Below are 72089 nucleotides of genomic sequence, written 5' to 3'. Positions count from 1 at the left end.
AATTTGGCAATCTTTTGGTATTGAGATGGGCCCTTTAGGGGGTGAAGGGGGGTGAAGTTGGCACTAAATCGATCTGCCAGGATATTGGCAATATCCTTGGGATCGGTATATTTAATGTCATTCTGTTGTAGCTCAGAGCAGATCTGAGCATTGCCATTTAGATTCTTGACATAACTATATAATTGAATGCCTTGTGGTTGTCTTTGGAATATTTGGCAATTTTATTTTCGTAACTAGTTTTTGAGGATTTTATGAGGGATCTTAGCTTCTTACTGAGGCTGGTGAGGTAGTTTTTTGCATCCTGGGATTTTCCTCTTTTCTGAAACAGTTTCTTCCTTCTGTTGTATAGTTTGTTTATAACAGGGGACCACCAGATTGGCTTCCTCTTTTTGGAGGAGAGCAGTGTTAGTTGCACCTGGAGAATTTCAGACGCATTGTGTTGGGCAACTAGCCTGGAGGTGTGAATATCCTTGCTGAATATGGACACTCCTCCACCTTTAGTGTTTTGGTCTTGGTTTTGTGGCCAAAAAGTGTGGTAGGAGTTCTAGCCTGGCATTGCAGGGGTGCTCTCTGAAGCCTTGAACCAGGTCTCAGTTACTGCACAGGTATTGATGTTCTCCATTTTTAGGAGTGCCTCGAGAGAGTGCATTTTGAGGTTTAGACGTCTAGCATTAAGTAGCATTACCTTCAGAGTTTGCATGGTTATATCTGTTACAGTGGTGGTTTTGTCCTTTGAACCTTGCCTAAAAAAGGCACTATAGGGGTGGCAAGAGTTTTAGCCAGTAACCTGAATCCCAGGGGTGACAGGTGCAGACCATCTCTGGCAAAGCATCGTGGTTTGTCGATCATGTCTTCCCAGGCAGACAGATACTGGATTCCCTTTGAATGACACCAGAAGCTTAGCCAATTGTTGAAATCAATCATTTTGTCCTTATACTGTGGTATCATTCTGGGCAAAGGCAGGATGCTACTCAGGGCTAGGGTCATACCTGCTTGGGCTACATGATCCGAGAGCTCTTCCATGTCTCTTTTCATGTAGCCCAGGGAGGTACAGTAGGAAGGTTGTAATAAACGGTAATACATATTTATTTATAATTGTTTAATTTCAGGAAAGTAATAAGAAGCTCTGCTGGATTGAATTTTGGTATTGGGTTGCTGTAAGGGGAAATGTAGTAGTTGTTAGGAAATATTAAAGCCATACCTTCACCTTTCTTCTTTATATAGATTATATTACAGCTCGGAGGTATAATTTCAGAGTCATTTGTGCTGGGTTTAAGCCAGGTTTCAGTAAGAGCACAAATAGCGGATTTATGTTGCATAATCCAGGCATGTAGTTCAGCAATTTTACTTCTTACGCTTCCTAACATTTATGGCAGTAAACATTAGATTACCGGGGTTGGGGGATGACCATTGTAGGGTTAGAGTAGTGTGTGGAAGAGAATTGTCCTGATGTTCATTGTGATAGATGGGGCCAGGATTAGGGTAAATGTCTCCTAAAAGAATTTTAGTATATTGGGGAATTATTTTTATTGTTTTTTTGGAGTATATTTTCTCACTTAATTTTGTTTTGATTTGAGTTGAAATAGAGTTAATTCACCCTCAGATCAAATTATAACAGAGAGTAATCAGTTTATAAACAATACAGGGAAATTAGCAGGGAGGTACAAAGTAGAACAGGTTTCCTTTCATTTCCTAAATGCAGAAACCTGTCAGCCAGGAAGACTTAAGTAATTGCCATATACGGTGTAATCTACTGGTCAAGAGAAAGGACAGTGTTCAACTTAGTAAGTGGTCCTTAGAGTGAAAAGCCAACTCTGTTTGGGGGGGATGTTAAAAACTAACTTCCAGCACAGGCAAGAACGTATTTGACTAGATGAACTTAGTGCATAGCAAGGTTCTGCAAGTTAAATTTGCTTCTGTTGCACAAAGACAAAACTCTCAGTGAAATGTTTAGGAGTTAGCCCTTGTGGAAGAGCTTCTGCAGTATCAGGGTCAGATGCAGTGACCAGAGGCTATTGTACAAAGGCAAAATTATCAGTGAAAATGTTTGGTAGTTGGCCCTTGTGGCAGGACTTATGCAATATAGAGGTCAGATGTAGTAACCACAAGGCTATTATACAAAGACAAACTTCTCTTTGAAAATGTTTGAGATTTGACCCTTGTGGCAGAGCTTATGCAGTATTCGGATCAGATGTACTGACCAGAGGCTATTGCACAAAGACAAAATTAGGTTCAATACCCCACTTGGGTATAGTTGACAAACTAGGCATAAACCCCTACCTAGCTCTCTGGATTGCCAGCTGGCTCACAGACAGAACCCAGGAAGTCAGGATTGGTGATATCACCTCCATTAAGAGCCCAGTCAACAGTAGGCTGTGAGTGCTCCTATTTGGCATCTGCTTCTCAGAGGGAAAGGTTAATGTCATGACCCTTTGGCTAATCAAGTTCAGAGATGACTGCAAATTGGGAGCTATCACAGAGTCCACCCATAACACAAATATCTTGCAAGAGGGTCTAACACAGATAAATGACTGGTGTCAAAGTCATGGATTAAAACTCAATGCTAAGAACTGCATTATAGTGCCTCTTGGGGAGACTGCTATCCAGGCTAATTACTTCATCGATATGACACCCCTAAGAGCTGAACCAGTACTCAGGGTTCTGGGAACATATTTAGACAGTAATCTGGCCTTTGACCAACATGTAGCCAAGGCTGTAAGTTGCCCAACTTATAAGTAGGGGTATGGCATCCAGGTCCAAGAAAGTCATAGTGCCACTTTATTCAAGCCTTATCAGACCCATCATTGATTATAATGCCACCTCCAGCATGTACCTGACCAGACAGTTGAAATGCTCACAAAGATTCCTTACCAGACGAATCCAGAGTATAAACATATTGTCCAATACAGTTCACTTTAAAGCCCTATCTCTACACTTGGTCTTCTACAGGTACCAAGAGGCAATCTATGCCTGACATACAAGATATCCTCAAATCCAACTCTGATGGACGTTTTGCACATCCGTAAAACAAACAGCATCAGAACCACTAGATCCAAGGATTTAAATTTTGCTTGTGACATAAATAAGACATGTTGGCAAGACAGATATGTGTCTCAGAAGATGACCATGCTCAGGAACAGGATCCCCATCGATTTTGAAGCAGAGTCCATCCCTAGCCCTATTTAAGTGTAACCTTAGCCAATGGATGGGAAATCAGAAATTCATCCCAGGTCTAGCCCCCATGTCTCTGACAGACAGAGGTAGACAGTAATGCCCAAACTAACAACCCCTGGCATAACCTCTAGAAACTTCCTAACTAGCATACCCACATCAAATAAATGCCCATGATGCATAGGGACACAACTGGGTTGGGTTGCACAGCTAGGCTTAAAAAGGCCCTGGTGATTGTTAGCCTAGCATATACCTATGAACCTGTGAACCTATCTATTAGCTTCTGCTTCTGGATAGATTAACAAAAGTCACCATGGATGAGTATGTATTTGTCACAAAGACCAACTTTCCTGTTACATACATCCTCCAAAAGTTAACCCTGAAACTCCAACCAGGTATACTCACAATCAGCTGTACAAAAAAGTATAATCTGTTTTAATGACCCCTCAAAATTGACATAAATGTTTATTGCCTCTCATGATCTTGGTTTCCTTCTTGCCAGAAATGGTTAACACATCTTTCAATGCAATGACAACAAACTGTACAGGGCTCCAAACTTCATTTGATATCTTCAGAAAAATTGCTATTCTTCATAATGTTGCTTATGCAACTAATCAAAAAGCATGTTAAAATTCCTGGATTCTGACATACAGTCCTGTTAGTATAAGCAGTTTTGAAGTCCTTTCTTTTAAGATCTCATATCCTTTCCTTATTTAGTACTAGTGGACCCCTACCAAACCTCATTAATGTTGTTGTTGTTGTCTTTTGGCTTTTCCTGGTTAGGGGTCGCCACAGCGGAATTCCGGTCCACTAATGATTGGCAGTAGATTTTTACGAAACGCCAAAGTGCCAGCTCGATGCCCAACCTTCAACGAAGGCAAGCCCATTTACGCACGCATGTCTTTCGAACGCTACCCAACCACGGGGTGGCCATGTAAACTCCACACAGAAGGCACTCCCAAGACCAGCCGAGAATCGAACGGGAGAACCTCTTGCTGTGACGTAACAACGCTACTGCCGTACCACCACAGCATCCTATTTACCAATATTTCTTTACAGCTTATTACTTATACTTTGGTATCTGGTCTAACCTATGTTAACTGGTTGTTATTTTTAAAGTATGATAGTACTTGCTTTTTCTTTATCATATCTGTTTTCTATCAGTTCGGTCTGTCTTTATTCCAATAATACATAAAGGCTGTATTAACAGAGCAACAAATTGTTCACACACTGTTTTCTTGCAAAAATAAAAGTCATCAGTTAATGTTAAGGCACATATAAATGATTCAAAACAGTGCATAAACACAGGGGCTATTGCAACATACAAAAACTATTGAAAAACTTTATCAGACAAGAATACAAAACTCAAGATACATAGTAATTCAGTCTTCAAATATCCCATATAGTTTTTGAGCCCAGATCAATCAAGTAAATAAATAAATAAAAATAAATGGTGGTTGTATTGTGTCTTGAATAATGACTGGATCTTGTAACTTGCATACAATACAAGAGAAGAAGAAAAATAAAAATATTTGAAAAAAGAAAGATCAATCAAGTCAATCAAATATATGATTAAATAATTTCAATCAAAAGTACAATTGTGTCACCATACATTTCCAACTGAAAGAAAATAAATATGTTAAAGTGCAACAATGACTTTTCTGTTGTTAATCCTTTTTGGAAACACATGTAAGCTATTCACCATGTTTGGAAGTTTTTTCCTTTGACATGTTACATTACCTTTCACACAAGTTATCAAAGCAGATGTATTAAAATACTTCTCAAGTTATCTTTGTTTTAGAGGCATGCAATGTCCTGAAGAAGCTAAATGGCAATATCACAATAAGATCTAACCACCATGTCAGAAAGTTCTTCAGACTTGAAGTACTATGAACAGTAATTTGCACTCTTATAAAAACCTAACCCTGCTTACAGGTATTTGGCAGACTGAATGAAAAGTGGGCGGCCTGTGACAAAGAGCAACATCCCCCTCCAATCTGATGACCCTTCTGCTTATGCAAAATTCTTTACCAGCAAATTCCATGCACATGTGAATAACTGCATGGATGTATCTTTTCCTCTCTATGGAAAATACAGTGCCAAATTTAAAAATAAACCCCTGTGTTGGAACCCAAATATAAACAGACTCTGCAATAAAAGAAAAATAATTGCATGTAAAATAAATTTATTTCTCAAAATGTCAAAAATGCTATTGCTAAACTTAACAAGGAATCCTTAATCAAATTAACCAAAGCTAGATATGAGGTAAAAATAACCACTCAGACAAAAGGCAGTCATAAAGGCTTCTTTAACTGTGGTAGAAACATCAGAAATAATGTAAAACACTGTAGAGAGCTAATAATAAATTATATTACATACTGAGACCCTGAAGATAAAGCCAATGCAATAGCAGTTAAATTTAGCAGTAACTTCACCCTCTCCTACATTCTCAGATCACATGCACACATCTACATCCCCATCAGATCTCACAAAAACAAGTCCTCAAAGCATTTTCCAAGGCCAAAAAATATTGCTTCTATGAGAACAGATAACATATTTGGTTGCCTACTGGCCAACCTGAAACAGGACCTTTCAAACCCACTACAGACCAGATGAATGGAGGACAACAGTCATCCTACCTGCCCAAAGGTGGGACATCAATAGACCCTGGTAATTACAGGCCCATAATTTTGACCAGCTTCATCCATAAGACTATGAAGAGGATTACTATGGAAGTAATTAGTAAGGATATAGGTAACCTATAAACTCTTGACCCAAGCCAGTTCACTTTTGTTAAGGGCAGGTACTAAAGGAACGGATTAGGGAAATCAATGCACTATGCATATCTAGACCTCACAAAGGCATAGGAAACCATCTCACACCCAGGTATTGTTGATAAATTCTCCCAGGTAAATGTCAATCCCTATGTAACTCATTGAATACCAAACAACTGGCTCACAAATAGAAGCCAGGAAATTAAGTTATGTGGCACTATCTCCTCCATAAGATTTGTCACTAGTTGCATATCTCAGCTTTCAGTGATAAGGCTGCTCCTCTTTGACATTCACTACTCAGAGTTAATGGTTCATGTCTGACCAACTTTATAGAGGACTGTAAACTTGATGCTATCATAAACTCTCCAGAGGGCACCAAAACTGGCCAAGAGGGCTTTTCCCATGCAGATAGATGGTGTCATAAACAGAGACTAAAACTAAATTCCAAAAAATGTATAATAGTCTCCTTCAGCAAGCATGACATGCCCTGTAAATATCACATCGACAATGCACCTCTGAAAATTGATCTGATCATTTGCAACCTGAAAACCTATGTGGACTACAAACTGAACTTTGATCATCATGTATCCACTATTGTCAGTAAGTCCGTTTTATTTCACAGGTTATCATTTAGGACATGGTGTCTATGTCCAAGTATGTGATTACAGAGGCGCCGGAAGCTGTTGAAGACTGGGGTGGGCAGAGAGTGACAGGGGCACTTAGTGATCTAAGAATGGCAATTTTTAAAGCTAAATACTACCACAACATAGGTTCACGTGGAGGACATTTTAAGCTTAGCCAATTCCCATTTTGGTGCTTGAATTAACATTTTCTGATTGATCTTACCTATTCCATGGCTGATAATTGTATATTATCCCTAGTGAGAATAAATATGATCACACTATAGATAATTTGGGAGACCCATGTAAGGGATGCAGCATTTAGGAACTGCCTCTATCCATTAGTGGCATGAAGGACAATCCTGGAGTACATTTTCTATTACCCATCCTTAGAGCCAAGTTGCATTTGAATATGGACAGGGATGAGCGTTGTTTTACTTGAATGGATAGTCTGTTCTAGATATATATCCAATTCTCCACAACATTCAGTTTAGATACCTGTACTGAGTATTTCTGATGCCATTTGACTTGCTGATGTTCAGTAGGTCCATCTGTATTAGGTTGGAGGATGCCTTCTATGCCAGACATGTCACCTCTGAGCACTCTGTAGGATACTGAGTATAGTGATAAATCTTTGAGATGGTCCATGCAAGACCAATTGTTTAGGACTTGTATCCTTTTAGTAAGGTATCTCTGTAGGTATTCCACTTGTTGCATGGGTCTGGACAGATACATGCTAAAGTGGGCATTAGACAAATGATTGACCTAATGAGGGCTTTGTAACAATAACATCTCTAGATCTGGTCACAATCAAGTTGCTTATAAGCTGTGCAATATAGAAAGACTTTCTTATGAATTTCTTATGACTCTGGGCACATGCTGGTAAAAAGTTAGGTCACTGTACACACAAGTTCCCAAATGCCAAACAACTGGGTCACTTCTCAGGGGGCATTGTCAATTTGGCAGTTCCCTGGAGTAGATGACTTCCCAAATTATGTGATAATGTATTTTTTGGAGTTTAGTTTCAATTCATTATGCTGGCACCAGTTATTGTTTTGGATAAACCTTCCTGCATGATGGTTAAGTCATTTGGGGATTCAATAACTGCTCCTAGCTTGCAGTCATCTCAGACTTAGTTAGCCAAAGCCCTTTGGTATTTCCTTTTACTTTTGAGATGTATATGCCAAAACATAATATAATACAGCACCACTTGTTAGAATGTGTTTTAAATTTGTAGTTTGGAACAGACTTCTAGTAAGCAATGAAACAAAATGTATACACCAATAATGACAAAACTACCCATTTCAGAAAATTTCAACCATAAAAGGTCACTCAAACTTCTGTCATTACAATCCACCAATATCAGAAAATATGCAAAACCTCTGCAGAAGTAAGTCATCTAAATAATTCCACATTAAAATGATCTATAAGTAATGAAGAGGTTGCTGCTAGCAAACAACTTTATATGTCATTGTTTCATCTACAAATAAAGTGTCTGTTGCCCTTGAATAATAAACTGCCTATGCTACATTAAAAATTGATAAGCTAGTAATTTTGCAATGGGGGAAATGGATGGCAAACTGATAATGGGTTCATAGTTACTAGGTAACTCCTCCAAAGGAGGACATTCATAGGACTGCAGCATCCACTCCCATTAGAGTAAACACAGTACAGTATCAGCGATCCATCTGCATACTGTGGGAGTTGTACCCACAGCCTTCTGCATCAAAAGCAATTATACTACCTGTTGTGCTACTAACAATGTAAACAACTTAACATAAATAGCATTAAACTTATCTTCCCTGAGGCTCTCAGGTCCTTGTAAAATCCATTTGACAATCAACTAAATCTCTCAACTTCGCAGCACAAGAAATCTGGAAAAAGACAAAATGTATTTGGGGGGGGGGGCAAAGGCCCAAAACCAGTGACACATTTTAAATATTGCTTGTATAATCTTAGAAAGTTGTCAAAATAAAGTGTTTTGTGTTACCATGTGTTTCCTGAAAGATAGGAAGACTGAAACATAAAGAGCTATCATTATTTAGTGAATTCAGTTCTCACTGATTTGCCAGAAAAATACAAATTGTGAGAGGAACACACCAAAAGTATGACCCAAATATTCTGTGAACATCTGGACAGTGGAGAGCTATGGACTCAACTCCCTGAATCACAAGTGATGGTATAGGTAGAGAATTCAGGCTCTTGTTTGAGCCTGAGTAACACTAACCACCAGGTATACCTAACTGGTGCATTTTACACACACACACACACACACACACACACACACACACACACACACACACACACACACACACACACACAGGAGCAGCATAACTCCTGCAAATAAAAGAACAAAACTCTCCTTACTGGCATGACTCTGGCTCCAGCAGCACCAATGGAACAGCGGCAGCATAACTCCTGTAACACAGAGCAGTAAGAGATCAAGAACAGCTAGTTTTAGTTAGTTTAACTTCTGCACGCGAATCCATGTTAGCGTGGAAACTCCACTTCATTAATTTTTCCCGACAGGTCTTGCAGCTGTAAAAGTGGGGGTGGTGGCTCCTGCCCCCCCCCCCGGCTCTGTGGTTCCGGCACCCATGTGTGATTATGCCACTGTATTATTCACTTATTAAGCCAGCTAGTCATTGAGTGCAATTCCCCCTTGGTATGTACCGGCCCAAGCCCTTAACACAACTTAAATAATCACAGTGTATTCTCATGAACAAAATCAAGGGTCTAATTCATAAAACTACACTAAGCATTTAAAAATCCCTGTTCTCAGTGTCATACAGGTTACTGAGGAGTCAACCCTGCCTCGCGTACAGAGCCTCAACAGACCCTATCCTCTCAGATCTACTGCACATCTGCAAGTCCAGTGGTGGCATAAACACCTGCTCGAGAGATCTTAGTATTTCTACAGCATAAACAGGACACACTGGAGGGATAGATATGCATCACACAGAATAGCACTTCTTTGGATTTGTCTTGCTTTCCACATAAAGCCAAATACTTCCCTTACTCTGTAAAATGCATTCTAGATGAATGGATGGGAAACTGCAGACTCACCCTTGATTTGGCACCATTGACCCTTATCAATAAGAGGAACATGTAAATGTTCTTCCTGGCTATGGGCTAAATTACAAGGGCTAAAAACTTCATGGGAATGTAAGGATGAGTTTCTAAAACTCCTCATGGATCAATATCCTAGGAAGTACCTATGAACTAAAAGGCAGGTAGACTGATGCAAATCTCTTAACTCTTCCTAGATCACTACACATCTCACAAATAACACTGTTGAACTAACCGCAACATGATACTCAAAAGGGCACATCAGCATCACTGCCTCCCTCTGCCCCATGAATAACAGCAGGTGTGCAGTGGGTAATGGTTTCCTTACCTGGGACTGACTAGTGATCTTAACAAAACTCTCTTCTGTAACTCAGTTTGGCAAACCAACCTTCACATGCTTAAAAAAATCCCTTCATATTCATACCAGTTATCTCTTCGGCTGAAATAGTAAAGCAAAATCTAAAGCTGACCTATTTAGATTGGTCAGTATATTATAGTTTCCCAAGGCTCCATCCTAAGCCATCTTCTTGTGTACTTGAAGATAGACTTCCCAACCAAGGGCAAGCAAGTAAATAAGTGACAAAACACCACGATCACTGCCAAAGAACCACCAGCCACGAACCAAGCCTTGGAAGAAATTCTTTTATTCCACTGACTAAGCGCTTTCACCAAAGTTGGCTTCTTCAGAGTCAGTGTTTTACAAAAAATATGCACATCTTATACTCCTCAAACACTATGACATCACCTTATAATTCAATCCAATTAATCAATTATTCAATGAACGTTCATCACAAAATGCAAAATTCATAAAACATAAAACATAATTAAAACTTTTCAACATTATACAAATCTAATCAAATTTAACAGATAAATGTATATAAAGATGTATAAAAATATGTATGCATGTGTGTATATAAAATAGTTGTTCATAATCAACCCATTCTATGTTTACAATACATAATTTTCAACCATTCCGTACCTTTTGGTAATTAATTAATTAATCAATTGATCCCCTTCAACATTTCAAACCTTTTCAAATTCATATACATTTTCTAAAATAAAATAAATTAAATTAAATTTAATTCATTTAAATACTCCTTTTTATTGATTATACAATACTAGCCTTAAATTTCAAAACTGGTTTTATAGAGATGTAATCGTTAATACCAGGGTACTTAGTGGCATTAAGTCTCAACTGCCACATAGTTTCTAAGCATGCTACCCTATTTCCTATATCACCACCCTGCTCTAATAGTACTCTGTCTATAATAAAAAACACAAACTTCTTAAAATCCTTACAATGAGTACTGTGAATGTAAAGTGCACTGTGAGAGTCTTTGTTCTTAATAGCTCTCACATGCTCCACCATCCTATCACGTAACCTCCGGGTGGTCATACCAATGTAGAATGCTTAGGTTACACAAAAGGCCATGTAAACTATGTTCTTCGTGTTACAATTGCATTTTCCAGGGCAAGGTAAAGAATATCCCCACCCTTTAACACACACATAAGACCCTTCTGCTATGTACCTGCAGCTTCTACAATACCCACACTTAGACATCCTAGATGCCCTACCTTTGTTCTCACTTTCCAGTATACCTTTCAAATTTTTCCCCTTACTGTAAACAATCCTTGGGTGGGCACCCAAGACCTCTTTAGTGGCATCACTCAAACAGTACTCCCACATCCCTTGTAACACCTTGACTATTTCATCACTTTTCTCATTAAATTTCAACACAAAGCATGCTCTACCTGTTTGTTTCTTGTAACACGAAGAACATAGTTTACATGGCCTTTTGTGTAACCTGCGAAGCATTCTACATTGGTATGACCACCCGGAGGTTACATGATAGGATGGTGGAGCATGTGAGAGCTATTAAGAACAAAGACTCTCGCAGTGCACTTTACATTCACAGTACTCATTGTAAGGATTTTAAGAAGTTTGTGTTTTTTATTATAGACAGAGTACTATTAGAGCAGGGTGGTGATATAGGAAATAGGGTAGCATGCTTAGAAACTATGTGGCAGTTGAGACTTAATGCCACTAAGTACCCTGGTATTAACGATTACATCTCTATAAAACCAGTTTTGAAATTTAAGGCTAGTATTGTATAATCAATAAAAAGGAGTATTTAAATGAATTAAATTTAATTTAATTTATTTTATTTTAGAAAATGTATATGAATTTGAAAAGGTTTGAAATGTTGAAGGATCAATTGATTAATTAATTAATTACCAAAAGGTGGAATGGTTGAAAATTATGTATTGTAAACATAGAATGGGTTGATTATGAACAACTATTTTATATACACACATGCATACATATTTTTATACATCTTTATATACATTTATCTGTTAAATTTGATTAGATTTGTATAATGTTGAAAAGTTTTAATTATGTTTTATGTTTTATGAATTTTGCATTTTGTGATGAACGTTCATTGAATAATTGATTAATTGGATTGAATTATAAGGTGATGTCATAGTGTTTGAGGAGTATAAGATGTGCATATTTTTTGTAAAACACTGACTCTGAAGAAGCCAACTTTGGTGAAAGCGCTTAGTCAGTGGAATAAAAGAATTTCTTCCAAGGCTTGGTTCGTGGCTGGTGGTTCTTTGGCAGTGATCGTGGTGTTTTGTCACTTATTTTCTTGTGTACTTGACATGTGGTCTATGATGCTCATTTGTTTCACCCTGCTGTATGCTAATGATCTTATCATTTACTGGCACAAATATCATCAATGAAGTTATTCTGACTTGGCTAATGGAAAAATCACTGTCTTCTTTCATAAGAGGTAAGATTCATTCTGTTAACCTTGCTACATGATTAAAACCACATATTCTTAAAACAACCCTTATATAAACACATACATGTCTTCGCCTCAGACAGCTGATCCAGCAATTCTATTAATTACTTTCTTCTTTTCCGCTTACTGTTGCCCACTACAATATATGGACTGGATCCACTCCGTTTTCATCATTTGATCCTGTATCATAGAACATCTGACAAATTACTTTGCGTTCCATATGTCCCACACTATTCTTTTTAGTGGTTAAAATGTCTTTATTCTGTATGACTTCAGCTGCCACACTACATCAATCAAATAATCTCTCACTCTCTGTACTGTCTTTTCTATATGTTCCTAAAAGCTACTTGCATATCAACTTTTATTATGCATATCACCTGCTCAGAAGGTCTTGCTTATGTTGTTTGTAATTATTCTCATTAGGGATGCTAGTGCTGTTGATATTAGTTATGTAAAAAGTATACTTTAAGCGTATATTTTAGATATAGTTACAATTAACAAGTTCATGCCCTCAATATACATTTAAGTATTTTCTGAATGCAATGATTCTAGCTGCCTTCCATGTCAATATGCAGTTCAATTGTTTAATGAAAACAGGCAATAATTTGGTCAATACATATATCTGTCAAAGAAACAAACAATTAAATGAATAATGCAGATATCAGATAATTAGGAGAAGGATGAGTCACACTAGCTTGCTGAGGCTTATAGATGCCTGTATGTCATATTCCTGACAGTTGAAGATAAAATTTAGTAGTTTGTGGGCTTGAAAAATAGGATGATTAGGACAAGTATTACCAGTTTAATTAAATTAGGTTGTAATCAGCAGGTTCTGTTCAGTAATAATTGGTACATACAGAGCAATAACCATCATCAAGGTAGAGCACAAGTGAAATCTTTGACAAGAAAAGCATTAAGGAGAAGACATTTATTTCATTCTTCTGTTCCAAATCCTTGTTGCTCTTCTTCATCTCATAGTCCTTGGTGTTGGTGACTGGCACAGCCTTCCTGTCAACTCCACAGCCAGCTGTAGATGGAAATATAGTGTGTCATCATGAGCATACTAATGAATATATACTCATTCTATGCCATTAAAAAAAGACTTGGCGTATAGATGACAGAATGGCAACAACCCCAACTGACTTGCCTGCAGCCTGTCCATAACTCTTTGATTCATTAGTCCTTGGATTAATACATCAATCTGGCAATCCTAACAGTTTTCACGACTCAACATTTTATTTTGTCACACTTTTAAGGGTCATTATTTTACACACTATCTTTATCACATTATACCACTGAACTAAAAAGAATTGTTTATATATCTGAATGTGTTTAAGCCTTTAATATCATTGAGAGAGGAATTATCTACCTGGAAATTAACACCTGCATTTGACAAGTCAGGTATCATAGTCAACACCACAGATGGGAGATGGACAGTTGGTTCAAGTCACAAGGAAACAATTTCATGGCCAGCTGCAGCAAGGGACTATACTTGGCTGATTCCCCAGAAATGTTATATATATATATATATATATATATGGTTCCCATTCAGAAGCCTGAAACATCATAAGCCTGAAAATCAAAATCCTGAAACCAAAAGGCTGAAAATTCAGAATCCTGAAAACTCAAAATCCTGAAAGCCCAAAATCCTGAAACTCAAAATCCTGAAAACACAAATAATGCTAATATGTCACTATAAAGACACTAATATCTACCAACTGACCCTGACCCTAACCCTAACCCTAAGGTCCGTCACTATCGCACACTCACCTGACCCGCGCCCTAAACCTAACTCACTTAAACCGTCCCTAACCCCAATATTTGTCACTATTGCATACATGCCTAACCTGCGCCCTAACCCTAACTCACTTAAACCGCCCCTAACCCTAAAATAAAACCAACCGCACACTTACCTGATCCCAACGCATGACCTAACACCACAGGGCTAACAATAGCAAAGCCACAATGACATCATTATGTCTATTTTGTGTTTTCAGGATTTTGAGTTTCAGGATTTTGGTCTTTCAGGATTTTGGGCTTTCAGGATTTTGAGTTTTCAGGATTCTGAATTTTCAGGCTTTTGGTTTCAGGATTTTGATTTTCAGGCTTATAATGTTTCAGGCTTCTGAATGGGAACCATATATATATATATATATATATATATATATATATATATATATATGTGTGTGTGTGTGTGTGTGTGTGTGTGTGTGTGTGTGTGTCTGTATGTATGTCTTCCTTAAATAAAGGTTTTGTAATCAATTGAATCATAAAAAAATGAAACAATCTTAGAAATGTTGCATCTTCAAACCTTAGGATTCCAAAATGCTTCCAAATTGTTTTTGTTACTTTGCTTCTCTCATTTTTAGTCAATTTTACATGTAGATTAACTTATTCTTACTGTAATAGATGGACATCATCGACTTACTTGTGTATTGTTTTGCTATTGTTCTACATATTGAGATTTTTCAATGAGGCACACTATAAATAAATGAACAACTGAATCATACACTGCAATATTTAGGACAATGCATCATGAAAATGGACAAGAAATATTCACCTCCAGAGCATTAGGTGATTTAATGCAAAGACTGCAAAGATAATAAATTATTTAAATGGGAAATAAAATAAAAAAATGATCATCTTCTACATCATGGGTTTAACTAAACAGCTTTTCTGAAAATATCTATTCAGATATTCCCAGATATGCTTATGCTTCTAAATTTCAGAAGAAGGTATACACCATTGCTGTATTTTAATATAAAAACTGGTATTTCAATATTAGTACATCAGACAGATATCCTACAGAGCTGCAGACAAGGAGAGGAGTGGGATGTGAAATGGTCCTTCCTTGTTAAAATAAATGTTTCTTCATTTTAATAAAGTACATTACTTTACAAACAAATCAAAATAAAAGTACCAGAAAAAAACTGTAAGCTATTGCTGATTAGTTTCAATATACACAATTTTTCTAGCTGTTTGTACTAGCTTTGCTATTTTGTGCAAAGTCTATCAATGTACAAAGAAAAATTGTAACATTCCTAAAAATAGGTATAACAACAATGAAGGGTAATACAACAGCTAGTTTTTATTCCTAAATATTTATATTTAGTTTTTGATAACTCTGTAAGGTATAGTAGATACTGGGGTATAGTAACCTCCCCATGAAGTTAGTTTCTCCTTGTCCACTTCATTGTGAATACAGAAACAGGCAGCAGTTGATATACAGCTAACATAACTTTTCCTTATCACGTTTTACCATTTGCATGTGTGAAAAGTCTCACCTTAGGCTATAAAATGTGTGTATTTTATAAGCTAATTGGTTTGGTATGATCTGACGTGCTGTGAAAAAGACAACTTGACAACAGGTTTGTGCTAAGATGAAAGAGTGCTTCAAGGATCAGTATTATAATTCAAATCTAGTTGAAGAAATACTTGTGAGGCTAGAAGTGCACATTGGTGCATTGAGCAGTCTCTTACTAACTCATGATTTCAATCTGAAAATGAGAGGCTGTTCCAAAACGTTAAAGTGCAGTTTGTAGTGCAAAACATATATATTGTCCATGTTGGTGTGAATGACCTGAGCCATACCTCCCTGGACTACATGAAAAGAGACATGGAAGAGCTCTCTGATCACGTATCCCAGGCCGGTATGACCCTGACCCTGAGTAGCATCCTGCCCTTACCAAGAATGATACCAAAGTATAAAGAAAAAATGATCAATCTCAACAATTGGCTAAGCTTCTGGTGTTATTCAAAGGGGATCCAGTGTCTGTCAGCCTGGGATGACGTGCTCGACAAGCCACGCTGCTTCGCAAGAGACGGCTTGCACCTGACACCCTTGGGCTTTCAAATACTGGCCAGGACCCTTGCCACCCCCATAGTGCCTTTTTTAGGCAAGGCTCAAAAGACAAACTCACCTCTGTAAATAGCACAAGGAACCAAAAACTGAGGGTAATGCTACTCAATGCCAGAAGTATAGTATAAACCTCAAAATGCATGCACTCGAGGCACTCTTCAGTATGGAGAAAATCGATATATGTGCCGTAACAAAAACCTGGTTTAAGGCTCCAGAGAGCACCCCAGCACTACCAGGCTTCAACTCATACAATACATTTTGGCCACAGAATCCGGACCAAAATACAAAAGGCAGAGTGTATCCATATTCATCAAGGATACCCACACCTCCAGGTTAGTGGCACAGCACAATGCTTCAGAGATCATCCATGTGCAACTAACAATGGGCAAAACTGAAATTCAAATTGTAGCTTGCTACAGATCACCCACCATGACCCAGGATCCCCATTCCACATTTCTGGAAACACTGAAAAATATGAAGGTCCTACCTAACACCCTAATATTGGGCGATTTCAATTACCCAAACATTAACTGGGAGAACTACTCAAGTACTAACTCCCCTGCCCAACGTTTTCTAGAATTTATAAACTCAAATGCCCTGGATCAACTGGTCAACACCCCCACCAGTGGTGACAACATATTGGACCTGGTCATCACCAACATGGGTGACCGGTGTTCCACACCGGAGGTCAACCCCTCACTGGTTAGATCTGACCATAAACTAATCACACTGGATATCCACATTCCGTCCCCACTCCCAGTCAAGGAAACCACCGTGAAAAACTATTCAAAAGCAAACTTCATGTTACTTAAGACTGAGGTGGAAAGTTTCAAAGCCCCCATGCTAAAGGATAACGCTGTCCAAACAGCAGAATCCTTTACTAATGCACTCTACGAGCACCTACAAGAATGCATGGATCATGCTATCCCAAGCAAAACCAAGACTCACTCCTCCAAGAAAAGGAAACCATAAACAAGCTATACAATAGAAGGAGGAAACTAGTACAGAAAAGAGTAAATTCCCAAGAAGGGAAGACATCCCTGATCAGTATCAGCAAGAAACTATGATTTCTCATAAAATCGTCCAAGGCTAGCTTCGAAAGAAAAATTTCCAAGGACTCCAAAGATAACCACAAGGCATTCTTTAGCTATGTCAAGAATCCAAGTGGCAACTCTCAGATCTGCTCTGAGTTAGTGCAGAATGGCACAAAATACACTGAACCAACTAATATTGCCAACATCCTGACAGACAGGTTCAGTGTTAACTTCACCCCTCTCTCACCCCCAAAAGGCCCCATAACCATACAAGAAGAATGTAGAGCCCCTGAAATCACAGACACACAGGTTAAAACAGTCCTTTCCAAAGCCAAAAACACAGCATCAATGGGACCGGACGGTGTCCCAGGTTGCGTCTTACACGAACTCCAAAATGAACTAACCCCTCACCTAAACACACTGCTCAAACTCAGCCACTCCACAGGCTATGTGCCCACAGAGTGGTGCACAACAATGGTTATCCCCCTCCACAAAGGTGGAGCCACAACAGACCCCAGGAACTATTGCCCTATAAGCCTGACTAGCCTGGTCTGCAAGGCTATGGAGCGCATCATCATGGAACTCATTAACAGAGACATTGGGAACCTCCAAACACTGGACCCTAACCCAGTTCGGCTTTGTTAAGGGCAGATCATTCCTCCTAAACCTGGTGGACTTCTTTGAGACAGTTACGAAGGCTATATATGAGGGAAAGGTGGTCCACACAGCCTACCTAGACCTCGCAAAGGCCTTCAACACCATTCCCCATTCTGGTATTATAGACAAGCTTACCAGCCTGAACATAAACCCATGTCACGAGATGGGTTGCCAACTGGCTTACAGACAAACTCGCACAGTTAGAGTTGTGGGATCTAGGTTTGACTCTAAACCGGATACAAGTGGTGTCCCCCAGGGCTCAGTTATGGGACCCCTCCTGTTTGGTATATACTTTGCAGAGGTACAGGCAAGCACAGGAGGACTATGGCTGACCAAGTTCACAGCTGACTGCAAACTAGGGGCTGTAATTGACTCGCCAGCTGACACAGACATCCTCCAAAAGGGTCTCACTGAGACAGATACCAGGTGTCAAAATTGTGGCCACAAGCTAAATGCCAAAAAGTGCATAGTCATTCCCTTCAGAAAAAACAAAGTACCCACGAACTACCACATAGGTGGTAGTCCCCTAAATACGGAAGATGTAATAAGGGATCTGGGGACCCAAGTGGATAGTAATCTATCCTTTGATAATCACATTGTCAAAGTGGTTAGAAAATCCTTCTATGTGGCCCACCTAATCACAAAAAGGTTCGCATGTAGAACAAAAGAGGTTATTGTACCCCTCTACTCATCACTTATCAGATCCATCATAGAGTACAATGCCTCATTTGGGGTGTATCTTACAAGACACCTGCAACAGCTGGAAAGACCACAGAAGTTTACCTCACCAAGAGGATTACTGGCCTCAAACAGATGCCCTATGCAGCTTGACTGAAGAAACTCCAGCTGTACTCGGTTGCATACCGTCTACTCAGAGGTGATCTCTGCCTGACATACAAGGCCATGTTCAACCCAGAATTGATGGACATGCTCCACCTAAAGAAAACCAAGTCCCCTCATGCTACACACTCTAGGGATGTAAATCTCACCACAACAATAAATAGGATGTGCTGGAGGGATAGATTCCTGTCTCAGAGACTTCCCATGCTTTGGAACAAGATTCCAATCTACATTAGGCAGGGCCCCTCACTAACACTCTTCAAGAGAAACCTTGACAAGTGGATGGGAAACAGAAAGTTTACCCCGGGGATCACTTCAGTGGGTCTGCTGGACAGAGGCGCAGGAACTAATCTAAGGGGGCAGTGAAAGCCAACACATTCTGGCTAGGTTTGTAAATGCCTTTGGGCAAATAGCCTAGTACCTACCTATGAACCTATAACATATTAAAACATACAGGATAGTATTGCAGTGTATTACATTATATTGTACTGTATATTAAATTTTGTTCCCACAGCAACAGAAATATTTATGAACTAGTTTTTCAGTATTGTGGAGAGGATAGCAGGGTTACAGATGAGAGAATCACTAGGCAGAGATGATCACATTGTGCTGGGGTTAACCATCCCTGAACTATTATTGTGAAATATTTGTATGAACAGACACCTGGGACTTTTGGAAGATAAATATCTGTCCCTTAGGAGACACAGAGAGAAATAATATGAAAAAGATAGTAGGAACTTTGATGGTGTAAATGCTGTAGATGATCATTAATTATTTGCTTTACTCTGCCCTTGTCTTTCTGTACTGGGGTCATACAGGCTTATAGTAAGCCAGCTACAGTGATTTGTTATTCTTTACTAGACCATATCTTAAATTCTTGGGAGGGATAGCTGTTAACAATTTATGAATAGCTTCTAGTGAATATGATGAGTTATTCATAGAATGTATTAGTTATGTTCATTGCTAGTAGATCTGTGGAGAAAATACTCAATGTTACTAGGCCTATAAGTATTGTCTTCGGTGACTAGAGGGTGTACATGGACCTGTCCAGACTCTTCATGTATGGAATAGATTAAATCTACCACTGAACAGGCTTGCCGAGTATGTTATGAATATTGTGGTATACATCTAAGCTGTTTTGCAGGAATCTTTTGAATACTGATATGTTTGTACATATTTCAGAATAAAGCTGACTTATTCTGTGAGTACTTCTATAATGATGTGAAGTATTGCCAACTATGCCAGGAGAAGTACAACAGTGGATATGTAACATATGCCAGCACAGCTAGCTGGAATTTTGTAAATAGTTATATGTCATTTTTGTATCAAACTGATTCGTACAGATGCTCGTGTTGAAAACAGTATTTGTAAAGCTGCTTGTGTTAAAAATGTACCAACATTGTGCCCTGCTGGACAGAAAAAGAAATATGCATGCATTATTGTAACTGTTGAAATGTATATATTGTAGCAAAGGATACTGGAAGAGAAGAGGTTAATTACAGTCCAGCTGCAGCTAACATTGAAAAATGTTCTGAAGTTAAATTATTGGGCCTAGGCCATAAAGATGTTATCTCACAATTTTAAAAGAAGCCAGAGACGCAATGTCTGTATGAAATATGGTTTGTTAGCTTCTGTTGGAAGACCAGAAGTGCTGAAATTGCATTACAGCTTCCAGATGCTGCAATAAACTTTAGCAAAGCTCAAGATATGTATTGTAACACATATGTGCTAAATTCTAGCAGCTATTAGCCAAAGGAATAGCATGGGAACCAAATGTCAGATGATCAGATGTATGTGATGTCATTCTGTAATCCATCACTAAAATTATATTTTACTACTAGGTGAGACTGAAGTCTCAAAGCACTCTGTTTTTGGAACCTGACAAGGAAGGACCCCTCACCTACTTCATCTTGCCTTGTTCTAGTAAGTGAACCAAGGGCTAGTAATTCTTTAGCTCAGTCAGGTAAATACAGTGAGATTAGTTAAGCACTGTTTTTCTGTAGCTGTGGGAATCTATTCATCTGTGTTAATTTAACATTTCCTGTGATAGAAACTCTGGTGTTTGTCGTAAATGGACATTTAGTATTTTTATGTTCTTTTATGATTTATTATTAAATATATTTAAATTGGTCATTGTGGTTGGTCCTTTAGAAACTATTTTAACTGTTGAGAGTACTCATATCGATTTGGTGATTCTGTGGCCACTCCTGAAAGCCTTATTTCATTGGCCAAGCACTATCATTTGTATTAATATTAATTTTACTCAGTATAATTCGGTACCCTTGTAAGAGCTTTAGAGTAGCAGGCTGTGGAGTGTCTGATGGCAGTAACTACCTTATAGTCTGAGCAGAAGGGGGCATAGCTAGTAAATCTGTGCCAGCCTTTCCCAGGTGTGTATGTGTGTGTGTGTGTGTGTGTGTGTGTGTGTGTGTGTGTGTGTGTGTGTGTGTGTGTGTGTGTGTGTGTGTGTGTGTGTGTGTGTATGCAGATCAAATCTCAAAGAGTGTGTATGTCAGCTGCTTGGAGTAGGGACACAAAGCACTGGTTTCACAGGGAGAGAGGTGGAGGACTTGGCTTCGATGCTCGGCTGAGCACTCAACTCTATAGCTGCACCAGTGGGGAGTCTTATAGTTGATCTGGAGAGAGAGGGAAATCAGCCCCTGGACTGAATGTGTTCCCTTTGTGCTCTTAAGGGAAATTGTGTTTGATGCAGAGAGCTCCATCTGAAAATACTGATTGTATCCATTTTTGTTCCAAGTGAACATCCCTCTCTAGTGTCAGTGGTGAGGATTCAGGCTCCTTGATTACTGGCTCAGAGTAGAGATGTCAGAACGTCAGTAATCTTTCTCTATCAGATATTATAAAACAGCAAGACTGTTAATGTTTGAAATTATTTTTTTTACTATTTTACCATCTTTGAAGTGATACTCATGTGAACAAATGATGGGTGTGATTAAGTAACAAGTACATTTATTATGTAAGGTCTCTGCATCTTAAGTGAATTTACCAGACACTGTAGAGCTGATGTAGTGCCCTGTCTCATGATTGTTGACACTTTCCAATAATTGTGTAATGATGTTTCATATTTCAAGTTATACATATCCAGATATTATAACTTTGAGACCTTGGTTCACTCTGCAGTGTCAGAATTTAACAGTAATAAATACTGTTTTTAAATCCAAAGCAGGTATTGGAAGGAGATGTAATGCCATAACAATAACAGTTTTGGAGTTCGTATTATATACCTTTCTCTTTAAAAAAAACTTAGTATTTCCAAATAGTAATCATGGTAGAGCTTGTGGAGACTCCACTGAGTGACTACATGAGGGAATTGTGCCCTGAATGAAGTTATGGGATACTGGCATATAAACTAACAACAATTATTTCATGCCTCTAGTTCCTGAGTGGAGGAACTCAAAAGATCCATTGGTACTGAGAAATTTGTGTTGCCCTTTTAATTGAGTGCTAAGTACTTTACCCAATTTTCATTCAAATGGCTTTAACTCTAGTCTAGCTTCTGAATTATTTTTTTTATCCCTGATGTAGCGGCTGGATGGCTACAGGGTATATTAGTTTTCTTTTACTATTGATACAGGTCAAATAGTTTACATAACCCAAGTTTGTATCTCAGGAAACCAATCTTCATTCTTTATCATGTAATAAGGATTATTGTTTATAGTCATTAAGCATTTGTTTTCATAGCAAGGTGCCTCTGATTGCTTTCTGCATATATCTGGCTGTCTGATAACTTATTTTAAGCAGTTTTAACCATGTTATTTAACCAGATGTTTGCAATCCGTTATTCATGTAGCCATTTCAAATGAAGTACAGCTACATTACTCATACTACTGAGTATTAAACAAAGTGGTTTGGATTTTTTTTTTCTTTTTTTTTTTTCCTTCCCCCACAGCTGACCAGCAATCACCAACTCCTCTCCTAATTCACCAGATCTACCACACTTGCCTAAGTTTTCCCCAGGCTCAACTTGACTCATGTTTGGGACAAGTGAGGAGATCAAGGATGCTGGTGTAGGATCATGGCAGCCTTGCAAGCTCAACAATTTTTCCCATGCAGCCTTGGGGAGGTACATGTGCACTTCCTCATGTGTAACATCACAACTCAGTGGTATACTGCTTGCAGCATGGAGCTCTCCAGGCTTTTACCACTCCTACTACAGTGAGCTTAAAGTTGCGTCCCTCCCCCTTGAATACTGGCGCTATGATTGGCTGCTCACAATCATCCTATACCATGCTACCACTCCAGCATCAATGCCACTTGTAGAACACATGTCTTCTAAGGCATATTAGTAAGGACTTTATCCCTCTGCACCATAGGGCTTCTCAAATTGACTTGGATTGTTAATATATCTTGTGTTAGCTTTTTGTACAGGCCTCAGTATTTTATCATTTCTTAGGGTAAAAAATAAAGGCATGAATTTACTGTTTAATTTAATGCAAAATGGAGCAGGAGGTGTACTTCAACAGATGCTGATTATTCATGCAACCTAAAAGAAAAATAAATGGGGTATCACACATGCTTACTTGACACAGCAGTAATGCAATAGTGCTGTACCCTATGATTCATTTTAGCATGGATTTTGATGAAAATTATCAATAAACTATTATAAACTGTGAATAACTATGTCTGGGAGTGAATAGGATACATGTTGTATATTTTATTAGCATGGAAAAAAATCTTAAAGTCTGTGAAACCTGACTGCTGTATTGTTAAGTAACAGAGTGCATTTTAAAGATATCAGGACAGTCAGCAAAGTTGGCAGAACATGTTAAAATGATTATGATCACTATAAAACCCTTAATAGCACTCTTATAGAATATTACTAATGATGCCCAAGAAACAATGCAAATTTCTGAACTGAAGTTACAACAAGTGCAGTAAACCCATACAGTTTGAAATACTGGAACAACGTGCTATACTGTGAATGCAGATGAAAACTTAAAAAGTTTACTTGCTAGTACTAACTTGTTTGAAACCAAGCTAAATGATTTGAAAAAAGCATTCTTCTTCTTCTTCTTCTTCTTCTTTCGGCTTTTCCCGATTAGGGGTCGCCACAGTGGATCACCTGTCCGCTCATGATTGGCAGTGGAGTTTTACGGTGTCGAGTTGCCAGCCGGCGCCCAACCTTCCACAGAAGGCACACACATGCACGTAGTCACACCTAGGGCCAATTCAGAGTGTCCAATCCACCTACAGCATGTCTTTGGGATGTGGGAGGAAACCGGAGCACCCGGAGGAAACCCACGCGACCATAGGGAGGACATGCAGACTCCGCACAGAAGGCACCCCAGCTGAGGATCGACCGGAGAACCTCTTGCTGTTGAAAAAAAGCATTCTAAATGTATTAATTTAAAAATTTCAGGTTTCCATAAGATAAGCTGACTCACTTTTATGCAATTTAAAGGTACTGTGTTTGCTGCTAGAAATTTTCAGTCATCAAATTATTGAGAGAGCACATAGAATTGTATCCTGAAATAAGAAATCTTATGTTTCCAAGGCATTTCATACTGAAGTGCTGAGTTTATAATGACAGCAAAGAATACTAAAAAAAAATGCTGGGAATCCTGTTAAAGTTTATCTGTGTATCTACCTATCTAAACTTATTTATTTATGAATTTGTTAACCGGGATAGAATAATCATCCACATGGACCATTTCAAGTTCAGCCTGAGTGTATAAAGAAAAAGATGTGGAATGCATTTAAAAGAAATGAACAATGTATTTAAATATAACACTGCTGGCAACAGTGAAGAAAATCATAAACCTTAGTTGACTGATTGCAGTTCTGTCTTTTTTTAGTAAAAGAAAACCATTAGCACCTTTAAGGTAAGATAAGAATCTAGAAGGATGGACTCTGCTTCACGTGGATGGAGATCATGTTCCAGAGCATGATGATTCTCTGAGATACATATCTGTCTTGCCAGCATGTCTTATTTATGTCACAAACAAAATTAATATCTTTCAGTCTAGTGGTTCTGATGCTGTCCATTTTGCAGATGTGTAATAAGTCCATCAGAGTTGGATCTGAGGATGCTTTGTATGCCAGGCATAGATCTCCTCTCAGTAACCTGTAGGAAACTGAATATAGAGACAGGGATTTAAGGTGATCCATATACAACCATGTATGTAACCTGTAAGAGACTGACTATAGAGACAGGGATTTAAGGAGAGCCATATACAGCAATGTATTTATTAACTGGATTCTCCTGATTAGTAATCCTTAGGGGCATTCCATATTTGGTCAGGTACATGCTGAAAGGGGCATTTTAGTCAAATACGGGTCTGATAAGGGACAAATGAAGTGTCACTGTGACTTCCTTGGACCCGGATGCAATGCCCTTCTATATAAATAGGGTGACATAGAATGATTTTCTTACTACCTTGGCCCATGTTGGTCAGATTACTGTCTATATATGTTCCCAGATCCTTGACTAATGGGTCAATTCTTGTAGTATCTTATGAATTGAATAATTAGATTAGGTGGTAGGTTTCCCAAAAGGCACTGTAATGTATTTCTTGGCATTAAGTTTTAATCTGTTACTTTTGCACCAGTAACCTGTCTGTGTTAGAACCTCATCTGAATGGAGCTGTAGACAGTAGCACAGACTCTACACAGTGGCCTATAGGGGGAAGAGTTGTATAGACCAACTACTGTGGTGTGCAGTATCCTCAAGATAGGAGATCACAGACTGCGTACCATGGGAAGGCTAACCACTCAGCTGTGTGTAGTATAGGAATGGTGTCAGAACTGTAGTGAGAGACAGAAAAATTTTGATCTGAATTTGTCAGCCAGCAAATTCGGCATGTCACTCTGTTCATTGAAGGTGGCATCATTGACCACCAGTTCGCAGAAGGCCTTCTGGTTGTCTTTGGCTTGGGAGGCTATCTTGACCTCATAATTGGCCTTTTTGGACTTAATTAGTCCTCTTAGTTTCCTGTTTAGCTTTATGGGAGTTGCTGTTCCTGATTTTAGTTATACATTTTTCCCTTTTGTTATATACCCTTTTGAGGTTAGGATTCCACCAGTCTGGTTTGTTTTTAGCATTTGTTTTGGTATTACTTCTAGTAGGTACAGCAGCCTCTATACAGCCATTTATATAGTTGTATATGATCTCTGTGAACAATTTCACATAGGTTGCTGTGAACTCATGGTTAGAGGGGCATTGAATTTTGACAAACTATTGTTTAATAGGATGTAGTTTACTTTGCCTTCTTCTTTCAGCTTTTCCCGGTTAGGGGTCACCACAGCGGATCAACTGTCCACTCATGATTGGCAGTGGAGTTTTACGGTGTCGAGTTGCCAGTCTGGCACCCAACCTTCCACGGAAGGCACACACATGCACACACTCATGCCTAGGGCCAATTTAGAGTGTCCAATTCACCTACAGCATGTCTTTGGGAGGAAACCCATGCAACCACAGGGAGGAGCTGCAGACTCCACACAGAAAGCACCCAGCCAAGGATCGAGCAGGAGAACCTCTTACTGTGAGGTGACAATGCTAACCACTGCACCACCGTGGCTGCCCATGTAGTTTACTTTGTAATAGTTCTTAACTGGTATAGGGTTTGATGGAGTCACTGAGATGATTTTTATTTCAAAGGAGACAGATTTGTGGTCCAACCTTACCACTGAGGTCATGACATAGGGGTTGGGGTGGGCAGGGTGCAGTGCTCGCCCATATTGGTAAGTACCAGTTCCAGTATGTTTGAACCTCTGGTGGGTGTGCACACTATATGTTCAAGGGTATTTGTGTTAACAGAGTTCAGGAATCATTGTGCCTGTGAGTATGAGGCAGCATATGATTAACAGTTTATAGAGGGGTAGTTGGTTTAATAGTGAGTGTCTCCAGTATTTCTAGCGATAAGCTATGGGAGTTTAAAGACATACAGTCTGACTTATAACTTGGGAGGATATGGTATGGGACTTTGTCTATGGTGATATTCACATGGATATATTCCAGGGCATCTTCCAGTTTAATTAACCTAGAGTTATAGCTATGTTAATATAGATGTGCAACTGATGGTCTAAATGTGTAGAAGGCACAGATGACTTGCACTGGCAGAGTACTTTCTGTGGATTTAAATCATATCTTGGTGTTGGCACAGATGTCTATACTCTTCAGAGTGAGGAGATCTTGTGTGGTGTGGAGTTTCTTGTTTAGGCTCTGAGCATTGAGCAGTAACACCTTTAGGTTTCTTTGGGTTTTATTTGCTATGTCCAGAGGTTTGTCAATTTGGCATTGGTCAACAATTAGGTCTAATGAGGTGGGTGGATAAAGTTTTAGCCAGTATTTGGAAGCCTAAGAGAGACAGGTAGAGACAAACCTTTGCAAAGCAAAGTGGCTTGATAAGCATGTCCTCCCTTGCAGACAAATATTGAATCTCCCCTGGAAAGACACCAGAAACTAAGCCAATTATTTAAGTCAATCATCTTTTGTTTAGACTGTAGCATCATCCTTGGTGAAGGTAGAATGCTGCTTAATGCAAGGCACCTCCCTGCCTGCCTGAGACACATTTTCAGAGAGGTCAACAATGTCTCTTTCCATATAGTCCATGAAAGTATGTGTCAGGTCATTAACACCCCCATGGACTATGATAGACTCATACTGGTACCTGTGATGTAGTAACTTCAGTGCATGCATAACTTGGTGGCTCCTGGCTCCAGATAAGCAACTAACCTCTGTATTTTCCTTGTTTAGTCTGGTGAATGGGACATCTGTGTGCTGTACAATGGCATCCCCTATGTCCTGGGTAATGTGTTTGCTTGCCCTTGGGGCTCAACTGGTTGTAGGCATATATGTGGTATTTGGTGTTAGGTTTGGTGAGTACTGCACAGATTGGTTAGTATAGGCATTGCCATTTATAGGCTTTGGAGGTCTTTGAGGTTTAGGAACATTGCTTTTTAGTGCCTCAGCATAAGATGGCCTATGTGTGTTTGTGTCATGGACATTATGTGTGGTGGATGCAGTTTGTGTGTTTTTGATAACCTTGTTTCCATGCAAGAGTTTTGTTTCCAGTGAAATTGTACAAATGCATCTCTCACATACTGTGTTTGATTCTTTAAGAATTATATGCTTATCTGTGAAACTGAGACAATTGTTAGATTTTTACCAAGCTGGCTACAGAGACATTTGGATATTGACTAGCCATGTTGTCCAGACATGTTTTGGGTGGGCTACTTTAGGTCATGGACTGGGTTCTACACAGGTCTCCTTGGGTGATCTCTGGGGTTTGCCACTACACTAGGTTAGATTATGCTAAGATTTAATAATAGTTTAATGCACAAACTAGTTGCTCTAAGCTTGCCTCTCTGCAATGGCTTTGTTATAGCCACACTAAGTTAGAGACCTCAGTTCTACAAGCAGTTTTATACATTAAATTTACTTTCTGGGTGTTTGTCTCTGCACAGGGAATTGCTGAACTCTTGGATGTAAAAACACCAAGAAAGAATGTTTGCATGTGTAATGCTACAAGAAAACAACTTAAACAAGTTTCCTTGACAAAGCAATTTTAAGTATTGGGAGCCTTTAGAATAATTTAAAGGCAAAATCAATAAATAAAGCAGCAGCATTCTAAACAGTTAACTGCAGTGCAAAACAATAAAATAAATCTCTTATCTGCCAAAGATGGATCAGGATTAACTCAGGACCCCTTTAGAGTGTGTTGAAGGTGCTAAGCAGATGAGAGCTCTGAGAAAATGAGCAGAAGACAATTTGTAGTAAAGGAAGTTTACTCAAGTGCAATACCGGTTTGCTGGGTAGGCACTCAGTGTTATGGATATATGGAAAACATTGGGTGGAAACGTATTCAAATAGATTACACAACAGACAATGGCAGTGGAGGAGGGAAATCTGGTGGGTGGGAGGGACTTTAGAAGTCAGATTACCATAAGAAGTGGAAGTCAGAGATACAGCTTTTTAAAACCATGATAAGAGAAGGATGGGAAGGTTGGGAAAAATTCAAACTGGAGCTAAACACCAATGGGTAGAATTTCAGAAAAGTTTAGCTTAATGTCTCAGTGAGGGCTGAGGCAGACTCAAAGAACATGGGAAAAAACAGTAGCAAAGTAAACAGAAAGTCACTGGAATGCAACTTTAACAAGGTATATACAACTATAAAAAGTACTGAAGCACAAATCCTGGAAAACAATTCACAATACTGCCACTGCTGCAATCCCACCACAGACCAAGGCAAGAGAGGAGGCCGAAATGTACTAGTGATACTATAATAAATGACTAAATGAAGCTCAAATCTGGCTTTAGTAGTCATTTACTATTTAGAAAAATGTATGCCAGTTTAGAGAAATTAAAGGTAGGTTAGTATAATACAAACAGGAACTGCAATTTAAAGTGAGACAAAAAACAGGGTTATGGCAAATTTAGCTACAGAGTCAAGAGAGAAAAACTGATTGAAGTTAGGAAGTGAGAAAAGAAGGGAGAGTATGGATATGTAAGATATGACTAGGTAGTTTTTCATATTTAGTGATATAATTTCTCCTGAAGTTAAGCAAGAACAGAGCCAGATTTTGAAGTCTTTCTGAATGGTTTTAAAGGACAGGAGGGAGGGTATTGACCTGATCTATCTTCTCCTTCTTCTTCTTCTTCTTTCAGCTTTTCCCGGTTAGGGGTCACCACAGCAGATCACCTGTCTGCTCATGATTGGCAGTGGAGTTTTACAGTGTCGAGTTGCCAGCCCGGCACATAACCTTCCACAGAAGGCACACACACTCACACCTAGGGCCAATTTAGAGTGTCCAATCCACCTACAGCATGTCTTTGGGATGTGGGAGGAAACTGGAGCACCCGTAGGAAACCCACGCGACCACAGAGAGGACATGCAGACTCTGCACAGAAGGCACCCTAGCCGAGGATCGAACCGGAGAACCTCTTGCTGTGAGGTGGCATAGCTAACTGCTGCACCACCATGGCCGCCCATTGACCTGATCTATATAGGTAAGAAATTTCAGGCCATAGCAACATGGTAAGAATACAGACCATACCCAGCAGATTTGATAGGTTTGGGGACAGAGAAATGTTTTTGGCAATTGGCTTGTAATGACTGAATATAACAATTGTTTAGTACTACTCGTGGTGAAGTAGCTGCTAGTGATAATATTCTGTGGGAAAAAAATGCACACACACACACACACACACACACACACACACACACACACACACACACACACACACACACACACACACACACACACACACACAGACACACACACACACACATATGTGTGTATATATATATATATATATATATATATATATATATATAGATATATACAAACTACAAGATCACCATACCTCTGGAAAGAGGGAGAATATTCCAAAAAAGGCAATCTTAGCCTTGGTATATTTAAGTCTACATTTTCAGCCATTCATTTTCCACATCTTGGGGCTCTGAAAAGAGGGTCCTGAGATTTCAAATGGCTACCAGCCAACACACACACACACACATACACACACACACACACACACACACACACACACACATTGAGTTATAGCTGCTGCATCTCATCTTCTCTATATTCAAACTCCTGCACATAATTTTTACACCCACTACACCATTGCACTACCAAACCAAAATGTAAAATGTAAACGGAAACAATCACAACTGCCCCAAATTGTAGATCCAAAAATCACAGACACAGAATCTTAGTGCTTCTATTCACTTTAATACACGTGAACTTCCTCAGAAACAATGAAACCACCCCTAAAAACAATTTAAATAGTAAGAAAATCACATGATCAATGATGTCATTCATTCAAACCATTTCGACTGTTTTAAATACAAAATATAAAAAACATAAAAGAGTTTTTCTCCATTACTCATAAAAAATTATTACGTTATAAAAATACCACTTTTTATAATCATAACTAATATAGTTACTTGTATCATTTAAACCTGGTGCATGATCTGCACCCAAATGTATTTGCCACAAAGATTCCTTGCACTCTAACAGTGTCTTGTAATCCCCCGTGTATAAGTCCTGACCAACATTATCTATGACAAAAAAAGTGAACTTTTTGAAATCACTACATATGCTAGAATGTCTTGCCAAAGCATTTGTTTGTTCTTTTTTCTTTATGGCCAGCACATGTTCATAAATTCTCCTTTTAAGACACCTAATGGTCTTCCCAGCATAATAACTGGGGCATGATTCACACTTGTATAGTACACTACCATCTCACTATTGCAAGTGAAATAGCCCTTTGACCAAAAGGTTTTTTTCTTTTGACCAATTTTGACTGAGGATGAATTACTAATATACCTGCATTGTCTACAATTGTTGCAAGAAAAAGTGCCTCTGGTCTGAATAAAACTTTTATTAGTGTTATTGTTATGACTACTCCCGTGTTCCAATAAGCTTTTCATGTTTAAGTTTTTCTTAAAAGTGAATTTTGGTTGTGCACCTATAACCTTAACCAAATCAATGTTCCCCAACAAGACTTTCCAATTGTCCACTATAATTTCTTTAAAGGACCACATCTCGTTGATTGGTAAAGGAAAGGCATAATAAAAAACATTATTCTCTAAATCACTTCTCCCATTCCTAATATTTGATGCCGCAATCTGAATTTGACCCTTCAAAATGGGACACGCACTTCCATTTCTCAACAGAACAACTTCTTTTTCTATTTTCTCAAGCCACATTTTGTCATACCCTCTTGCCATGAAAAGTGACCTCAAACTTTTAATTTCCAATGAAACAGTGGTGTCCTTAGAAGTTAGTCTACTGAGTCTAATGAGCTGTCCTTTTACTACTCCCTTTTTTATATGAGCTGGGTGTATATATACTATCTTTGTGTAGGTATTGGTTTACAAAAACTGATTTTCTGAAAAATACTACTAATAAATTCCTTTGACTCTCTATCATATGTGATACTTAAATCCAGGAAATCTAGTATTTCCCCAAACCCACTGATTGTAAACTTAAGAAAATCTGTGGTGTTGTTCAAATACGTGACAAATGACTTGATCACTTCATAACTTCCGTCCCACAGAAAAAAAAAATCATCTATGTAATGGTAATACATCAATACCTTTTCAAAGCCTGGGTAATTCGTGATATGCTTACTTTCCCAGTGTGCTATTACTAGGTTAGCGAAAGCAGGGGCTACTCTTGCCCCCATCGCCACCCTGGTTGTCTGTTTGTACAACTGGTTATTGAATTTGAAAAATTTGTTATCCAGTACCATTTCCATAAGTGTACAGATGGTGTTAATCTTGGAATTCTCAAGACTAGTCTTTTCAACCAAATATTCTCTCAGGAAGTCTGTTCCTACTTCCTGATCAATACGAGTATAGAGGGAAATTACATCTAAGGATGCAAAAACAAAATTCTCTACTTGCAGTTTATAATCCCTCAATATTTTCAGTAAATGCCAGGAATCCCTTAAATAATACTTAGAAGCCTGCACTATACGATTTAAGACATGATCAAACCAAATAGACATCGTTTCTGTCTTCAACTTGCCTGCATATATAACAGGTCTAAAAGGAGGATTTTTTCCATCTTTTTGTACTTTAGGGATTCCAAACATGACTGCCATTTTTGGAAATTCAACTTGTAAATAGGTGAAACTTTGAAAATCTATTTCACCCTGACAAAACATGTCAAAAAGAGCTGTGTCTACTTTTAAATAACAGTTCTTTATATATGTTAAATCAACTTTTTTGTATGTAGTGTTGTCTTCTAACATATTTTCTATAGACCTGATGTAATCTACAGTGTCCATAACCACTAGTTTACCACCTTTATCTACTCTCATTATTCTTACATCTTTGTTGTTAGTAATAGTACTAAGTGCTTGATATCCTGCCTCACTTAAATTGTGTACATTCCTATCAAGCTTGATGTTCCTAAAACTTGTTTCACACATCTTTTGAAAAACCTGTAAAGTACCTATTAAAGGTGAAAAAATTGGGATAAGGGTGTGTGGATGGATGGTAGGGATTAAGAGTGTACAGTGTTTTGTGCTTCCAGTGTTTTATTTTTTAGATATTTTGAGGTTAGATGTTTTGAGTTTTAGAAATTTCATGAGCGATATGTCCATCAAGTCATCAAAATGACATCCATCGTACGGCAACTGATGAAGCACAACTTACCAATCATCAGCCAATAAAAAAGAAACAAAGAAAAAAGAAAACTTTTTTTTTGCAAGTGGGCAAGCCCCCCTCCCCACATCCTCCAGCTAATTATATAGATTAACTCTGAGACTGCATTTTAGTGGAGAAAAGGTAAATACCCTGACGCCCATTGTACCTTGGTCTTGAACAAAACGACTGCCAGCATATTTTGTCAGCCAATTTTTGATCAGCTGTGCTGGTGGTTTCCCAGGTTCACTAAGTTGTCATTTGATAACTTGTTAGTAACTTACACACACACACACACACACACATATATATATATATATATATATATATATATATATATATATATATATATATATTGGTCTACTTCTGTAGACTGAAAATTCAGTTACCCGACTTTCACATAGCCAAGACGAAATGACCGACAACCACAGAACACAAGAATATGTATGAGTCCCCCACATTTTATTGAATGCCGTTTCTACAACAAATGAGGGGGTGGGGTTTAATATCAACAGTACAGATAACTGAGCACTAGAATGTCAATGGTGAGTAGTATAAAGAGAGGTAAATGGGGTTGAAGGGGTGAGAGTCTTTGTGCTTATATATGTGAGTTAGGGTTAGGTTTGAGGATGAGTGAAGAATAGGTGTTATATATTTGTGTGGAAATTTGTGTATTTTAAGGTTAGGTTAGTGGATGAGTATAGTGTTGCTTGTATGTTTGTGAATGTTTTTGTGTCTGAGTGTGTCTTGTTTAGTGGCAGTCTTATGGAAGGTACTTATGAAGGTAAGGTGTAGGGTTAGGGTTGAGGGAAGAGGCAGCATTAGGGTTAGCACCTGTTACTAAGGTGGTATAGGGGGGCAGAGCAGTCAGTTCCACCATGAGCCACTCTTTTGAAATCTGTTCCAGAAAGCCATGATTAACAACTTCTGTTTTGTAGCAGACACTACATTTTCTGTACCAGTAGTATCTACTTCCGAATAGCTCATGAAAATCCACCGATAATACACTCCACTCAAAGGAAAAGAATCTGAAGGGAAAGCAGGTTTTGATATATTTAGATACATGCCACTCATTAACAAGAGATGTTCATGGATGTAGTCTGTCTGTTACATATTGCACCCTGCTGCTGTACCTCCCCCCACCATTCCTACTGATCCACTTTTCCTGCATTTTTTTTAATTTTCTTTCCCATAATTTCTCAAAAGTCTCTACTGTTTTAGCGTCCACCACCTTGTCTGTGAACAACTACTTCTTAATATGCAGGCCAATCTGGGCCTCTCAACTATTAATTGTAGCCTGTCCTCTTTACTCTACCCTTCCTTGTTACTTTCTACTCATGTATTACCCCTGGCTCCTTGTTTGCAGAGAGCTTTTATTAATTTACTCTTTGGTAATTAGGAAGGTGGACTAATCTAGAGACCCTTTTCAGCCCCATGATAGACCTAAGCCTGTGTGTCTTTCCTTGTATCATTATTGCAACTCTCTGATCATCCTAGTGCATACCTCTCAACTTATTGGGGGCAAGAAATCTGGACAAAGCCCAAAATAATGGGGGAATAAAGGCCTAGAAATAGGGACAGATGTTAAATATTGCTCTTAAGAATAACAACATTTATGCTGACATGCATTTTTCTGAAGGATATGAAGTCTGAAACTCAAATTATGACATTATTTAGTGATTTCAGTCCTCTGTGACTTGCAGAAAAACACACATTTTATGAGGAACAGACTAAAAATATGAGGCAAACAACTGAACAGCTGAGAGGTCTATCCTAATGCCTTTCTTTGTAGCTTCTCCATAAGTATTATGTCCCTCCTCTCTATTCTCCTGAAAGTAAATTACTACTGTGGGTACCTTGGATATACACAGTCAGAGATGTGGTGGCAGGTGACCGCATTCTTGTGTTCTGTTCTTGCCCGTATTAACTTTCTATTTAAAAAGCCTAGCTGCCATAGTATTACTAACATAAAAGCTGAAGGATTCTTCCCACTGACCTCTCCCAAGAGTATTTTTTATTCTGTTAAGTTGTGCAGTGAACTCTTCAGTCCACTTTTATACTGTTCTTACATTAATTATCAAATTAATTAACTGATGCACATTCAGTGTCAGGTGCTGCTCAGAATGCACAGAGAAGATGCAAGAATTATATATATATATATATATATATATATATATATATATATATATATATATATATATATAGATAGATATATTATATCTATATTATATATATATGTATATATATATATATATATTTTTTATATATATATATATATATATATATATATATATATACATATATATACGTGTGTGTGTGTGTGTGTGTGTGTGTGTGTGTGTATACACATATAGCACAAAAGAATGGTCACATTACTTGTTAAATATGGAAGGGAATCACAGCTCTAATTAGAACACAAAATAAGATATCTTGCAACATAACAATACATAACAGCAATGTTTAAATTTTAAAGCAGATACAGTCTGTAGACCTAGGTTTGATTCCTTCATGTTTGACCTTCCATGTGCGACTTTAAACAAGATTCTTCAACCTGTAGCATTCAAATTAAATGAAAGAAGGAGTTGTACTCAGTGAGTTTTATCTGGTTAAAAATGTCTACAAGGCAATATTTTGGTGGTTATGGAGGAGGGACTGCACAAATTGCACACAGATGGAAGAAGTGGCTGTGGGCTATTATTCTGTGAACATGTGGTAAGAATGTGACATCACAGGGCATGCTGTTTAATAAATAGTCATAATCTATGCTCAGACGTGGAGTCTACATCTCTACAAAGAGACAGACAAGGAAGTTAGGATGACTGTCACTGCTCTTTTTCAAAGTGATGTGCAAAATACAAAAAACAAAGATCCCGACTGACTCTTCTGACTTTGATATATTTGCCATTACATTGTCATAATCCTTCTGCAAATATTTTTGGACTTCAGTACTGAAATTACCTTTGTTTTCTGCAATAAGACTGTTCCATGCAGCTTACGCTTGTGAAGAAATACTTTTTGAATTAACCTTAGGCTTAGTAACACTGAGAGCAATGGATAGGGGTTATCAGGTGTGGATCACTTGTGTTGTTCCAGAGATTTTTGAGTGTGTGTATGTGTTAGCCTTCACAACAACAGCTTTTCAAGGCTGAGTACAAAATTAAAATTTTTGAGCCCATATTCAACTCCTGCTCAGGAATCAGAGAAATATTTGCAAAGTATAGCCTTGTTGAATTCACTTAACACTACTTTTCCAGTGATGACTGCTTTTTAACCTATCATGAATAAGGACTACATTTATTAAATGTTTGTTAATGCAGTGAGGATCAGTTTCAGTCAAATCCTAGGTTAATAGAAAGGTACGCAGCAAATAAAGCAAAATATATAATATCTAGACCTTATAAAGGAAGCCAACAGAATACATTAAATAAATACAACAGCATCAACAACAATTTGCATTTTGGGTTTCATCAGCACATGCCCCTGTAGTCTTGAATAACACCTTTCCCCATTTGTGTGCTGTAATGATGTCCTGGTTTTCCTGTCTGCACACCATGTCTGGCTACATATATCTGATGTCCATATTTCACATGTAGGTTCAGTGAGTTCTGGCATTGTACAGACTTTATAGTTGACAAGATATACATCAATCTGTAGATCCACATCTTGAAATACACACTGGAAAAATAAATACAGACTTTACATTCTGCTTTACCCTGGAAAATAAATTTAAATAAAGAGATAGTGAAACAACCAAAACTACCTAACATTAAAATTGACTATTATAACTATAATTTAATGTCACTTGATCCAGGCAATGTGACAAACTGCAGTACAGCAAGGAAGTGACGATGATAGCAGTGTGTACTACACAGACAATACAGAAAATGTAATAAGTCATTAAAGGACAGCAACAAAGTGCAACGTAAAATGAGCACCAATGTAAACAAACAGGATAAGCAAATATGTGAATGACATGCACATACATATAGATAAACTCACAGATGTCGACTAAAAGAGTTGTATAATACATCATCAGGAGGTACGCTTAATTGACAGACGAACCATGAAATTAGTGCAACAGAGTGTAGCAGGGAAGCAAGCATAGAATGACAGTAATAATAAACACATAATAAGGTAGTGACAAGGAATGCAGAAACTTATTAGGAGAGGACATGAAACTAAGAGGTGCAAAATAAATACAAGGATAATATCAACGCAGTAACTGAAATAATCACAAAATCTGCAAACATGGGATGTTAGTGGGTAATGCAAAAATTATTCATTTTCGCTCATCATTCATGGAATCCTGCCAAAAAAAAATATTACATATTTGTAAAAAAAGTTAATGTGTATGTGTGGTAAGCCATTCTTAAACACTTGTGACTCCAAAAATGTAAAAGAATAACTTCATGCCTTCAATAGCATGTCTTCTGCAATATGGTGCTACTACACAAAACCACTATTTTGCAGTCAGAAAAGTCGTTACTGGCTACGCTGTTTTCTTACAGAGGAATGCCAAAAATCATCCTTTTGTGCTACTGCTCAAGACGGGGCTTACAAAACACAGGAAGGTATAATCTGATTAGTGAGTTACCAAGTGTAATTTTTCTTTTTCAATAACTCAATTCAAACACAGAAATGTAAATACTTAGAGTTAGTGAGGCTGTACAAAAATGAAGCATAGTCCTTCCCCTGAAAATTACCAAAAAACATATCTTATTCAGGTCTTCATATAGAACTAGGATGGAAATCAGACACTGCACAAAAACAGAGAGCACATGAATGGAGAAACAATGTCACAGCTGAAGAGTGACTCTTCATTTTGCCAACATGCCTGTCTACCACACAGTCTTCCCACATTTAGTTGTAAGAACGTCCAAATTAATTTACAATGAGGGAGTGTAGGACATCAAATGCTGGTACCTGGGAAAAGGATAGTCTTCCCCACAAATGACTTTTTGACTGCTCTTTTCAGCCATGTCATCTAGACCCATTTAATATTTATCCAGATATATATATATATTCTTTATTTTAGTTTTCACTAATGTGAATCCAAAGCTATTCGCATATTAAAGCTGTTGATAAAATGATTTTGTATGAATGACTAATCGTTCAGTACCACCTATGCAACATTTAAGTTGTTTGCAAGCTGCACTTAGCCCAATGCTTTGGATTTCATCTGTCAGGACCATGCTGAAAATAAAATTATGTTTTTTATATAGACAAGGATAATGCTGGGAAAAAGAGACATTTCTTATTAGGTGGGTCAAGTCTCCACCAAGTGAGTTTGTGTTGCTGATAGTTTAAGACCACAGTTTAAATGGCACCCAACATATTAACCAGTAAAAGGGCACAATGAGAATAAAGTAATGCATCTAAAGTGAATTAGGATACCAATGAAAATGACACTGAATTTCAGCTGGCACAGATTTTATAAATAAGGTAATATGTTTCAACTGTTTAAGGACAAACTAAAAATAATGGTGGATGTCCAATAACACAAACCCAGCGTAAGGAATTGTGGTACCATGCTTGTATCTTTCTAGACACAGTGTAATAGTAAAAGCTTACATTACAGTGCTTTACAGTGCTGCTTTGTAAATGAGTGATTAGGGAAGTGAGACCTGTCCCTCTTGAAAAAGGTAGACTCACCTTAGAAATGTAATTTAGTCTATAGGTTAATGAGCTGTGAATTAGTTACATCTTGCAGATCTAAGGTTTGATTCTCACAACCATCTAGAATACCCCTGTAAACTGGCACAGTGCATCAAAGCAGGTAAACAGATTAAAATTAAAACATGGCAATGGCACATTCTTTGGAAAAACATATACCACATTTCATCTGAAGGCCATCTATAAATCACTTGAAACTTGATGTAAACTAAACCTGAAGGAGATACACCATAAAATCTGCCTAATAAAATTCTCCTAATGATGTTCATAAGCACGAATTGGGCTTACAAGTGAAAATATTTTGGGATAATAAAACTATATCACAAATGATCACTGTGTTAGGATACCTATAAACAAAGTAAAAGCACTATAGAGAAGTGTGCCTACTGACACAAATGCAGATAACTAGACAGATATATATATATATATATATATATATATATATATATATATATATATATATATATATATATATATATATTTATTTATTTATATGTGTGTGTGTGTGTGTGTGTAAATAGTGCAGGAGAGGTTATCAGCAGTTCTGTGCCTTGCTCTGGAAGGATTTATTGTCAGCTCTGTGCCTTGGTCTGGGATGGGATGTCAGCACTAGAATGAGAACATTTTACAAGTTCCAGACACTATGTAGTCATGGCTGATGTGACACACAGGTGCTCCTGGAGGGAACAAAGAAAGAATAATTGTAAAATAGCTGCACTTGGTGGGTATAAGGAAAGCATAGTTGTGAAATAGTTGAAGATAGAACCACACAGAAAATGAGACTTTGGATGCTGCTTGGCCTTTCTTGAATAAACCCAATATAAAACTGTGTAAAATTAGGAATACATTGAATACAGCTTCCCTATGCACATTTGATATTCTAGTGCCAGTTTTGCCACACAGCTATCTGGAACATGAGAGTGTATGTATGAGATTTAATGTCCCCTGCAAACTGATATTATGGGGTGCTGTTTTATGAAGATGGCATTATTCTCCCTTACGGTAGGATCATATTGCCTAAATGAACCATCATATTCAACTACCCCTTCTATCTAACTTGCTGAAGGGTAAAACTTTACTGTTACTGATGGCAAGGCTGTGAGGCAATAGCAAAAACACAGGCAAAATTGTCAGCAAAAAGAAATGTATAATTTTGTATTACTACAGTAAGCTCTCCTTTTTTTTCAGTCCCACAGACTCTCTGCCTTCTGCGACTACTATTAAAAAAGGAAAAATGCCTGATATTCATTAAGCTTCCCTCCCCCGATATCCTTGCCTCCTCCCTTTACGTTTGTTCTGCTGCCAGGTTTATAAACTAAAAATACTGTAATAAGAGGGGAAAAGTTTACCAGCTACTTGCTTTCCCTTCTGTTGCCCCCCCCCCTCCCCCGGACATGTGGTGTTGTGAAGCTAATAGAGTGAGCCAGGGTCGGCCAGGCGGTCTCTCACTTAGCAGACAGTGGGGACGTCAGTCTCTGTGCCTGCCCTACCTCAGTCGTTAGTGGCAGCACTGGGAATGCTGATCGAGTTGTGTCACTAACCAAAGAGAGACATTCAGACTCGGCACACTCTCTGGAACTCTTTGAAGAGCCTGTAACTGATTGTATGCAGGCAAGCAGGCTAATTACTTCATATTGCAGCTTACTTTATTGAAAAGTAAAGCGGGGGGGGGGGTTGTAACTGTCTGTTAACGTTTGGCAAATGCACTTCATTCTGCAATATATAAACTGAATTTGTTAAACTCCCCAGTGGGCACTGTTATGTAAATATCTAACAGAAAATCTGTAAGTGATACTGAATTCTCATTGGCTATTAATGTACTGCTGCTGGGCTAGCTGGTATTTTGCTAATAATTTGGCAGGCTTCTCTTAAATCTATTTTGGAAACAAATAAATTGTTATAAGTGAGATAAAAACCTTTCAGAAAAGGGAAGTGGAGGAATTCTTTGACTTATTGTGGTTTAATCTGTGTGGGCTGAACTCACAAGGATGCTGCATCATTTACCATACATAAGAAATGGAAGAAAGAAAAGGCAATAAAACCGGAACATTTTCTATTAGCAAATTTGAACAGATGTGCCTGGCATGCAGTGAAGTGACATGTAGTGGCATAGGAACTGCCACTAAAATGTACCATTTTCACAAAATCCAACAGCATTCCGTATATGATCTAAGTAGGTAATGATTTATGTTTTGCTCACCTTGTGCGACTCAGACAGGAGTGTATAGATCTAACTTCGTGGTACATGCCTTCTTACACAGACTTCTAGGTGACATCTTTTAAGGCAAAGAATAAGGCAGACAGTTAGAAGAAAGAGCATAAAGAGCAGGTGGCTCCTATTGGTGTAAGCAGGGTAGTGACCACTGCCAGTAGGAAGTTGTTTTATTGTACTACGGGCCAATTGTCTGCACCCATTAGGGAGTGGTTACATTGCTGTGATCTGATAGTTAAACTGGCTGATGAAGACAAACATCATCTTTATGTGGAGAGTTGGGAAGTTGGCATAATGGGTAGAGTGTTTAACTCACAGACACAAAGAGCAGGGTTTGATTCTCACAGCAGGTAATTGGCTAGGCTTAAAACAGCATTCAATGGTAGTTAGTTTAGTATTAATTTATGAACCTATGGTCAAAGATTTCACCCTCCTTTTAAATGGATGATGCTGTGTATATGGTAATAGTTTGCACTACACAGACAGGAAGCTGGCATAAGGACATATTAGGGGGAGATCTTAGGCATAAAAAGCCTTGCTTCCTGGTGATTGTGTCAAGCATGGTAAGTAAAAATAAGAGAATATGCCCAAAAGGGAGACAATAGATATACATGATAAAAAGGGGGCTGATGAAAGCTATGTAAGACACATCCGTCATCAGTCAAGTAGGTAAAAATCAAACCATCACTGGGGCCTTTCTCTTCATCGTTGTACGCTATTTCAAGTGAAGATAACACAGAGAGTAGGGTTCTGCCTCATGAAAGACAGAAGAATGCAAAATAAAGTCATTAAGGTAAGGACATATATTTAACATGTCTAGGCAAAAGGTGAAGGGAGGAAAAGAGCTTGGTAGGGCATGGTCTGCAATTCAAAGAACATTGCAGCAGGCAGTGTGGATTTTAACCTGCTGGATAGAAATTGTCTTATTTAAGAGATGTGGGGGTGGGTCATTTGTAAATATAATTCTTGAAGTTTTGATTCTATACATGGTGGTAAAATAAACCAGTCAAGGGTGACCAGTCTTTCACATGATTCTGTGCAACCAGAAAACTTTACTACCTGCTAATAAAATGACAATAAAATAGGATAACATTTTTATTTAGCAGTTTTGTACACCACATAACAATTGCAAATACAATTCACTACTCATATACATGTATTTTCCCTGCATTCTGTAAAGTAAATAAGCCAAGTGTAAAAAGAAAAGGAAGATTTTATTCTCCTTCTCCCCACTTTCAGGAATGTACTTTTTCTACCGTGTCCAGTAAAACCTCCCTTTATAGACAGATCCTGATCATGGGTAACTAGGGCCCTAGGCAGTGTATTGGATCAGGCCCCCGTGGCAACAGCGTCCACCCCGTCAGCAGCAGCTATGCCAGTGTCCATTACTTGACTATTTCTCCCCATTTACCATAAACACTGTTCAAATCTGTCAGAGTACATACTATTTTCATCTTTACTTCTACAATGATTGCATATATTTTGATTTAATTTAAAACCTGCACTTCAAATTTTATAGCACAAACACTGATAGCCATTTGCTAAACAAAACAATATAGTGTCACAATGAAAACAGACATAGCATGAATAACAGTAAACTGCTCTGCCCTTGAAATTCACATTAATTGAAACTGCATTGAAACCTACATTCACAGAAAATGCATTCGGCCAGTGGTGGATTAAGTTTACCTTTGGGCTGTTTTCAAACCATAGGCCCTTTCTACACATTTTTAAAGTCATGCAAACATGTGTTCTTTGATTCACCTTCCTGATTATAATTAAATTATATTTCTTGTATAATACCACTTGTTAGAGTGTGCTTTAAATTTGCAGTTTTGAACATTCTTTCAGTAAGCAATGAAACAAAAAGTATGAACCAATAATAACAAAACTATCTATTTCAGCACATTTCAAACATAAAGGTCCGCCCAAACTTCTGTCATTGCAATCCACCAGTATCATTCATTGTACACGATCTCTACAGAAGTAAAAATCATCTGAATAATTCCACATTAAAGAGATCTGTAACTAATAAAGAGGCTGCTACTAGCAAACAACTTAACATTTCAGTATTTCATCTACAAATTCAGTGCCTGCTACCCTTGGACCTGTTATGCTACTAACACTGTTTTCGTATTCTGTTGGACAAACATGATGGCCATTTGCTAAACAAAACAGTTGCACATGGAAAACAGACAGCATGAGCAGTAGTAAACTTCTCTTTACTTAAAATTCACATTTCCTTGAAAATGCACCCCCATGACTAAGTAAGCAGCATACCTCTCAACTTCTTAGCACAAGGAATCTTGACAGAGCCAAAAAGAATAGGGGGGGGGGACAAATGCCCAAAATTCAGGGACAGATTTTAAATGTTGATCTTATAAACTTTGCAATTTGTTAGAATTAAAGGTTGTATGTTAGTATGCATTTTCTGAATGACACTAAGTTTGAAATTCAAATGTCTGTCATTATTAAGTTGTACTTTTCTATTTAAAATAAAACCTGTGTGATCATCATTTATTAACGTCGGCTTCAGTTGGTTTAGTGTCTTGGCTAGGATTGAAGTATATATTTTATAGTCGACATTTAAAAGAGAAATGGGATGGTTTATCTTCCATCTATCTCATTAACAAATTCTTCTGTTGTACCTATTTGATCAGAGTGCTTTGTGATAATTTCTTTCAGGTCATCAATCTGTTTCTTACTTTTTTTCATATTCTCCATAATTTTTTCCAAATTATCTATTTTTAATTAGAGATCTTGAATGTTGGTAATAATAATTTGTAGTTCCTTCTTCATGGAACTGTCTTGTAGAGAAGCCTCTGAATGACTCATTTTTGTTTCTGTTTGATCTGTGTCAATCTGTGAAACTTCTGACAAGAATTATCTCCAAAAAAGGATTCAAAAGTTGAAAATTCTTCTTAATTATATATCCTCAGTATTAAGGTAGTTGTTAGAAATAAAATTATTCAAAGTGTTTTGTATTAAGATGTTAAAATCCTGTCAGAAAAATCTTTTAAGGTAGAGCAGTGATACAGTACTGCTATCTGGTTGACATCCTTGACCACCCACCCCATCCCCCCACACCGTGACTGATTTTTCTAACATCTGAGGGAAGATTATTCCAGAACTGGGCTGGGAAATAACTGTACAGGTTTTGCCCTATTTTTGTTTTAGATTTGTAAATTTGAAGCATGTTTTGTTTGGAGCTTTTGGTTTGAAAAAGCTTATTATATGCCATCACTTATGTTTTCTGAGATCCCTGATAGCCTAATATTTTCCTCTTCTTGAGCTCTTCTCCATGTCGTCTGCTTTAATTTGTAAGTCAAGTACTTGCTGAGTAAGAAGAGTAATTTGATCACCTTGTTACTTAATAACCCCTTGTTGGGGCCTAATTGTTTAATCCATATTAGCAACAACCTTCAACATATTAATGGACTCTTACTGATAACAGAGCCATTGCCTTAAAAAAATGCAGAAAGCCTCAAACAACAAATTGTACACAATTATAATAGGTTGATTATTTAGGCTACAACTAATAGGAATAATGTCATATAGGAAAGATACTGCAGAAATGAGTATGGAGTGATGTCTCTACACTTCAGAGGCAGTACATTTAGATGATCTCTTTACCCTTCACTTCCATGCTGTGCAGGTCTAAGCAAATCTAAACTCCCTTAACCTTTACTTGAATGTTCTTCAGTTCCAAGCAAGCCTGAAGTCCTTTAGGCTTTATTTATTATACAAGTCTGAACTTGACATTTTCAGTTCTGGAGCTCTGTTTATAAAAACTGCATCTGTTAAGCAGCTCAATGTCTATCCATAGAGTGGAAACAACAGAAGTAATAAGATATGCACCAAATTCTACACAGCGCAGGGAACCAGACAGACAATAACATCCAGTGTGACAGAAGGAGCAGAAATTAGCAGGCATTACAAGTTAAGCACATAAAGCTGGAGTGTATTGTGATGTATCTGTGCATATAAATATGAAGAGGAGAGCAGGAAATTTACACCTATCCTGGCACCTATGTCTCTTATATTATAAATGCCTGGCCCTCAATGTCCTATTTAGATACATGACATCATTAATCTTTTGGGAAAACTTCACTAGGCTTAAAAAGGCTGCCCGGGTCATTAGCCTAGTAACAATCTATGTAGCAAGTAAGGTAATTATCAATATTTTATCTGGATCCATTTATGTGGAAAGTACTAGAAACCATTAGCAAAAATGAAAGAGGAGATTACCTTGACTGTCAAGCGATGCTGGGCTTAAATCACATGTTGAAATAATGGCTTCAAGAATGAATTAAGAGCCAATCAGACCAAATGTCACATGCATTTGATAATAAGGTCAACATATGGAATCTACCATGAGGCATTGTGGGAGACTACTGCAGGTGACACCTTGAACACAGGACTGCTCAAATGAGGTCAACATATGGAATCTACCATGAGGCATTGTGGGAGACTACTGCAGGTGATGCCTTGAACACAGGACTGCTCAAATTAGGTCAACCTATGGAATCTACCATGAGGCATTGTGGGAGACTACAGAATGTGGCTCCTTGAACACAGAACTGCTCAAATGTTTCAGAAGAAAAGTCACCATGTTCACTTTTGACAGAAATTTGCTAGAAGCTAGAGACCCCTGAAGATAAGATGTTGCAGCATGTGTCACAGCATTTTACAGCTTGCTTAAGCCATGAAAAAAGAAAGGTTCTGACCAGCCAAGAATACAACTGCCATATGTTGTGTACTTATGCTGCTCCCTGAGCAGTGATTCACTAATTATTTTAAGATTATTTACTTCATCATCTTGCAGTCTCCCCTCGACTTGTGTTTTCTTCTTCACATGTCATCTTACCTTGACACTGGTGCCTCACCCACATCAGCTTCCTGTCAAGCTATTTCCATCTTTCTAACCACATTCTCTTTACCATTTCTAGCAGCTTCCATGAGATGCCTAGATGAAGAACAGGTGCACAGAATCAATCCACCTTCCTTTGTAATTGCCAATATCTAGCCGTTACAGTGAAATTGTGCGTGTGTGTGTGTGTGTGTGTGTGTGTGTGTGTGTGTGCGTGCGTGCGTGCGTGCGTGTGTGTGTGTGTGTGTGTGTGTGTGTGTGTGTGTGTGTTTGTGAGAAAACACCTGTTCCTAAGCTCATGCTGTATATTAGCCTTTTCCACATGTTCTGGGCATCCATTTGCCATAACACTACCGTATTTTACCATTAACTATACTTTTCAGGATAGCTACCTATCCCTCTGTTCTACTCAGGAATGATTTTATTATTATCCAATCACTACTGTCTGCAAAGAAAAGAAAATAATCAATTCTGAAGTGGCATATCCACCAATCTCATTGATGCCCTAAGGGTTAGATAATCAGGCCCAATTTATTTCCTTTTGAAATCCTTTCATCTCCTTCACATCTATCTCTTCTTCCACAAATGACATTTATACCCCTGTCTTGCTGCCACTCTTTACCTTACTACTTCAGCTCCACACTGTGTATCCTTTTATTATAAAAAGTCTGAAAAAAGTACTACCGAACTCAAAGATAAAAATATGTGGAACTAGGAACTCAGCTGGATGAGTCTATTTTTTTCTGGTTGAAATGCATAAGCTTATACATTTCTACACATAGCCAATAACCTCAAGTACCGGTAATCTCTAAACAAACATTATCTAGAATAACAGAAATCTGTGCAATATATCAAAATCTAATATGAGTGCTGTCAAAAAGGAGAAGCCCATTCCCTGCACACCTCATGTGAGATGGCTTCGCCTCCACACTGTTTTAACTTGTATATATTCCCTCTAAGGTCACTCCAGTTTGTCAGAAGAGTAATCATTATTAAAACGTGAAACCCCAGTCTCTCTTTCAACAGTGCCTTCAGTCTTGGACTAGAATTACAAGCTGCATTTTAAGCCTAAATACATCATTATAATAAATAGTGAGCCAATTCAGTACAAGCAAATAACATCAGGAGCCACACCGCACTCATGCAAACAGCAATGTGAGCAATAAAAGCTCGAGCAAATCAAGGTGAACCCTGTAAGATGTCAGGCGGCATGACTGGCAGTACCAGCATTCAGTTTTTGAATACTGATATTACATTTTGGTCAGGTGTGAAATGCTGTGTTTAGAGATGTGCCATATAGCAGTACTTGCATTCAGATATTTGTTTATTTATCCTTTTTGACTAGGATAGTCCCACTAGGATAGTGGCCTGTTTTCAGGGGAGACCCAAGGTGGTATTTATACTACTAGGGGAAGTTTAGCCAAGGCATCAGGGAACTTTAATTACTCTTTTCAATAGGTGGCGCAGAATCTTTTACATTCACCTCAGATATTATCAACTCAAGCATGTGGGAAATCAGTTTAACATCTCACTCAAAGGATGAAAAGTCAGAGTCTGCGCATTAATGCTCTTTGCAAAAATGCCAAGCATTTCTGAATGCCCCCTTTATTGCATATACTTTGTTTCCAGTTTAAATGTAACTAGAGTGCCTAGATTAGCAGGATAAACTTCTCATGCACATAGTTCAATATTTCTGGTGTCTTGTGCTAAATCATATTTCACACAATCTATCTCCTTTAAAAGACAGTCTCAATCACTTCTTATTCTGTTTATTGTATGAAAATGTTACAATTCTGCCTTTAAGCACTTTGCTTATAAAATAAGCAATAACTTCCTTGTATTTCATTAACATACTTTTTAATATAGTCACTATTTGGATTTATAAAATATATTTCAATAATCACATTTGTAAACAAGTTCACTGGTTGTGTCTATTTAAATTAGTTTTTATGTGCTTAATTTTTAAAACTTTGATTAATTTACTTTGGTTGCATTTAATACTTTCAAAATCACTATTAAACAAACACACGCCATACACCACACAGACAAACACACACACACACGCACACACGCACACACACACACACACACACACACACACACACACACACACACGCACGCACGCACGCACACACACGCACGCACGCATGCACACACACACACACACACACACACACGCGCGCGCACACACACACACACACACACACACACACACATACACACACACTTTATTTATCTGTTATTCATTATCATTGTCATTTTGGCATGTGATCACTAATGCACCTTTCCCAATATGAACAAATTCAGTTTGCCATCATTAGGTTTTCTGTTAAAACACATTACTGTGCTATGTTCAGCATCACATCAGGCAATAAGTAGTTTTATTTCACCTAATGCACCATTTTTTTTCTTTGGATTTCTTTTTAATTGTGAGTATCCTCTGAACACATGGAATAGCCCTGTTACCAAATCATTGTATATTTGCCCCAGATAGTATAGCACAAATTTAGGTAAAATAAATACTGTCAGAGGTTCAGCTAAGCAAGTACTGCTTTGCTTGCTGCTAATTTACAAAGGTGCACTCATATAATATCACCACAAATACCTACATGCTTCAGGCACATGCATAATGTAAAGTACTGAGTCAGCAGTTAAATGTGTGATCTTTTATATTTTCTGTAAGACCACATCAGGCTTGGCTTCATCCATTTACTCCTTCTGATGTAGCAACAAGAAAAAATGTTTGACTTCTCCATCTTTCTCATAATTCTTTCCTGAAAGACAAACAATCACAATGAATGAATGAATAAATACATGCATACTTAAATACATAACAAATGACCTTTGTCTCGTCTCAGGAGTTTAGTACCTTTCTTCCTAGCAGCCAGACAGCTTTGCCCTGCTCCTCGCCTCAGCCATGGAAACAGACTGTAATGTGCCTCTCTTTTCCTCATACCTTTTTCAGAGACACTTTGACTTCCTTTTATTTCCTGTTTTCCTCCTTATATTTTAATTACTGCCACCAGAGTTTTGACTTTGTATATTCATAACACTGCGTCTCTACCTCAGCACCATACAATGGCTTGGGAAAGTCAGGAGAGCCGCAATTCATCATAGAGCTTTTCTGTTTAATGCAGAAGCATAAAGAAAAACAATTATTTTCAGCTTCTGGAGTAAACAGAAAACCTTTATGATGAACTGAGGCTCTCCAGGCTCTCCCGACTTTCTCCTAATCTGAAAGCGTAGGCCTTTCACTCCCTAAACCTTCAGCAGTGCCTCATTTCTACTGTGGCAAGGAGTGCTGGCAACATGTGGAGTGCAGTAAAAATGAGCAATGTGTTCAAGGCTGACTAAGTGTTTAGTGTAATGAAGTTCAACTGCCACAGAAGAAGGAACTGTCTAAGTCCTGTGTTTATAGCAGAGCTTTTTCTGCAGGTATGTATCAGTTTCACAATTAACAAAAGTCCATTAGTGACATTGTATGCTGAAAGCATGCTGAGACATATTGCAGCTGATTTAGTAACAGATAAGACATTTGTTAAAGAAAACGTGAACTTGTACGGTACAACTTTACTGATAGAAGTCTATTTATCTATAGTTTCTGCCTGCTAATGCAGGTAACTGTAACCGTTTTGTACATGGACAAACCAAAGTCTCCCAGCTACCTTGAAAGGAGGAGGGGTATCCATATTCATCAAGGACACCCACACCTCAAGATTGGTGGCATCGCACGATGCATCGGAAACCATCCAGGTGCAATTAACCATAGGCAAGACTGCTATGCAAATTGTAGCATGTTACAGGCCACCCTTGCAAACTCAGGAACCTCACATGGCCTTCCTGAAAACACTGGAGGGGATAAATGTATCTCCGAACACCATCATACTAGGTGACTTCAACTACCCTAATATAGACTGGGAACACTACTCAAGCCCAAACACTCTAGCCCAAAAGTTCCTGGAATTCATAAACTCAAATGCCATGGAACAACTAGTCACCATCCCCACAAGAGGAGAGAACATACTTGATCTCATCATCACGAACATGGGAGCACAATGTTCAACGCCAGAAGTATACCCCTCACTGGTGAGATCTGATCACAAACTAATCTCGCTGGAGGTCCTCATCCCACCCCCACCCGAAATGAAAAATACCACAGTAAAGAACTTCTCGAAAGCCGACTTCACACTTCTAAAGACTAGTGTGGTCTCCTTTAAGGCCCCTGAGCCGGTGGTTAACATTACTCAAACCGCTGAGTCACTTACAAATGCCTTCTACCAGCACCTGCAGGGCTGCATGGATCAGGCAATCCCAAGCAAAACAAAGACTCTTTGTACCAAAGGCAAGCGTCCAGTCTGGTGGACCCCAGCCATAAACAAACTCTACAATAAAAAGAGAAAGCTACTACAAGATAGAGCAAAATCTTTAAAAGGTAAGACACCACTGATCACTATAAGTAAAAAGCTAAGAGCTCTCATAAAATCATCCAAAGCTAATTTTGAGAAAAAAATAGCTAAGGACTCTAAAGACAACCATAAAGCATTCTTTAGCTATGTCAGAAACCTAGGAGGAAACTCCCAGATATGCTCAGAATTAGTTCAAAATGATGTGAAGATTACTGATCCTACAGACATTGCCAACATACTGGCTGACAGGTTCAGTGCAAACTTCTCCCCACCCTCCCCGCCTAAAGAAGAGATATCTATACCAAATGATTGTAGCCCCCCAAACATCTCCAACGCTCAGGTGAGAACTGCTCTCTCCAAGGCAAAGAACACAGCATCCATGGGACCTGATGGTGTCCCCGGCTGTGTGCTCCATGAACTCAACGAGTAATTAAACCCACAGTTAGGACAGCTGTTTAATCTTAGTCTCACCTCCGGATACGTACCCAGGGAGTGGCGCACAGCGACTGTGGTCCCACTCCACAAAGGCGGTGCCTCCACCGACCCTGGAAATTACCGTCCCATTAGCTTGACAAGCCTGATCTGCAAAGCCATGGAAAGGATCATAATGGATCTCATAAATAAAGACATAGGGAATTTGCAGACTTTGGATCCAACCCAGTTTGGCTTTGTCAAAGGCAGATCATGCCTTTTAAACTTGGTTGACTTTTTTGAAACAGTCACCAAGGCCATTGATGAGGGAAAGGCAGTCCATACAGCCTACCTAGACCTGGCGAAGGCTTTCGATACAATACCCCACTCGGGTATCATTGAAAAACTCATTAACTTAAATGTAAACCCATACATTACAAGATGGGTTGCAAACTGGCTGAGTGACAGAACCCACAGGGTCAGAGTTGCTGGCGCCATGTCAGACTCTAAGCCTGTCACAAGTGGTGTCCCACAGGGCTCAGTCCTGGCACTCTTGTTTGGCATCTACTTTTCTGAAGTACAAGCAAACACAGGAGGGTTATGGCTGACAAAGTTCACAGATGACTGCAAACTGGGCGCCGTAGTTGAGAACACATCCGACACAGATATCCTTCAGAAGGGTCTCACAGAAATGGATAACTGGTGCCAGAGCCATGGCCTCAAGTTAAATGCCAAGAAATGCATAGTCATACCCTTCGGGAAAAATAAGGTTACCCCTAGCTACCATATAGGTGGCAATCCCCTGAACACAGAAGAAGTTATTAGGGACCTGGGAACCCAGGTTGACAGTAGCCTTTCATTCGACACTCATATTGCTAAAGTAGTTAGGAAGACCTTCTACATTGCCCACCTTATCATGAAGGGATTCACATCTAGATCAAGGGAAGTCATAGTCTCCCTATACTCATCACTCATCAGACCAATGATCGAGTACAATGCCCCATTCGGAATGTATCTGACCCGACACTTGCAGCAGCTGGAGAGGCCACAAAAGTTCCTCACCAAAAGGATAAAGGGTCTCAAAAATCTGTCTTATGCTGCATGACTGAAAGAACTCCAGTTATATTCAGTTGCGTACAGCTTACTCAGAGGTGACCTATGCCTGACATACAAGGCCATGTCAAACCCAGATTTGATGAATATGCTTCATCTCAAAAAATCTAGATCCCTCAGAGCCACAAGGGCGGGTGACTTAAACCTCAACACGGTTATTAATAGGACGTGCTGGAGGGATAGATTCATCACCCAAAGACTCCCTATGCTGTGGAACAAAATCCCGGTTTATGTGAGGCAGAGCACCTCGCTGGCCTTGTTCAAGAGGAATATTGACCAATGGATGGGAGATCGCAGATACACCCCAGGGGTTACCTCAGTGTCACTGCTAGACAGAGGCACAGCTAAATAATGGGCATAGTTTCTCCAAACTATGGGGTGGCGTAAGCCACAAAACTATGGCTAGGCTTATAAATGCCCTCGGGCAGATAGCCTAGTATGAACCTATGAACCTATGAACCTATGAACCTTAAATTATCAAACCCACCCCACCTCAACTCTTGTTACTGTTTTCCTCATCTCAAATTAATTTTGAGACTATATACAGTACGTCTACTATCCTTCTAGTGAAGTAGGGCCTATGTTTTATAGTGCCACTTCATTAGACTTTGGTCAAGCCTTCCATCTTATACTAAATTTATAAAAAGGGATAATCTTGGCCATTGATAGTGGGGAAGGAGCAGAACCTATATGTTCTGAATTATTATTTCTTTGGATTAAATTCAGTTACAAAACTTGAGAGATGCTAACAATGACCCTTTTACCTGTAAATATACAACTTTGCTAAACCACAACTCAATATCACTTGCTATAATATCCAGTGATGCCACACTTTGAGTACTGGCTTAGTTAAATATACCCCATCAGGTTAACAACCTAGTCAAATGTTGATTACTGTGCAGAGGGATGTGAAAAAAAAAATTCTAAATCCATCATAGTTACAATGCATTAATCTTGCAAGAGGGTTGCAGCCCTTTTTATTACTAGTATCCCCCTTTTTTCCTTGAGTCCTGTTGTTTGACCTTTATGGACAGATCCTCTTTCTGCCTTGATACAGAATGTCTTACCAGTGCTTATTACCCATTACCTCTCATTAGGTCCCTGACATTTTTAACACAACTTGGACTACTATTGGTTAAATGGTTTTCTAATCTGGAAAGTACATTTTTCAAACAGTATTCCGCAGTGGTGCAGCGGTAGCTTTGTTGCCTCACAGCAAGAGGTTCTCCTGTTCGATTCTCGGCGGGAGTGCCTTCTATGTGGAGTCTGCATGTCCTCCCCGCGGTTGGGTGGGCATTTGAAAGACATGCGTAAATGTGCGTGCCTTGGTTGAATGTCAACCTGGTACCTTGGCGTTCATGAAAATCTACTGCCAATCATTAGTGGACCGGAGTTCCGCTGTGGCGACCCCTAACCAGGAAAATCCAAAAGACAACAACATTGGTAACACACCTGTACTCAGGTGGCTTCTAAGTGGACCTTTGCTGTTCATATCTGAGCAGTACTGGATCACAGTTTTTGTTCTGGTCAGCTGAGTGCCATCTTTCATTTTATGGCTACCAAATGTCAAGCTATACAAGCTGTCTTATCTACATCATGTAAATCTTACCACTGACTATGTGCTTCTATGTGATTCCAACTAAACATCAGGCTTCTGGGAGTCTCTACCTCTGTCCGGCATCTAGGCCAAAGCAGGTCTGTGCACTAGACCCTTGATTCTTGGCCAACTTTCTAGAGGCCTGAATTCATCATAAAGCCTTGGTCGATGTAATTGTTGGCAAAACTCAGTCAGCCTCGAGGGTCATATTTCAGTTTTAGTCTTGGATATAGAAAACAATCATATGCAAATGGGGTGCTGGTGATTTCTGGACTCCACACTGTAAAACCAAGATCTTTAATTTACATATCTGGCCAATCTCATGACACATAGAACAGAAGAGAAATGGCCCGGTGTCCTGTTGAAATTATATCAGTTCAGTATGAGAACTACCTTGGGTCTCACCAGAAAATTGGTCATGTCTGAAGGGACTACCCCATACAGAAAAAGTACATAAATAAAGCTAGTACAAGTGTTTGGGGAAGTGTAATTATTTTTTCATGATAATCTTATACATTTTTAAAGAATTAAGAATTATACAATTTTTAATTCTTTAAAAAAATGTACTTCTTATATGATTTGTTGCTGGTCTATTTCTGCAGTCTGTGAGGGAGTGGTTTCAAGTTTAAATGCCACCTATAGGCTTTCTGGGAGATGCAGCTCCACATGTTGAGATTACATAAAGAGTTCAGTAATGCAGCACAACTCCCTCTTCCCCATTATGTTAGAGAAAAAATACCAGTTCCTAACATATTTAAGCATATAAAAAGAGACATGGAAGAATTTAGAAGCCAACAGTTCCATAATTTCATATAAAAAAGTAATATTGCCTGTCATGCGCAAATTTGGGTTTACTGGTGTAGAAAAGCTTAAATTCTGGGGTAGTATTGTATGAAAGCTTTAGAAGGTAAGAAATGTAAAGCACTCTACGACCAGGGCAATCAGTGAGAATGAAAGCAGTCAAGATATTTAAATGAATTCTGTTCCCTTTCCCGTTTTTTTTTTTTTTTTTTTTTGAGAGAGAGCTACAGATTACTCTGAGTAGTAAAGTGCCCCGGAAAAGCTACACAAACCAATACACATTTGCACAACATATGCTTATTCCTCCATATGGTGGTGGGGGGGGGGGGTAATTAGCTAGCCACAGAGTCCCATCCAACCTTAAATTATTATGTTACTATGTCAGTCTGCAGTATGAATCACTCTTGTTATGCAATCAGTCAATTACTGGAGCTTGAGTTTTCTGCAGCTACAATCAAGAAACAGTTCTCTGCAACAGACTGTTGGAAATATCACCCTATGTTATATGCAAAAATAAGCTGTTAGAACTAATTGCAGGCCAGCTTTAAATGTAGACAGCATTTCTTCTTTGAGAAGTTAGTCTTTCCTGTCACAATTTGCATCTATGTAAGATAAGTTATGCTTGTAAATTTGCATCCCATGTTTAAAGTATCTTTCTCATGTCCTTCACACAGCTAAGCTGACATCATACAGGTGAAATAGTTGACATCATTGTTGTATTTCACATCAAGTTACTCCTACTTAACTCATTCACTCCTACAGTACCTTTTTTGCATACTGTCATTTAATACCCATAGCTCTGAATGTCACCTTGGTATTTTTTTGTGACTGGCTTCCTTAAGTAACATATTTAATATGCAACATATAGATGGACAAGCAGTTTAAACCCACTGTCTCATTGTTAAACTAGCATGCAGAGCAGTAGAAATATTAACCACTATTTCTCATGTGTTATTCATATTTTGAAATGTTCGTTTGCATTTGTTATTGAGAGGCCTAGTGTGAAATACCATAGTAGGAAACAGAAAAATACATAGCCATTGTCAATGTGTAAAGCATTATACTGAAAATATTACTAGCTCTTTCCTAGGGGTCATTTAGCTATACTAATATTTCTAAAACATATGATATACTTAATGATAGGTACACTAATATTTCTAAAATCATATGACTTGAGTTTATTGCATTGCATCATGTGTAATCTTAGATGGCATTGATGAAAATGTGGTGTTAAAAGGTAGACTGGTCATCTTTTCTTATTAACCCTTAATTTAGAGTGTTTCTCTAATGTCATGGCATACAGTTGGATGGCCATAGTGATTTGCCAGTACACCAAACTGCCAAACCTAACTTGCTTATCCAATGAGGTAGAAAACAAATAACAGCTGGCAGAGATGAATTTGTTGCTACAAGATTCTACATTGCAAGCAGATAAGATAGCTAACTTTTATCTTTTGTGTTGTTAATACATACAAGCCTTCAAAATAATTTCACAGCATTTTTGTGTCTCTGTCTGTCTGACCATTTTCAAAACCATCTAGTCACTTGCTGAATGCCTCTTCTTTGCTGAAAGAGCGTCATGTTAGCCTCTGTACCGCATCTGATTTCAATGAAGCTATGTCTCTGTGGAAGACAAGAAAGGAGTCTAATAACAACTCCCAGATTGGCCAGGAATGCTGTCATCACATTACTGCCAACCAAATCATTTAAGATAACTGCTAAACATGAATATTTTTTTAGACCTTCTGCTGCCAAAAAAGTTCTTTACATTTTTTTCCGGCAGTTTTTAGCGTGCGCCTCAGCTGTGTTTCATTAGGTGGGACATCCCGCTTTTGACCACCCAACATTCTTGTTATCCCAAATGGTGACAGAGAGGGTGCTGTATGTATATTTCATTTGGCTAATTATGTGTCTGATCCAACAGTCTGTTCCTGCAGGCTTCAGAAATAATATTTGTTACAGTGCTGCATATGTAAGCTTGTGGCAGAGGCGAGGATAAATGATCTCTAATTTATTTATTCACGACCTGTGTTTAAGTAAATCTGATTCAGCACTGCTACATCAGAAACCACTTCTGTATATAACAGTTCTTGTCATGGGCATTAAATATTCTAATCAGACAACATTTTATTTTTAAAAAATTAGCAAAGCAACACTTTCGGTATGGATAATGTGATACATATGCAGGCACCAATGTATGCAGTGAATTCAAAAGACTCAAGACACCAAAATAAAAGCTTAAATACCAGAAAAGACAAATATTTTGTCTTCTACTTTTTGGACATTTTATAGCTCAATAAAGCAAAGTAGGTAGGAGGAATAAATGAATGCCCAGAAAAATAAACATTCAAAAATAGAAAGCAATTCTTAAGCTTCAGGGCTTAGAGCATTAATCGTGTGTTTAATTAAGACTGATCGTGTTATTTTTATATGTGAGCTTCTTCTAAATAAGTGTGGTTTTATCAGTAGTAATATAGTGTCAGATGAAGTGCCTTGGTAAAAGAAAGTGTTTGCACATCTGCAAAAATATTTTGTTTTATGGCATCCACAGTCATCTGTCAAGCTTTCTATTTTAGAACATTTTGTTGATCAGTTTAATAAAAGTGAAGATGCTTATTGTATATGTAACTATTTGGAAATATAAGACTATAGATTATTTTCACTTTTATGTACTGAATTCTATCCCAGCTCTGTTGGCGAATCCTGAGAAATATCAGGACCAGTCTTTCCCAGATGTGAAGATGGCTTGATAACACTAATATGCACTTTACTACACTGAAAGATAAAAATTCTCATGAATAGACACAAGGTCAGGGGTTACTATGGCCATAATCAAGATGCAGGTTACATTGATCTTCAGCATAAGGGTCATCAAATGGCTGCTCCCCGATACTTCTTTCAAACTATGATTCCCTGTCCTGTGGATAGCAAACATTCGTAGCATGTAATAGGGATTAACAGAGGTTGTTTATGTGGATAAACATTGCAAGACAAAGATTACTGGTAGGAATGTCATGAAACGCAAGTAATACATTGGTGGTTAATAAGGATAACAGCAATATGTATTAACAGACTGTAGGATTTTACCCAGTTCAGCAAATGTGCTCTAAACAGATGGTGCATTTTGCTGGATCTCCATTTGTAAAATACATAGCCAGATGAGCTGTTATGATTAAAATGCAGAAACATGAAAGCCAGCCTCACCTGTATCTGACCTACAGCATTTACCATGACTGATCACTGTAGTTTCTTGGCTTTCTTCCCTGGCATTGCAGGTGAAAAGGTACAGAGATCAAGAAAGTCAGCATTTAACTAGGAATATAGTATGTACTGCTGGTCAGGTGGGAAGTAGCTCAGGCATAAGGAGAAAAACTCTTAGGATTAGTGCTTTTCACATGCTTTTTACACATTATCTCATTTCCTTTACCTGGTTTGCCTTTTTCCACGGTTCATTTGTACTCATTTACTCTCTTGGCAGTGATGTTACTTACATAATCACACATCATTACTTCTCTTTTTTTCTCCTTTTGGCCATTACTGATGTCCGTATGCTGCTTTCTATTACAGAACCCAGACACCCTCTAGCAAGGTATTTCCCTGCATTGCATCCCCACACTAACAGTTTCTGACCTGTTCATACAACTGTTATTGTAACTTTTCTTCTGCTTTTTTTCACAGCTTCACATAACCTATTAAGGCAATGCTACATAGGGCTGTCTTGTTAGTTTATGTATAGCTGTGTAATTAAAGCATCCATGCATGTTTCCATCATTTCTGAGATTTCCTACTAATAATCACATTTGTGTTTGATATTGTTCTAAATATGTTTGCCAATCAATTCCTGTATTGTGGGGAATGACTGAAAATAGGTTCTTAACATTGATAGTTACAAATATGTTATCTTCATATAACTAATCTGTGACAGTACTCAAAAAGTCCCACATATCCTTTAACATCCGAGGGGAATGTTGAAACACAAATTTCATTTTTTATCAATGTATCTAGCCAGAGGAAAAGTTTTTGATCCGCCAGCAGCCGCAACAGGCCTCAGTGGGGGATTTTATATATCTTTGTGTATTTTGGAAATCCCCAAAATACCTTGAACAACTGCCTTTCAGCCTTAAAATATGGATATAAACCATTTGTTATTTGCTCCTGCATAAGTGTGTCATAAAGTATCTTATCAGTCTTCGAATATGTAATATTCACCTCATTTTTTGATACTTCTGAGTAGTTCTCATCATTAAGTAAATCATAAATTTATTTATTTAACATTTGTTTACCGGGAAAGTCTGACTTGGAACAAAGCCAATTTTCAGTGGAAGCCCTGGGAGAAACACTCCAGATGCATGTTTTTGTAACTTGGGAGGAAACTGGAGCACCTGGAGGAAACCCACACAGATGCAGGGAGGACATGCAGACTCCACACAGGAGTCACCCCAGCTGAGCATCAAACCGGAGAACCTCTTGCTGTGAGGTGACAAGGCAACCACTGCAACACTGCACACTGTGTTTATTTGTGCTGTATAATCCACCTTATCCATAACTACGAACCACCCTCCTTGATAGGCTTCATTGTCCAAATATCTTTATTAAGATTCATTTCACATAACATATCCCTTTTATTCTTGTGCAAATCATACCACTTTCTAACATTCTTTTGTTTTAAAACTTCTCTAATCTCCTTTTCACACTTCTTGCATTAAAACAACTTTTCCTTCTCAAAACTTGGTCTTTGAATTCATCACAACACTTGATACTGTTGTGAAAAAACATAGAAAAAAATAAGCTTTCTAATGCATAATTTGAAATCTATTAAAATCTCAGCTCAATTTGCTTGAAAGGCTGGTACAAAAGTAAAACCTTGCTCAAATAAATTATAGTGCAAACTAGTTAAAGCTATTTAACTATAATTATAGATCTTAAAAATACCCGTTATTGATTAATATAATTTCCAAACATTGAGATCCATATTCAAAGTCCCCCCTGCCTCCTCCCCTTCTTGCTTACATTGGGGTAAAACACGCTATGAATCCATTCTCCCATACCTCTGTTGCTCTGTTAATTTTTCAGCCGTTCAGATTATCTTAAAGGGGATATTCTAAAGGGATAACCCCTTCATCTTCGTTAGCATTTGTTGTTGTAATACTCTTTTGATGTGAACAACTGCTTTGTTCATTTGTTTTTCAGACAAATCAACAAGGGATGTTTTCCCTTTTAATTGTAGTTTTGGAAAAGCAAAGTTACTGTCACATTATTTTTTATCCCTTTAAATCTTTCACACTTTTCAGGCTTTAGATTCATAACACATAGCATCAGTCTTCCCAAAAATACCCTTTTATTTCTGTTCATGTGTTTAAAGTAAAAGAACTGAGTTTATGGAATCATCCAAATTAGAAATAATTTTCTCTGATTGATTCATCTCCCAATTACTTGTCCTCATTGATACTTCCATGAATTCACAAACATGATTGTCAAGTAAAATAAGCAACTCATGATGCAGATCGGAGCCTTCTGCCAGCCCTGTGGGGTACGTCCAAATCCGAAGCCCCTTGGGTACTTGTCCCAGTTTAATACATTCCAAAAAATACTAATTTTCTCTCTGAAGTTTAATGTATTTGTTCCAACTTCCTTTCAAAAAAAAAAACAATTATTTATCCAAACTCAATGCCTCTACATTTGATTGTTACTCAAAACAAAAGCTTTTGCTTCAGCCAGGTATTTAAAATATGGCATGCTGGATCACTTACCACCCCCAAGTACATCATTTACTCAGTTAACTCACTATTCTGGTGTAATAACCATCCTAGTTGGACAATCTACCTGGCTCGCTTGCCCGCTCAACTTCTGGTTGCACACCACCAATAACAACCCCATTAATTGAAGAACTTACAGCATACTTAACTTTTGTTTAGCCTACAGGGGGCTCTGGAGTGAAGAATACTGATCTCTACTAAATATTGAATTGTTGAATACAAGCATATTAACCAGAGGTGCATATTTTACTTCAGAATTGAGGAGACAAGGACAGTCTTAAGAGTAAACTATTTACCTCATTCATTGGTTCGACTTTGGAAAAGGGTTCCTTTATATATTCAACAATTTTCATTTTTGCAGACATTCAAAAACAACTTGATATCTGATTGTGTCCCAGGATATATACATTCATTGAGGAGTCTGCATTCTGAATGACCTTTCTCTTTATGCATGAATTAATAAACAATTGAACAATTGAACTTCCAAGGATTTACATAAACTGCCCCACTAGTAATGTCAAATTGCCTGACAGGGCTGACAATTCAATCTGTATTGTGTCAACCCAGGAGTCCTATGACACCAGTGATGTCATTCCATCAGGCTGCAAACTGCAAGTAGAAACCAAGTGAATCAGCTTTAAGAACATCACAAATCAACTATTAAAACAAAGAAAAAAATACCCAGCACTCACTTCAACAAACACAATGTTTATTCAAAAGATGTAAGCATTTTCTTATCAAATTATCACAAGACTTCGTCAAAAATGTGTAACTTAACCACTTTCACATTTTAAAAACCCTCGCCCCCATGACCTATCATTTGCACACACAAAATTCATCAATGAAATATAAATATTAAAAGTTCATGAAGCAACTAGAAATACAAAATCCCTAAATAAATAAATGATATCTAAGTTCTATACATAAATTAACATTCCAAAGCTTTTAATTTCAGTGTGCTTTATACTGAAATACATTCATTTAAGGCTGGTGGTTTATCAGCTATTAATTTCAATTTCAACTGCCAGACAAGCTCACGGTACTTGACTAGCTCTCCCTAAGGTCCACATCTGGGGTTTTTATAAAGTTTTTCTAGACCCAAAATACAAAACTGTGCTCACCATGACACTGTACATGTTTATATAATGCATTATTGGTATTACGCTTCTTTACATTGCGTACATGTTCATATATAAGTTCTCGGAGAGTTCTTTCTATTTTTCCCCACACAAAAAGCTGGACATTTGCATAGGGCTGTATAGACTGGCTCTTTTGTTAAACAACCTTCATCAATAGAAAAGGGAGGAATTTCAAACAAAATTTAGAAAAAGATTTTTACAGAAAGGGAAAGTGCAAGAAATTACAAAGACACCTTTAAATGTCACATTTGAAGCAATGCTCATAAATTTTAGAAAAGGGTTGTACAGAGGTTATGAATTATGGTAAAATATAAAGGTTATTTCAATGCATTATATAAACATGCAATGTTACCTCCTTACTGAAAACTCCTTATATTCTGAAAACTGCTTAATATAGCACTAATCTTAACCTTTCAAATGAGATGTTTTATACATACTCGACTGCTAATATCATTTGTAGTTACTTCTTCTTCTTCTTCTTTCTGCTGCTCCTATTAGGGGTCACCACAGCAGATCAACTGTTTCCATTTCTTCCTGTCCTCTGCATCTTGCTCTGTCACACCAACCACCTGCATGTCCTCTCTCACCACATCCATAAACCTTATCTTAGGCCTTCCTCTTTTCCTGTTACCTGGCAGCTTCATCCTTAGCATATTTTTCCCAATATACTCTGCATCCCTCCTCAGCACATGTCCAAACCAACATAATCTTGCCTCTCTGGCTTTGTCTCCAAACCTTCCAACCTGGGCTGACCCTCTAATATACTTATTCCTAATCCTGTCCATCCTCGTCACACCCAGTGCAAATCTTAACATCTTCAACTCTGCCACGTCAAGCTCTGACTCCTGCCTTTTTGTCAATGCCACTGGCTCCAACCCATATAACATAGCTGGTCTCACCATCCTCTTGTAGACCTTCCCTTTCACTCTTACTGGTACCCATCTGTCACAAATCACTCCTGACACTCTTTTCCACCCACTCCATCCTGCTTGTACACTCTTCTCCACCTCTCTTTCACACTCACCATTACTCTGAACTGTTGATCCCAAGTATTTAAACTCATCCACCTTCACCACCTCTACTCCCTGCATCCTCACCATTCCTCTATCCTCCCTCTCATTCACACACATATATTCTGTCTTAGTCCTGCTGACCTTCATTCCTCTTCTCTCTAGAGCATATCTCCACCTCTCCAGGGTCTCCTCCACCTGTTCTCTACTCTCACTACAGATCACAATGTCATCTGCAAACATCGTAGTCCACAGGGACTCCTGTCTGATCTCGTCTGTCAACCTGTCCATCACCATTGCAAATAAGAAAGGGCTCAGAGCTGATCCTTGATGTAATCCCACCTCCACCTTAAACGCATCTGTCACTCCCACCGCAGACCTCAACACTGTCACACTACCCTCGTACATAGCCTGCACCGCTCTTACATACTTCTCTGACACTCCTGACTTCCTCATACAATACCACAACTCCTCTCCAGGCACCCTGTCATATGCTTTCTCTAAATCCACAAAGACACAATGCAACTCCTTCTGACCTTCTCTGTACTTCTCCATCAATACTCTCAGAGCAAACATCGCATCTGTAGTGCTCTTTCCTGACATGAAACCATACTGCTGATCACTAATCATCACGTCCCTTCTTAACCTAGCTTCCTCTACTCTTTCCCATAACTTCATGCTGTGACTGTTCAATTTAATCCCTCTGTAGTTACTACAGCTCTGCACATCACCCTTATTCTTAAAAATTGGTACCAAAACACTTTTTCTCCATTCCTCAGGCATCCTCTCACTTTCCAAGATTTCATTAAACAATCTAGTTAAAAACTCCACTGCCATTTCACCTAAACACCTTCATGCTTCCACAGGTATGTCATCTGGACCAACAGCCCTTCCGTTCTTCATCCTCTTCATAGCCATCCTTACTTCCTCCTTGCTAATCCACTGCACTTCATGATTCACTATCCGCACATCATCCAACCTTCTCTCCCTTTCATTCTCTTCATTCATCAGCCCCTCAAAGTACTCTTTCCATCTGCTCAACACACTCTCCTCGCTTGTAAGTATGTTTCCCTCATTATCCTTTATCACCCTTACCTGCTGCACATCTTTACTAGCTCGGTCCCTCTGTCTATCCAGTTGGTACAGGTCCTTTTCTCCCTCCTTAGTGTCTAACCTTTTATACAACTCTTCATATGCCTTATCCTTAGCCTTCGCCACCTCTCTCTTTGCCATGCACCTCATCTCCTTATACTCTTGTCTTCTTCATCTCTCTGACAATCCCACTTCTTCTTTGCCAACCTTTTTCTCTGTATGCTCTCCTGTACTTCTTCATTCCACCACCAGGACTCCTTGTCCTCCTTCCTCTTTCCAAATGTCACACCAAATACCTTTCTAGCCATCTCTCTTACTAGCTCTGCCGTAGTTACCCAGCTATTCGGTAACTCTTCACTGCCACCCAGTGCCTGTCTTAACTCTTCCCTGAACATCACCTCACAATTAACCTTTTTCAATTTCCACCACTTGATCCTTGGTGCTGCCCTCACACTCATCCATCTGTAGTTACTAATCAAAGTTGTTCTGCATATGTTTCATTTGTGACTGACTGCAGTTAACTTGTCTTACTTGTTCCATTCTCTGTTTTACTAGTACTGTAATATGTTGTAAATTACCTCTACTGTACTACCAATCTCTTATGATTATATATTTTGTGTTATGGATATTGGATATTTTTATTATTGTCACTTGTGGACCTTTTCTCCCTGGGCCACTGCTGAAAAGGACGTGTCCCAATGGATTTTCCTGGTAAACAAATGTAAAATAAATAAATAATGTACAGTGTCACAGTGACTGCAGTTTTGTATTTTTTGTATCTCTCTTTCATTAATGACTTTTTAATGTTTATATTTCAGTGATGATTTTTATCTGTGCAAATGATGGGTCACATGGGTGGAGGTATTTAAATTGTGGAAGTGGTTGTATTACAATTTTTCTGATGAAGCCTTACAATAAATAGAGACGAAAGCACTTAAATCTCAGTGATTCAATAATACTGACAATTGTCAGTGAATCTGGTAATTTAGTCGAAAGGACACAGGCAACATGAGAATCCACAGGCAGCATGAGATTCTTCACTTAGATAATGATTAACTGTTTACTCCAGAATGTATAACTAATATTGTGTAGGGAAAACATACATGCAGTAATATTATTTTCAAGTTTCAAGACTTCAGAAATTTAGAGTCCATGTAAGGAAGAGTTTGCTATACTTTTTTCCATACAGTGGATAAAATGGTGCAAGTATGTTTAATTATCCATTCATCCAGTACTCACACTGTCCCTGATGAGTATTTATAGGATCATAGGAGATTACTAGGCTATCAACTAGGAGGTCATTTTAAGCCTAACCTTTTCAACACAATGTAATACCATAGAGGTACTAGTCAATACCCAAGACTACCATGTCCAGGAGGGTTATGGGCACTATCCCCAGTAAGAACGTATGGTGCCCCATCCACTCATCCAGGTTCCTCTTGGACAGTGTCATAGAGGTGTTCTGTTTCTCATAAATTGTTAGCCTGTTCCAAAGATGTCGCAGTCACTGGGAGAAAAATGTGTCCTTCCAGCATGTCCTATTTAAGTCTCAGGCCATATTTAACTTCCTGGAATGGGTGGGTCTAGACCCATTTGATTTATGGATATGCAGTAAGTTCATTAGGTTTGGGTCTTGGGTTGCTCTGTAGGCCAGGCATAACTCATCCCTAAGAAGTCTGCATGATACAGAGTACAGTTACAGTGATTTTAGTCAGCCATATAAGGCACATGCTGGAGGCCCTTGATCTTCTTTGTTAGAAACCTCTGAGGTGTCTCTAATTGCTGTAGGTGCTAAGCACAGTACATACAAAATGGGGCATGATGCTTAATTATGGGCTGGATAAGTGCTGAGTATAGGGGGTTATAACTTCTTTTGCTCTGGAGGCAATGATTTTACAAATCAAGTGAGCTACATGGAAAGCTTTTCTTACAATGGTAGACATGTGGTGGTCGAAGTTAAGGTTGCGGTCAACCTGTGATCCCAGGTCCCTTACCACTTCATGAGTACTTAGGGTATTGTTATTGATTTGATAGTGTGAAAGGACATTGTTTGCATCAAAGGGAATGATGATGCATTTCTCTGCATTCAGTTTGAGACCATCCTGGAGTATACTGACGTTATTTGGGGATTCATTGATTGCACCTAGTTTGCTCAAACGTGGTCAGCCACAACCCTTTAGTTTTGACCTGAACTTCTGAGAAGTATATACCAAACAGTAGGGGGGCCTAGCACTGACCCCTGTGACACCCCGCTGGTAACAGGTCTGCTTGTTGATGTGGAGTCACCCACTTTGATAGTGTGTGTCTGGTTTGTGAGCCAGTTGTCAACCCATTTTACAATGAAGGGGTTTACAAGTTGAGGTATGCTGTGTGCACAGATTTGCCCTCATCAATGGCCTTAGTCACACTTTCAAATAAATCCAGTAGATTTAACAGGCAGGATCTGCCCTTCATGAAGCCGAATTGGGTAGGATTCAGGGCTTGGAGGTCACCTATGTTTTTATTTATGAAGCCTCATAATGATATGTTCCATGGCCTTAGAGAGGGCTGGTCAGACTTATGGGTCTGTAATTCCCCAGGTATGTTACTAGGCCACTTTTGTGGAGGGGAATAACTTTAGCTGTTCTCCATTCCACAGGAACAAAGCTTGTGGTTAGGCTATGATTGAAAACAGTACTTAGTGGTGATGCTAGTTCATGTTTTAGCCTGTTTAGAAGACAGTCTGGGATGTCATTTGGTCCTATAGAGGCCATGTGCTTTGTCTTAGACAGGGCTTGGAGGACCTGCTCTTCGGATATGTAAGGTGAGGCGGAGGTTTGGGGGAGGGTTTATTGTAAGTTAAGAAGTGATAAGGGAGTGAAATTTTTGCCAAGCCTATCCACTACCAGGTTCGCTATCTCTGTGGGGTCAGTGTGGGAGATACCGTTGGCCACCAATTCTGCACATGCTTGGGTCCTACCTTTAGGTTACATATATAGCTGTAAAAGGCCTTATGGTTATCCTTGACAGTACTTGCTAGGTTTCTCTCAAAGGAGCTTTAGAAGGATTTGACAAGTTGCCTTATTTGCCTGTTAAGGCTGAGAAGGGTGTTTCTCCATTGTTGGGTCCTTGTCTTTGTTTTCTTGGACAGCAACCTTTTTTGCATTTATTGTAGAGTTTGTTGATGCTGGAAGTCCACCATGGCATCTTGATTTTACTTGGGGCTCTGGCTTTGATTTTATCTGATACAGCCAAATTTATACACTTATGAAAGTGATTGTACAAGGCATTAGTGTAAGCTTCAGTGTAGTTACCACTTTCAGCTTAGAGCGGGGCTTAGAATGCATTTATACCTTCACCTAGGAGGGTACAGTTTGCCTTGGTGAAGTTTTTTAGTCTTATTTCACCCTTTGTGAGTTCTGGTGTAAGTGTCAGTATGAAGGTGACTGATTTGTGTTCAGTTTTAACTAATGAGGGTCCAACAGTTGCAGCAATGCACCTGTTTGACATGTTGGTGAGGACCAAATCTAGAATGCTTGTTCTGCTTGTTGGGGTATGCACTATCTGGTCCAGGGCATTTGAATTCACAAAGTCAAGGACGTTTTGTGCTAGTAAGTTTGGGCAAGAGTAAGTTTCCCAGTTGATGGTGGGATAATTGAAATCCTTCGTAACCAGTGTGTTCGGTAAAATTTGAATTGTCTTCAGTTTGGTTAAGTTGGCTTTGTGAGTGTCGTGACCCATGGAGGGGATCTATAACTGGCTAGAACTTGAATGGGCATCTTACCCACTGTAACCTGGACCTGGAGTAACTCCATGGAGTTGTCCAGTCTAACTAGATGTGAGGTGAATTTATCACTAATATAGATTGAAACACTACCTCCTTTGGTTTTCACATGTTGATTTTGTGGTCTAAAGGTGTGGCAGGCATTGTAACCTTGCAGGGCCAGAGTACTCTCTGAGGCCCTAAACCAGGTTTCTGTAACTGCACATACATCTACATCTTCTAGTAATAGAAGTGCTTCCAGGAAGCGCAGTTTTTAGTCTAAATTCCCAGCATTTAGCAGCATGACCCTTATTTTGTTCTGATTGGTTAATTTCACGTCAGTAATGTTGTTTTTGAGACCTTGCCTAGAAAAGGCACTATGTGGGAGGCAAGAGCCTTTTCCAGAACCCAAAAGCCTAGGGGTGCCAGGTACAAACTATCTCTGGCAAAGCAGTGAGGTTTGTCGACCATGGCTTCCCAGGCAGACAGGAGCTGGATCCCCTTGGAATGACACCAAAAACTAAGCCAATTATTGAAATCAGTCATTTATTTATTTGTACTGTGGCATCATTCTAGGTGAGGGTAGTATGCTGATCAAGGCTAGGGACATACCTGCCTGGGACACATACTCCAAGAGCTCGACAATGTCTCTCTTCATATAGTCATGTGGGGTACATGAATTACTAAGAACAGTACAGTTTTTATTAATGTTTGTTGGTTTGGTACTTTCCCCTGATGATAGCTAAGTTTATGGCATAATGCCTTAAGTAATGGGCATATAGTATAGGATACAAATCAAGCAGAGTGTAATTTAGATGTAACTTCAGCATTTGACAGGTGAAATTCTAGGTTACCAGTCAGGGTGTCCCACAGTGTTCTGTCCTAGGCCCAAACTTGTTAAGCTTGTATCTTTCAGATCTACATTTTTCACCTAAGGTGTTCAACAGTTTGTATGCAGATGACTTGAAAATGGGTAAACTGATTAGATATGTTACAATTAGGGCACGTCTGCAAAACAACATGACTAAATTGACCATTTGGGCACAGGAGAATAATATGCTGATTAATACATCTAAAACTAAACATATGAGATTTGTGAGACATTGATTTAAAGGAGAATATTTAATACAGCACACAGTGATTGAAACTGCAGATTCATGTAAAGACCTGGGTATATGGGTAGATCCACCTTTGAGTTTTTTCTAATCATATCAACCAATTGGTTAATGATGGTTATAGAACTATAGGTTGTATAAAAAGATTGATAAAGTGTAGGAAATCGGAAATGATGAAATCATTGTTAGTTACATTAGACCCAGATTTGAGTATGGAATAAGAATATGGAAACCTTATAAGAAAACAAGCATGCGTAAATTGGAAAGAGTACAGCAGAAATATGCCAAGGGCATCCACAGATATGAAAATTTAAGTTATTATGAAAGACTAACATATCTAAATTTGTACAATGTCTCACTATAGACATTTACAAGGAGACCTTATTCTGGTATAGGGCATTTATTGACAGCTTCCTCTGGGAATGTTTGAGGTTATTAAAAAGTTGTAGAGAATCATCAGACCATCTATGTAGAAAGATTACATAGGAATGAGAGGTTACTATCTGGTGTACTAATTGGTTATCTGAGAGCTGATGCATGGAATAGACTATGAAATTACATTAAAGCAAGCACTGGTTAAGATATTTTTAAGAACAACACATAGCAACACTAAACCCACATATGCGGAGGCCCTTAACATTAACCTGCCCAAGCAACAAGGACCTCCGAAGCCAAAACGCAAACAAACACCAGTCACAACCAAAGTGACACATAGCTCACAACACCAGTGTGCCACCCAACAACAGCCCCTAAGGCAAGACAATGTACCCAACACTTTAGTCATAGGTGACTCTATAGTCAGGCACACTGATGTCCCACTCACCAGGCTGAACAAGGAGAAAATTACAGTCAGCTGCCTGTCGGGTGCCAGGATCCGCCACATAACGCATGCACTCAAGTCACTCCACAACAAGTACAAATACGACTCTGTCATTGTCCATGCTGGAGTGAATGACTTGAGATGTGCCTCCCTGGACTACATGAAAAGAGACATGGAAGAGCTATTGGATCATGTGACCCAGGCAGGTATGACCCTAGCCCTGAGTAGCATCCTGCCTTTACCCAGAATGATACCACAGTATAAGGACAAAATGATTGACTTCAACAATTGGCTAAGCTTCTGGTGTCATTCAAAGGGGATCCAGTATTTGTCTACCTGGGAAGACATGATCGACAAACCACAATGCTTTGCCAGAGATGGTCTGCACCTGTCACCCCTGGGATTCAGGTTACTGGCTAAAGCTCTTGCCACCCCTATAGTGCCTTTTTTAGGCAAGGTTCAAAGGATAAAACCACCACCATAACAGATACAAGCATGCAAAATCTGAAAGTAATGCTACTCAATGCTAGAAGTCTAAACCTCAAAATGCACTCTCTCGAGGCACTCCTAAACATGGAAAACATCGATATCTGTGCAGTAACTGAGACCTGGTTCAAAGCTCCAGAGAGCACCCCTGCAATACCAGGCTACAATTCTTACCACACTTTTCGGCCACAAAACCACGACCGAAACACTAAAGGTGGAGAAGTGTCCATATTCACCAGGGATATTCTCACCTCCAGGCTAGTTGCCCAACACAACGCATCTGAAATTCTCCAGGTGCAACTAACACTAGGTAAGACTGCAATCCAAATTGTAACTTGCTACAGATCCCCCACCATGCCCCAAGATTCTCACTACACCTTTCTAAACATACTGGAAAATATTAAGACACAACCAAACACCCTAATACTGGGTGATTTCAACTACCCTGCCATTAATTGGGAAAACTACTCGGGTACCAACTCCTTTTCCCAACGGTTCTTGGAATTCATAAATTCCAATGCCCTGGATCAACTAATCCATTGTACCACCAGGGGCTCCAATATCTTAGACCTGGTCATTACCAACATGGGAGATAGATGCTCCACACCAGTGGTCACCCCCTCATTGGTCAGGTCTGACCATAAGCAAATCACCCTTGACATCCACATCCCACCCCCACCCCCCCCAGTAAGGAAATTTCCTTAAGAAACTTCTCCAAAGCCAACTTCATGCTACTGAAGTCAGAAGTGACAAACTTCACAACACCCACTCAGATGGGATCTGGAAGTTCGACTGCAGAATCCTACACTAAGGCACTGTATGAGCACATCCACTTGTGCATGAATCGTGCTATCCCAAATAGAACCAAGATGCTCTTCTCCAAAAAAAGGAAGCCAATCTGGTGGTCCCCTGCTATAAACAAAATATACAACAGAAGGAAGAAACTGTTGTAGAAAAGAGGAAAATCCCAGGATGCAAAAAACTCCCTCACCAGCCTCAGTAAAAAGCTGAGATCCCTCATAAAATCCTCAAAAGCTAGTTACAAAAATAAAATTGCCAAAGATTCCAAAGATACCCACAAGGCATTCTATAGTTATGTCAAGAATCTAAATGGCAATGCTCAGATCTGCTCTGAGCTACAACAGAATGGCATTAAATATGCTGATCCCAAGGATATTGCCAATATCCTGGCAGATCGATTTAGTGCCAACTTCACCCCCTAAAGGGCCCATCTCAATACCAAAAGATTGTCAAATTCCGATAATCACGGCCACACAGGTAGAAACCGCACTCTCCAAAGCTAAGAATACAGCATCCATGGGACCAGATGACATCCCAGGCTGTGTACTACATGAACTATAAAATGAATTGGCACCTCACCTAAGTGTCATGTTTAGTCATAGTCTCACCTCAAGCTTTGTACCCACTGAGTGGCGCACAGCTACAGTTATCCCGCTCCACAAGGGAGGATCCACCTTGGATCCTGGGAACAACCGTCCCATCAGTCTGACAAGCCTGATCTGCAAGGGCATGGAACGCATTATCATGGAACTTATAAACAAAGACATTGGCAACCTTCAAACACTGGACCCCACCCAGTTTGGGTTTGTGAAGGGCCGATCTTGTCTCCTGAATCTGATTGACTTCTTCAAATCAGTCTCCAGAGCTGTGGACGAGGGTAAGGCAGTCCACACAGCCTATCTGGACCTCGCCAAGGCCTTCTACACCATCCCCCACTTTGGAATCATAGATAAACTTACTAAGCTGGGCATAAATCCCTACATCACTCGATGGGTTGCCAACTGGCTTACTGACAGAACCCAGACTGTAAAAGTAGCTGACTCCAAATCCAGCTCCAGTCAAGAGACAAGTGGAGTACTTTAGGGTTCTGTCCTGGGACCACTCTTGTTTGGCATCTACTTCTCTGAAGTACAGGCCAACACTAAGGGACTCTGGCTAACAAAGTTTGCAGATGACTGCAAACTGGGAGCCATTATTGAATCCCCAAATTATGTGGATATTCTACAAAATGGCCTTACAGAAACAGATGCCTGGTGGCCAGAGCCATGGACTCAAGCTTAATGCCAAGAAATGTATAGTTATCCCCTTTGGAAAAAAACATGTACCCATGAATTACCACATAGGTGGCAGGATACTAAACATTGAAAGTGTGATGAGAGACTTAGGGACACAGGTGGACAGTGGTCTCACTTTTGATAACCACATCGTCACAACAGTCAGAAAATCTTTCTATGTGGCACACCTCATCACTAAGGGCTTTTCATCCAGAAAAAAGGAGGTCATTGTCCCACTGTACTCATCCCTCATTAGATCCATTATAGAGTATAATGCCCCATTTGGTATGTACCTCACAAGACATCTACAACAGCTGGAAAGGCCACAGAAATGCCTCACTAAAAGAATCACAGGCCTAAAGCAGATGCCATATGCTGACCGTCTAAAAAAACTCCAGCTATACTCTGTGGCATATCGTCTATTCAGAGGCGATCGCTGCTTAACATACAAGGCCATGTCAAACCCTGAGCTGTTGGACATGCTCCACTTAAAGAAATCCCAATCCCTCAGAGCCACACGCTCCAGGGATCTAAACCTTATCATCACAATGAACAAAACATGCTGGAGAGATAGGTTCCTGACCCAGAGACTCCCCATACTCTGGAATAGACTTCCCATACATGTCAAGCAGAGCACCTCATTGGCCCTCTTCAAAAGGAACCTTGATGATTGGCTGGGAGACAGGAAATTCACCCCGGGATCATGTCAATCACCCTGCTAGACAGGGGCCCAGAGAAGTAAATATTGTGGGAAGAAATATCCAGGGAACTGTTATGGCTAGGCTTGCATAGGCCCTAGAGCCGATAGCCTAGTACCAAC

This window comes from Protopterus annectens, chromosome 4.part0, assembly GCF_019279795.1.
Source record: "Protopterus annectens isolate FY-2018-M chromosome 4.part0, PAN1.0, whole genome shotgun sequence".
Lineage (NCBI taxonomy): Eukaryota > Metazoa > Chordata > Ceratodontiformes > Protopteridae > Protopterus > Protopterus annectens.
This window is presented reverse-complemented; position numbering follows the sequence as displayed.